Genomic DNA, 72,089 nt, shown 5'->3' with positions numbered 1-72,089 from the left:
AGACAATGCCTGACAAGCAGGATATTTGAGAATAGGTGCAGGCAAGAACTCAGGAAGTTTTACCTTGGAGGAACACGGTGCTTTCAGTGAGTCCAGCAGTCCGGGGTTCCTAGACTTTTGAAAGGCAAATATCAAATATGCATAGTATGTACACCATGTCCATTGAGGTGTTTAAAATTTTAATTTTTTTTTTTTTTTGGTGGTACTGGGGTTCCTGGGAAGCCCTTCTACCTCCGGGCTACACTCTCAGACCTATTTTATTTTTGGAAACAGGGTCTCTTAAACCAGCGGCTGGCACCCGGGGATTACAAGCGTGCGCCACCACACCCGGCTTTAAAATTTTAATTTTGAATAAGCAATAAGACTCTCTTTGTAAATACAAAGGCAAGAGGCACTAAAACAAAGAGGAACAACTTTTTATTTTTTAAACTGGCCTTATAGGCAGCCCTGATCTACTGCCCTGGCACTGTGACAACTGGCATTTAGAATTTTTTTTCTAAAATATGAAGAAAGAAGCTAGTAGTAATTTTACCTTATTCTTTTAGTGTGGGACCTATGTCAGAAAATGAAATAAAAAGGGAACACTATCACTAAGATATTTAGACTTATTTCAGAAGGAAATTTAATTTCATTGACACTCAAGTCTCTCTTTTTATACTTAAAAATTTGATATATATATATATATATATATCCTGTCAGATGTGAATTTCTGTGTGTGTGTGTGTGTGTGTGTGTGTGTGTGTGTGTGTGTGCAAGCGTGGGCATGAAAGATGCATGGGTTTTCTGGTTAAATCTAACACATTTTACTTCTGCTAGAATAAACTTTTGATATATTTATTCTGAAGAATATCACTGGCTATTATCATTTTTTTCAACAGTGGGGGCCACAATATGAACACAGAACATTAGACTGTATCCTAGTGGAAAAGAAATGAGAGATGTTTCTGAAGCACAGGAGTGAGGGTTGCCTCATTCTCTATAATTAATGCCTTTCTTGGTCTATGGATAAAGAGGAATTTATTATCCTCTGCTCTGATCTGGCATCCTCTCTGATGAATTCTCTTTGAACTATAAAACAAAGAGATTTTTCAAAGTATAGACTTTAGAGAGATGATGGCTTCTAAGAGGGTGACCGGTTATGATGAGAGAAATATTTCCATTCATCATGTAGGTTTGTATTTTACTCTGTGGGATTAGGAAAATATACTCTTTTTGCACAAGATTAAGTGAAATCTCAGGAACAAATACAAAGTTGAATTTTATCATTTCAAATTAATTAGTATTATATTAAAAAGTAGCCCAAAGTCAACATGGATCAAATATTTAATGTAATTTAAGACCATGAGTAACATCAATACTATCATATGAATAATTTGAAAAAACTCAAGACTAACCACTTATACAATTTGATTTTCCATATTGCCATAACTATATAAGCAGCCATGTAAGCAGCCGTAGTTAGCCAGTGGACAAGTGGCAGCCTCGATGTAAGAGTTAACCATTCTTAGAGAAGACATACCCACATATGCCTCATAATTGAATCCCTCAATCTAATGATGTTAGTCAGTTTCAGTGTCTCTGCTTGAAAATACATAGAGAGATCCCTTTAAATGTGGACATTTTAGGGGGGCATTGAGTCCCTTATAAGACATCAAGTACATAAGTTTCACAAGACATTAATTACTGAGTCATCAGTGTGGTCAAGGCTTAGCTTGAAACTTTTTCTCCTTGCTCTTTTTGTACCAGGAGGCAAAGAAAGTCTGAAATCACAAACAGAAGGAAGGCAGGGAGGCCAGATAACAAACTGAAGGCAGTGTTTGAGACCAAGGCTATGTGTGTGTGGAAGGGAGTCAAGACTGAATGACAGGATTGCCACATTTGGCTGAGAGCTAAGAGAGGGCAGTGTTCAAGATTTTGCCAAAACAGAAACCTGGGAAGCAGGTGAGATAGAAAGAGGTAGAGATGCTGAATTATCTAAGTTAATTATATAGATAGCATCTCTTCCTGGCCAGGGGGTATTTATAATTGACTAGCTGGATGTGTGGCATTGAAAGTGCTGACTGGTGCCTGAATAATCACACACTGCTGAGACCATACGTGGTTGCATCTGGTACTGCTTCTGAGGCAATGCTTCCTATATTTATTTTCAGATGTACCTTGTTCTTTGCTACTGCTTCGATTTCTAAAGTCTATATTTGATATTCATGAGTTGCTCCTGGTTGCTTCCTGGTATACGATCAACTGATAATTTTTTATTTGTGAATTTAAAATTGTTTGTATATTATGGAAGTTTTGAAGGGAGTGGAAGTGGAGCCCAACAATAAGGAACCAGAACATGAAGTACTATTGTCATTGTCTTATGATAAATGACAGAATTCTGCTAGAGTGAAGACATCAAGGTGGGCAGATGCTAAAGACTGGGTAGAGTGGACACCAAAAGAACAAATTCTCTGCTCCTTATCTTCTTTGGATATCACAGCTCAATCATCCACAAAATTGAATTATATCAGGGTCAAAGAGTGGTTTCGGAATGATTCTATTGCTTGAATTTGCAGTATTAAATCTTGGATAGGGAAATAGTAATTTTATTCACTAATGCATATATTAAGAACAAGAGAAAAATAGGAAAATCAGTAGGAGAGAATGGAAGCAATTAGAAAAATAGCACTCATGTTGGCTATGTCTTTAAAAATATACTTCCCTAAACCTGCTGACTCTGCATTTCCTTTTGGTGTACCTTGACTGCTTCCATTTACATAATGGTGCCCATGTGCCATGCTGGCCAGGTAGCTTGCCATGAAGACAGCTCTTCCTTTCATGGGCATCATGCGTAGTGATACAGTTAAGAGTATTAGTTTTGAAGCTAAATTAGAATTTTAGCTCTGCCAGATACTAATCAATTTTACCTCAGCCAAGTTATGTAAGTTTTCTGTGCTACTGTTCCCTTGCATGTAAAACAGGGATAATGTAAGTACTTAATAAGCTGTGCATATATAGGGAACTTTAGAACAGTGCCTGGTATCTATAAACATGATCGAAATATTAGCTGACGAGATTGCTAATTGCCTTAAGCATCTAGCTGTCTGAAATTGCTCAAGGTTCAGTTTTGGAATTGCAAAGTCTTTCTGCCTCGACTTTATCAATTGCGACTCACTCAGAGTTGTACTCTTTATTCAACATTTTTTTAAATAGGGGGAATGTGTCAGAGACCATAGCAACGTCTAAGGCACGATTCCTGTTGTTAAGGACTAGAGAGAGGGGTAGGGGAGAGAGATTGAAAAATGACTGCACTGTGTGAATAATCATGATGGAAATTCAGTATCCAGGCCAGGGTATAGGTATCCGATAAGGCACCCTGTAACAGATGACACTTGAGCTGAGGTCTGACATTGGAGTGGGAATTATCCAGGAGGAAAAGGTATGAATGGAGACTTGTGAGGAGGGCTTTCCAGGCAGATTGGAATCCTGGATATGAGAGAGTAGGGTACATTAAAAGAACTGCAAGCAGTTTCAATTGAGTATAAATGGAGAGGAGCTGGTGGTGAGAGATGAAGTTGGAGAGGTGAGAAGGGTTAAATTATGAAGGGCCCTTTTTTTTTTTTTCTTTGCTGTTCTAGAGAACTCTGATTTTATCCTCATGACTCTGGGGCACTCAAAATATTTGAAATCAAAGGATATCATAATCACATTTAAGGCATTGGGGGCAATCTATTGGCACTGTAAAGGGATTTTTAGAGTTGGATGAGATTGGAAAGGGGAAAGCCAGTTAAGAGGCAGTTGTGTCTAGGAGAGACTTGGAAGTGGTCTAAACTGGTAGTGGAACAGGAATTTAGTCTAAGTGGAAGGATTGAAAAGAGATTAGGGAAGTGATAGAATCAGCTTTTGAACTGCTCTTTCTAGTTTTGTTTGTTTGCTACTGCTGAGATATCCACAATGCTAAAAAATAAAAAAAATAGAGATGAGGCTTTCTCGTCAGTATATTTGTGCTAATGCCTCCTTCAAAATGGCTTTTGTGGTTATATGAGTAGATTTCATATACTTGCATGAGTTTGGGTAGAAAAGAATCCATCTCAAACTCAGTCTTTAATAGAAGTATTCCATTATTCGGAATATTTCTTTTTGTGTTTTCTTACTACCTCATACCATCAACTGGACCTGTGATTAGTACAGGTGAGTTTTAAGCTTTTTGTTGCAGTATTATTCAGGTATTTCTATTCAATATTCACCCAGGTTGAAAAGAATTTTCCTCTAGTCTGAGCTAGTGTCTTTGATGACATGAAAAGTTTATTGATTGGCAAATATTTGGGTTTTAAGAATCAGACCCAGGGGCTTCGTAGCATAACCCTGTGGAGGCAACTTAGGGAAACCCTTAGCAACTTAGCGAAATCCTACTAGAGGTAGAATACCCGTGAGTTCCATCCCCAGTACCAGTAAAGAAGAAAATAATCTTTCAGAGAGCTGGTTAAATAAGATTTCTAGACTTCACTGTCAGATATTGTGATTCAGTAGATACAGGATGGGGCTCAGAATTTCCATTTTTAGTAAGTGCTCCAGATGATTCTGAGAAAAAAAAATCTGCCTTACCCCCAAAAACTAACCTGTCTTACTCCAAATATTATATTTTTCTCAATTTAATTATTCAAAAATTACCTGATAGTTGAAGTAAAACTTGAGATAAATTTGTTGCATAAAATAATAAAAATTATTATTAAATCTTTTCTCTATTTTTATAAGCTATAATCAATGTAAAATAATGAAGGTATGGAGATTATCAGGTAAGGTATTCCAAGATGATAGAAGTAATTTTGCATGATGTTGAAAAATTATAATATCTTGATTATAGAGCAAGAAGTAAGGCTTACAGAACAGCCATGTGTTATAAGTGGAAATGTATTCTGAGGCAATGAGACTTTATTCTGTATTCAGGAAATATCAGCATTACGAGAAGCTAGCTTGTTCGAATTGCAAATTCTTGGCCCCAACTTGACCTACTGAATCAGATCTTTGCAGGTGGGGCCCAGCATTGTGTGTTTAACAGGCACTCCAGGTGATCTTGACAAATGTGAAAGTTTGAGATGAATAACCTTAGTGTACCTATGGCTCCACATGGAGAGTATGTTTTAGTTTTTTGCATCTAGAAATATATCTACCTTAAACTGTAGAGATGTTGCCTGACTTCTTTAGAATAAATTGATATCCCAGAGCATGTATAAATTAGGATTTTGTTCAGCCAAAAGTGAAAACAAAACAAAATGGGTTTAAAGGTAGGAATTGATTTCTCTATGAAGGTACAAGTTCAGAGTGAGATATTAAGGACTTTTTGACCCACCAAGCTGTTAGAGACCCAGGTTCCTTGCATTTTATTGTTGAGTCTTGTAAGCACTGCATTCTCAAGTTATTCATTATCTCAGAGGCTGCTCTGTCTGGAACAAATACATCTGTACTCCAGTCAGCAGGAAAGAAGAATGGGAGGAGGATGGATGCGTCACAGAAGATGTATCCATCACCTTTTCACTTTTATTCCATTGGCTAGAACAAAGCTATTTTAATTTTATCTTCAAAGAAGATGGGAAAGAATAGTTTTGCTTTTGAGATGTTTTATTATTAAGAAATAAGATGAAAAAAGAGATTGGGAATTGTAAGTGGGGGGTAGATTGGTTGTTTCTATTGAAGTAGGAGTACATTTTTACCTAGAAAGTGTGTATGTATGTGTATGTGTGTGTTTATGTATGTACATATATTATACACATTCACTATATATATAGTATCTTTTATTATCCTCTTCTGCTTTAGCCTTTACTTCTATTACATAAAGCCATTTTTCATGCTTTCCATCTTTTTATTCCCTTAGCTTTCACTTTATTTTTATACTTCTATTGGTGTGTCATAATGCAGTTCATAGTGAGAGTGAGGAACATGCACACAGCACCTGGTGGGTTTCCCCCAGCTCCCCCCTCCCCCACCCCATACAAGATATTGAGATTGACACTGGCATTCTCACATATATATATATAGCATAAATCAAAGTGATTCCCTCATTAACTCTTCCTCTCTACCTCCATGGCTTTCCCTAAAACACCATTTTCTCTCTTTCCATTGGGGTTTCTCCTTCATTATCTAAAATGCCTCTTGTATGCAGGTTAATCCCTAGCTTTCTCATATGTAAGAAAATATACTTTCTGTGACTGGCTAATATCACTTAGCATAAAGATTTCCAAGTGCATCCATTTTCCTGCAAATTACATATTTTTGTTCTTTATTGTTGAATAGAATTCCATTGTGTGCTAATATGCTCTCCCTAATATGTGGAAACTAGAAAGAAAATGGGTCATAGCAGATAATGTAGATGAGCAAATAAGGCAACCTAACTGAGGAGAATAGAAGGGTGGAAGAGGGAAATTTTCTAATGAACATGATGTACATTAACAAACATATCAAAGTCAATCACTAAGCCAAACATGAGAAGGAGGGAGGGGTGAGGAAGGGGCGGGAATTAGGTAAGGGCTGATTGGGTGTTGTGTGAATTTATGCTTCTACCATCTTGTACTCCATTAAGATGTATGACTACAATGCACCAATAAAAATATTTTAAAAGAGAATTCCATTATGTGTATATCCCATAATTTTGTAATCCATTAATCTGTTGAGGGACACCTAGGTTGGTTTCATAATTTTGCTATTATGAATTGTACTACTATAAACATGGATGTGCATGTATCATTATAATATTCTGAAATCATTATATATTATATTATAATATATATTATAATATATATTATAATATTCATAATATAATATTCTGATATTATATATAATATTCTGATTTCAGTCCCTTACAAAAGATACCCAGGAGTGAGTGGGATAGCTAGATCATATGATAGACCAAGTCCCAGTTTTCTGAGGAATCTCTCTCTACGTTGATCTTCATAGAGGCTGCACTAATTTACAAGACCACCAACCATGTAGAAGAGTTCTTACTTTCCCACATCCTCACCAGAATTTATTGTTGTTTGAATTCTTGATTATTGCCATTCTAATTAGGGTTAGATGGAATCTCAGTGTAGTTTTGATTTACATTTCTCTTATTCCTAATAATGTTGAATAATTTTCATGTATTTATTGGCTGTTTGTATTTCTTTTTTTGTGTGAATGTCTATTTAGTTCAATTGCCCATTTCTTCATTGGGTTACTCTTTTAATGTTATCTTTGTAGTAATTTGTATATTATAGATATTAATCTTTTCTCACAGGACTACCTGGCAAGGATCTTGTCTCATCTTATAGGCCCTCTTTAGAGTCTTGATGTTTTCTTTGCTGAGCAGAATTGCTTTAGTTTAATGCCATTTCATTTAATAAATCTTGTTTTAGTTTTCTGAGCTTTGGAGGTCTTATTGAGGAAGTGTCTTACCTGTGCCTATATGTTAGGGTGTTGAATCTATGCCCTCCTCTAGTAATGTCAAAGGCTCTGGTCTAATTACCAGGTTTTTGATCCATTTTGAGTTGACTCTTTTGCAGGGTGAGAAGTGGGGATTTAATTCTGTTCTGCTATGAATTGATAACTAGTTTTCCCCACACTATTTATTGAAAAGGTTATCTTTTCTCCAACATATGTTTTGGAATGTTTGTTGAAAATTAATTGGGTATAAATGTGTTGATTTGTTTGTATCTTCTACTTTGTTCCATTTCCCCATTTCTGATTTTAATCTAGTTCTGTAGTTATTCTAAGTGATTTTGGGTAGGACATGGTGGTGAAAAAATGCTTAATCCCACAGAAGGTATAACAAAAAATGATTGTTATCTATCATCTATCTCTATCTGAAAATTTTATGACAAACTTTTGTTTCTTTTACCTATCATTATTTGCTTGTTATATGTTTGTGGAAGCATAAGTAAATTTCAATTTTTATTAAACAATGCTTCTAAGATCCACTTTTTCAGCACTTTTTCATCCACTGTGAGTTACCCATAACATAGAATGATTCTAGAACCATTAGGGCAATATCAATTTTACATTATAATATCAATGACTTGTTTCAGACAGCTTTAAATAATTTGCTCCTCATTTTGTCCACCTTAGTATTTCTTGACATTTGAACCCGACAATGGCTGAATACAAATGCTTTATGTGCTCTTTAGTGGAGATTCCAACTGCAGAATGATTATTAAAAAGGCTATGAATTATTCCTTTCTCTAAAATATTCAGTTCTTTAAGCTGATTGCCATTAGCTGTTCATATCATTTTAATTAGAGGAAAACACGATAGCTAAAAATCAGTTGAAGGTTTTGTAAATAAAAGTATCCATCGTGAAGTCAAATTTAAATTAACCTTTTAGCATGCCAACCTTTTTAGTAGATTTTTTTTCAGGTCTAATTTTATATTTTATTTGGAAACAGGGTCTCAGTAAGTTGCTGAGAGCCTCACAAAGTAGCTGAGGTTGCCTTGAACCCATGCGATTCCCTTGTCTCAGCCTCCCAAGCGCTGGGATTACAAGCGTACCCTACCACACCTGGCAAATAGTTTATTTAAATGAAGAGACAACAAAATGCAATACGGTGTGGTATGGTAGTGCGGGAAGGACACAAGACAGAATAAAATAGCTCTTTGCCATTTTTCTCATATTTTTCCACTTGAGCCACTATTTGTATCATGACCTGCCCTAAGCATGTACAGTTTCTTAGTGGTGGATTTGTAGTGATTAAAGCAACACTGTGTTATAATTACTTGGAATCAGATGGTCCACTTTTTACCTCTACTCATTACCCACATGAACGGTTTATTCAGAAGCTATTTGTTGGAAAAATCCATACTTGACATAAATAAACATTTTCTGGTGATTTATTTTGTAGGTTGCTCTGACTGTGCCTTTGGAAGCAATCCCAGATCAAAGAAGAGAAAATGGCTAGACCTGAATTCACATCAGTCCCTGGTTGCCAGAAAAATAGGTTTTCAGGAATGTATTTGCAATTGTTATGCAGTCAATGAAAGTCTTAAACACAACCATGGCAACCACTGTCAGAACCTGACCTTAATTAGCAAGGAGGCCTGATATTAACTCAGTTTCTATGGTTATATTCAAAATAAGTGTGATATTTTTCTATTTGAAGTTTACAACTCTCACAACTCTCTGTGTTTATTAAAGTAATCAAACCTCAGCTACATTAAATTTACCAAATTTATTTAAAAACCAAATGACAAAATGCTTCAGTTTGCAAATAACACCTTGTTCTACAGTGACTGATTTAGTGAGTCTAGTTTTAAGTGCAAAACATAAGCTTTTAATAGTTGGCATAGAATGCTTGAAACTACTCATCGCCGTAATTCTGAACTATTTGGATGCTTCTACTTCTTGAACCACAACTATTCCAGTTTCTTGGTAATATCTCTTCCTGAAACCTAGCGCTTTACAGGAAAAGCTGTATTTTGTAAACATATATATGTACATATATAACATGTATGTTATATGTAAACATACATATGTGTTAAATAAATGTTAGTTATTGCTATTGGCAGGACAGAAAACTAAGCAATCAGGCAAATGGATAAAACCAGGTGGGCGTGGTGGCACACGCTTGTAATCCCAGTACTTGGGAGACTGAGACGGGAGGATTGCGGGTTTGTGGTCAGCCTTAGCTACTTAGTGATGCCCTCTGCAACTTAGTAAGACCCTGTTTCAAAAATAAAGGGTTAAAAAATAAAGGTAGGGGTAGCTTAGAAGTAGAATGCCCCTGGGTTCAATCCCTGGTACTGCAAAAAAAAAAAAAAAAATTAAATCAAAGTTTCAATGAGCCTAGAATCTAACGGGAGAGATAAAATTAGAGTCCAGTGTATTGAATCAAAGGAGACAGAAAAGGACCAATGTGGATCTGGAGTGGACAAGCCACAGATACAGCGTGATGGGGAGCTTCTGACATGGCTCCAAGCTTCTGTTCTCTTCTAATTTTTACAAACACTTCTGTTCCTTCTCAGTCTAAGCATGCTCCATAGTCAGTCTCTGAAAGAGCCCCAAATAATCTTCATCTCTTGTTATCCACATCCTTGTGTCACCCCCTTTCTGTGGGTATAGACCAGATCTAGTGATTTGTATCTTAACAGAATAAATAAAAATTAATTGACTATTACTTTTTTGATTTGATTATGAAAGTCAGTGATTCTTCTTTTTAGCACTCTCCCACTTGCTGGCCAACTTTGGCTCTGTGCCTTGCTCATTTTCATGAAGCAAGCTGCCATGTTGTGCTCTAAGATGCTCCACGGAGAAGTCCACATAGTAAAATCCAAGGAGGTCTATGGTAAACAGCTCATGCAGAACCAAGGACTCAGTCCAGTGGCTATAAAGAAATGAATTTTGATCATAATCACTTGAATGAGCATCAAAAAACATGTCTCAGTTAAGTCTGGGAGCTAAGCAATGCCTAGAGCCTTGACCCATAGAAATTGTGAGATAGTTACTGCTGTCCTCTTAAGCCAATTTGAAAATTAGTTTTTACAAAGTGATGGATACATAATATAGCCAAACTGGTAAAGCATGTAATACATAAATAATATAGCCAAACGGGTAAAGGAGAAAAGGGTTGGAGGGTGGAAAGGAAGGGTGATCTTGGCGCACAAGTAGTAATCAATATTCATCTGCATTACAGCTCAGACAAAGAAAACCTGGCACTCAGGGTGGAATATATTTCAAGATCCTTGCTTTGCACAGATTACTACAGACCAGAGGAATTACAGTTGGAGTATAATCCATTATGTTCTTGATAGACATCCGCACATGATTCTTGGTTTAAAACCTTGCAATATTTGTACTATTGCATGGGAAACAGAACTCAGACTTATGGACCACAAATTGTGTACTCCATATTTTGTGTCATATCGTGTATTATATTTCATATTTGACTGCAAAGCTGTCTCTTTCCTTGAGTTATGCAGATGTTGCAGTATGATGTGAGTGGTGTGTATGAGTAATATCATCCAAGGAAAGCACACTGCAATGTGCTATCTGAAGACACTGCAGCTGTTTCCACTGAGATGCTTTTCTCACTCACCAGGCTTGGTATGTGTATGGTAATCACTCAGGGAAAAGCATCTTTCTGCAGACATCTGCAGCTTAGCTCAGAGGAGCTAAGAGTTTTCTGCAATCATCAACCAGCTTGTGGTCCAGAGACTTCACAGAATTCCTTTAGGGACTGTTGAGGGAACTATTTCAGGAAGAAAGTGAGTAATAATCTTAGACAAAAATTCCTAGCCCGGCATGTTGGCACACGCTTGTAATCCCAGCATTGGGGAGCTGGACACTGGAGGATTGAGGTTCACAGACAGCCGCAGCTACTTGGCGAGGCCCTTTGCAACTCGGTGAGACCTTGTTTCAAAATAAAAAGAGACTAAAAAAATAGGGCTAGGGATGTAGCTCAGGGGTGCAATGCCCCTGGGTTCCATTCCTGGTAACACACACACACACACACACACACACACACACACACACACACACACACACATTTTACCCGGTTTTTCCAAGTGTGAGTTTTCTCCAGGAAGCCTTTTCTAGCAGTTTATGCTGAATTCACTGAATTAACAGCCTTAATGGACAGGCAGGCCCTAAGCATACCCACTTTATGTGCATTTTAGGTTTTCAAAGAGATTTGCCTGCAGTGTCAGTGGAAATGACACTTATAATCAGGGTCAGGGGCTCTACTCCAGCTCCTGTGCCTGTGCTCCTGAAGAGAAACAGCTGTCCGTGACATGCCTGCCGGTACTCTGCTGGACTTACCCCTGGGGTGGAGCTGCACCAGGCTTAGCCCCACATGGTCCATGTGCTAGCAGGTTCTGGGATTTACTCCACTTGCTCTCCTGTGTTGGATCTCTGCAGTAAACAGGTCAAGTTTATACTGTTCTTTCAGAGCTGCATTCACCAGTGTTGGCCAGGGGTGATCCCCAGTGACCTACTTCAAGAGCAACCTTCTGCCTCTGAAACCATACCTTTCTCCCAGTAGTCAAGTCCTGGGGATGACATGGCTTCCCTCTGAAAACTACTTGTGATTAAAAAGAACCTACTTTAATCTGCCCATCTCCTCTTAGAACCTGGCTTTGATGAAGTCAGGAATTGAAAAGATGGTTCCCTAAGTATGTCATTACAGACCCAGATCATAAAGATAGGGATACAAAGATATGCATATTATTATAAACATCTATAAATATATTTACTATAAATATAAGAATAAATGTTACAAACCCATTTTAAAAATTTGAACATTATATACATTTTTGACAGATAAAAATTATCTTTATTATTTTTTTAAAAAATTCTATATTTTTTTGAAATTGTATATAATATATTTGAGCCTGGCATGATGGCACATACATGTAATCCCAGTACTTGGGAGGCTGAGAAAGGAGGTTGCAGGTTTGTGGCCAGCCTCAGCTACTTAGGCCCTTCACAAATTAGTGAATCTATTTCAAAATAAAAAATAAAACATAGGCTGGGGGTGAAGCTCAGAGGTAGAATGCTCCTGGGTTCAGTCCCTAGTATGGCTAAATAAATAAATAAATAAATAATATTTGAAATTCATCTTGATCTATCACTCTCTGTAGATTTTTCTTCCCTTATTCTGTGTGAGCTGTTATTTAAGTTAGAAAAAAACTTTAAAAAAAAAAAAACTCTTACACTAATACCTACATAAAACTTTCTTTTTCTATTCTGTGTACTCTTCCAGCAGATACCCAAGAAAGGAAGAAACATTTCCTAAATCTTGGCATGTCTGAAAATATCTTTATTATACTCTTACCATAAATTTTAAAATTCCAGGTTGAAAACCATTTTCTCTCTGACTCAACAGGAGAAAAGCCTAATGCCATTCTGATTCTCCTTTTTTGTATATTAAATATTTTTTAAATGTTTAGGTTTGTTTCTTTTAATATAGCATTCTGCAATGTCATGAAAATATGTTTTTTCTGGGTAATTTTACAAAATAAATTGTGCTTGTACTTTTGGGGCTCTTTCAGATTTGGAAATGTGTACCCTTTAGTTCTGAAAAAGTCTCTCTTTAAAAAAAAAATTATCCCCTTGATTTTTCTTCTATCTCTCCATAGAACTCATATCAATTGGTTATTAAAGCTCTTGGATTCATGTTCACAGTTATTAGTTCTTATCTCAAAACTTTCTATCTTTTCAGCATTTGTTTACTTCTAAGCTTGTGCAAATATTTTTGTTTCAACTATGTGTTTTAACTTCTAAGAGTTCTTACCTCTAAATACTATCTGTTTTTATAGATGTGAAAACTTCTATTTTTCTTATGTATTAATTTGCATTTTGGTTAAATTTTAAAGTGTTCTTCATTTCCTGTATTTCTTTTCTTCTGAATTTCTTTAATTGGTTTGCTTAAGGACTTCTCTTTTTTTTTTTTATTCTGGAGTCTTTCTTCTGAAATCTTTAATTGGTTTGGTTAAGGACTTTTCTTTTATTCTGGAGGCTTTCCTGTAGATGTTTTATGATCCATGGTGACTGACCATTTTTATTTAACAAGACCTTCAATTTTTGATTGGCAGTTCTGTGATTGTTGGTGTTTGCAAAGAGCGATCCTTGCTCTTGTGAATTAGTTCCAACAAAGGTGGATCACACCCTGCCCAAATATCAGTGCAGGGAGGTCTTTCTCTGTATTTATCTTTGTTATCTTTGAATTTTCCCAGAAAAAATGTCTAAACTTCTACTGTTGGCTTCCAGTAATCTGTGGAGAGTGAGACAGAGGTCTTAAGATCAGTCTGTTGTGTGTAAAATAGCTCAATGGTTATCCTAATCTTTAATTACGTGTCTCATTTGTACCCTACTATATGCTGCATATCCCAATGTTCTTACCTTTATCTAGTCAGTATTTTCAGAAATCAAACTCCAGTTTCTGGCCTCTAAGACTGGGGCTCCTGGTTACTTGTATTGAGTGTGGGGAAGTGGAGAAGAAAACTTGAAAATGCTGGACTCAAACTCCCTCCTCTACCTTTTCCACCCCAAATGCACTCACATATGTTTTCTTCTCTCTAATTTTTTTAATCTTCTATGAATGTAAAACTTACAAGTTTTGGGTTTTGTTGAGTTATTTAGGGTCTGGTGGTAGAAACTAGCTCATATTTTTTCCAGCATTCCCTTCTTTATGCCACTAGCTTGGAATTTTTTCTACCAATAGGCCTTTGCTGCTCTATCTGCTCAAAGTAAAGTATCCATATATATACAATATATATGGATAAATCTCTTGGTGTATTTCCTTCCACCCTCCACTTTGCTACCTACTCCATTGCTGTACATGTTAGTGAAATCTGTAGTAATATTCATATATTGCCTTATTATTTTAACTGTTTCCTTTCTCGGTGCACCTTTTTTCTTTCTCATTTCGCTCCCCCCATCCTTTTGCACTATTCTACAAGACTCTCTCCTTATCATTTAAATTTTCTTATGTTTTCTATTTTCTTTCTAGCTTCTACATATGTGAGAAAACATGCAACCCTTGACACTCTGAGACTTGATGATCTCATCTCACTTAGAATATTCTCTAGTTTCATCAATTTTCCTGCAACTGATATAATTTTGTTCTTCTTTATGACAGAGTAGAATTCTGTTGTCTGTATATACCATATTTTCTTTATTCACTAATATGTTGATGAACACTTGGGTTGGTTTCTTAAGTTGGTCATTGTGAATTGTGCTTCTATAAATAGGAGTGTGTATTATTACTATAGTATTCTAAGAATCTAAGGAGTGGTATATCTGGGTCTTATGGTGGTTGTATTCCTAGTTTTTTGAGGAAACTTCATACTGATCTCCAAAGTGTTTGTACTAATTTGCAATCTCACCAACACTGTATAAAATTTTTTATTTTCCTGATCCCTGCCAGCATTTATTATTCTTTGCATTCTTATTGATTGCTGTTCTAACTAGAGTTAGATTAAATCTCTATAGTTTTGATTCACATTTCTCTAATTGCTAACGATGTTGAACACTCTTGGTTTTTGTTTTGTTTTGTTTTTTGGTTTTTTGGTGGTACTGGGGATAGAACCCAGGGGCCTTCTACCTCTGGGATATACTCCCAGACCTAGTTATATTTTATTTGGAAACAGGGTCTCTTAAGCCAGCTGAGGCTAGCTTTGAACTTATGTGATCCTCCTGTCTCAGCCTCCCAATACAAGCGTGTGCCACATGCCCAGCTGAACAATTTTTTAATGTATTTTATTGGCTTTTTTTCGACTGAGTTATTTTTTCAGTGTTAAAGTTTTTGAGTCCTTTATATGTTCTAAATGTTAGTCTTCTATCAGGGAATAGCTGACAAATATTTTCTTCCATTTTATAGGCTTTCTCTTCATACTCTTGGTTGCTTCAATTGCTGAGCAGAAGCTTTTTAATTTGATGAAACTTTTTAATCAATTCTTTTTATTGATTGTTACTTTTATTTCTTGAGCTCTGGGGTCTTACTGAGAAAGTTTCTGCCATTGCCTACATGTTGGAAAGTTGGTACTATGTTTATTTTTAGTAATTACGAAGTTTCCAGTCTAAATTCTAGACCTTTGATCCATCTTGGGTTGACTTTTGTGCAGGGTGAGAAAAAGGGTTTTAATTTGTTTTCTACATGTCTCTAGTTTCCCAGCACAATTTGATGAAAAGTTTGTCCTTTTTTCCAGCCTATGTTTTTAGCTCCTTTGTTAAAAGTCATCTGGCTCTAAGTGTGAGGATTTGATTCTGTATCTTCTCTTCCATTGGTCTATGTGCTTTTTTTATGCTGATACCATCTGTTTAGTTATTGTAGTTCTGTAGTATAATTTGAAATCAGACATTGTGATTCATTAAACATACTTCTTTTACAATGTGTGTGTATGCATTTGTGTGTATGTGTGTTGCTGGGGATTGAAGTGTGTGCCATCACACCTGGCTTCATCTGGATTTTAGGACTGCTTTTTATAACTCTGTGAAGAAGAAGAAGAATGTCATTGGCGTTTTGTTAGGGATTACATCAAATCTGTAGATTGTTTTAGGTAGCATGGACATTTTGACGATTTATTATGCCTATCCAAGAATATGGAAGGTATTTCCATCTTCTAAGATCATCTTTAATGTCTTTCTTCAGTAGCTTTTTAATATATCTATAGCAAATTTTCTGAGGTAAATGCAATGCCATTAGCAGTAGCTATAAAACTAAAAGACCTAGAAAAATTTAATTAAAGGAGTGAAAACATTATATAACTATAAAACATTAAAGAAAGAACACAGAAAATGAAAAAAGTTCATAATATTGCCAAAATGTCTCTTCTATTCAAATATCTATAGCATCAATATAATCCAACATTCATACCTCAAAGAACTAGAAAAAACAATTTTAAAGTACATAAAGGGAAGCAACAATAAAATTCTAAATAAACAAAAACACTCCCTACTCCAAAGATCAAAGCAGGTGCCATTATACTACAAAGCTATAGCAATCCAAGTATCATGGTATTATCATAGAAAAGGCACAGATAAGCCAACAGAACAGAATAGAGAGCATAGAAGTAAACCTACACATCTCCACCAACTGTTTGGTTTTTTTTTTACGATGGTGCTAAGAACACATTGGAGGATAAAAAGTCTTCCTATGAAGTATACTGGAAAAATTGAATGTCTGCATGTAGAATAATGAAGCTATATTCTTATCTCTCACAAAAGTCAACTCAAAATAAATACTTAAATATCAATACTAAAACTATGAAACTACTAGAAGAAAATATAGGGGAAATGTTTTGAGACAGTGGAATAGACAAATAATTTTTAAAAAGGCCCCAGAAGCAGAGGAAGCAAAAGCAAAAATAAAATGGTAATACATGAAATTTAAAACTTCTAAACTGCAAAAGAAATAATCAAGAGAGTAAAGAGACAACCTGTATGAGAAAACAATTACAAACTATTATAAGTCTGATAAGGCGTTCACAAAGACAATATATAAGAAATAAAGAATCCTCAATAGCATAAAAATGACCCAACTAAAATCAGGTACTTGACAGCTTTCAAAAGAAGACACACAAATAGCCAACAGATATGTGAAAAAATGCTCAAGATAACTGAAAATACAAGCCAAAACCACAATAAAATACCATTCACTCTAGTAAGAAAGCCTGTTACCAGAATGAGAATGATAACAAGTGCTAACAGGGAGGTAGAGAAAGGGAACCCTTAGACATTTTGGTGAGGATGTTAATTAGTTCAGTTATGATAGAAAACAGTATAGAAGTAGTTAAAAAAAAATTTAAATGGACTCCTGTCTAAGTACCCAAACAAAGTATGCAAGAAGATGTCTACACTTCCATGTTGGATGTAAGATTAAGTGGAAGCGAATGTAGCATATAAGTGGAAACAATCTGGGTGCCTATCATTTGAGGCATGGATGGGGGAAAAGTGGTATAGATGCACAGTGGAATGATATTCAGCCATAAAAATGAATAAAATGCTGACATTTGTGACAACATGGATGGAACTAAAGGTCATTTTGTTAAATGGAATAAACCAGCCACACACACACACACACACACACACACACACACACACGCACGCACACACACACACACACAATATGATGGCACTCAAGTGGATCACAAACAAATGATGTCAAAGAAGTTGACATGTATGTGAGTGGTGATTAGCAGAGTCTGGGGAAAAGGGGAGGAAAGGATGGGTAGCTGGGTCAATGGGCGCTAAGTTACAAATAGGAGTAAGAAGTTCTATTGTCCTATCGCAGAATAGGGTGACTATAGAGAGTGGAAAGATTTTAACACTCTACAAGAAAAGAGTGTAAATGTTTTCACCATAAAGAAATGACAAGTGTTTGAGAGATATTTATACCAATTTAAATTTTAGACATAGTATCTCTGTACTGAAACAATCTCCTGGTGTTTTTATGTATTCACTAAAATTAATTTTAATTTAAAAATTTTACAACAAAAGATAAAAACAAAGAAATGAAGATATGTAAGCTATTAAAGAGCACAGAACAGGAAGAATGACTTAACAATTTTTATCTAGTACCTTAGATAATAAATATACGTTTTCTCTCTTCTAGGTATAAAAAATGTCCATTAGCTAGGTGTGGTGGCCCACACCTGTAATTGTTTGGGAGCTTCATACAGGAGGATTTTTGTGGATTCAATGTCAGCATAGGGCGAGGTGTACAGCTTAGAAGTAGCACATCTGGGTTCAATCCACAGTACCACACACAAAAATGTTCACTAAAAACAAATTTTAATTTAATGAGAATAAATCAAATTGCTTTAAAACTGTTTCATTAACAATAAGAAGATAGACTGAGAGTGTCTTTCATCCCGCCAGGTACTAATTTGAGCTAACAGCATGACAATGTTCATGTCTTCTTAATAAGAAGTTTATATATTGGATATTTTATAGTTCATTGAATGACAGTGTCACTTCCAATCAATTGCAAATTTTGAGAAGAATAAATAATGTATCATGGATTTTTTCAAAGTTTCTGAGAGTATACTTGAAAGATATGTATCCTTTGTCATGTGACTTTCTCATAAATACTACCTTCAAAGGTTGAATTATAATCAGGGTTCATTAGTGCGTAAAAATATGCTTTAATTTAACATATAAAGTCAATGGACTGAAGATATAGATAGAAGAAAAATATTATGGTAAAAGAAAGGATGTAAATGTCGTGGGATCCCACTCTCACACTCAGTCCTTTTTACTCACAAACAAAAAGTATCTTGATCTTTCTAAACAGAATGTTTAAACCCCACACAGTTTATGATAGACAGTGCTTAGGCTCCTGCATGCATTTTGAGTCTTCAGAATAGCTCTAGGCTTACAAATATCTAGCTATTTTAGAAAAAGTTTTCTTTATCATTCATAAAAAATGCATCAAAAAGCTTTCACTAACAATAAAAAAAAATTCTCCCTAAGGCACAAGAATAATCAGCCTGATTCTTGCTTTCCTAGCTCTATACTTGCATTCAAACAAGATTGAACCAGACTGTCATGTGTTATGAATTGAAGGTTTGTAATACCTTCAGAGCCAGAGGAGCTTTCTTTCATTCTATGTTTAGGGATTCTCCAAAGACCATAAAGCCAGGGACACTGGAATTCAAATTTTTTAAAATTTTTTATGTGGATCATATTGAAAATGGCATACATTCACACAGTGCTTGGTGTCCTCTCCCACCACACCACTTCCACTTCGCCCCTCCCAACAATGAGTGTCCAGATTAACCAAGCACATATTCATACTTTTACATATATTTGAATGTAGTTCCTCTATTTATCAACCTCAGCCTTCTTCATCACCTGCCCTTCAATTTCAGCTTTGCTGAGGTTTCCCCTCCATTATCTGGAGTCCCTCTGGTATCCCCATAATCCCTAGTTTGGGTATATTAAAGAAAACATATGTCCCTTCTCTTTCTATGCTAGGCTGATCTCACATAACATAATGTTCTCCAGGTCTTTACATTTTTGCCAATGTCATGATTTTGTTCTTCTTTATTGCTGAGTAGAATTCCATTGTGTCTATTTCCCATAATTTTGCAATCCATTCATCTGTTAATGGAGATCTAGGTTGGTTCCATCTAATGGCTATTATGAATTGTGCTGCTATGAACATAGGTATGCATGTATTACTGTAGTTCTCTGATTTCAACCCCTTTGGAAAGATACCCAGGAGTGGTATAGCCAGATCATATGATAGATCCATTCCCAATTTTCTAAGGAATCTCCACACTTATCTCCATGCAGCTGAACTAGTTTGCATTTCCACCAACAGTGTAAAAGACTTTTTCTTTCCCCACATCCTTACCATCATTTGTTGTTATTTGATTTCTTTATGCTTGCCACTCTGATTGGGGTTAGGTAGGAATCTCAGTGTAGTTTTGATTTGCATCTCCCTAATGGCTAATGATGTTGAACATCTTTTCATGTATCTACTGGCCATTTGTATGTCTTCTTTTGTAAAGTGTCTATTTAATTCAGTTTCCCATTTCTTGATTGGGTTATTTGTTTTGCTAGGGTCTTTTAAGCTCTTTGTATATTCTGGATATTAGCCCTCTATCAGAGTGGTGGCTGGTAAAGAAGATTCCCACTCCATAGGCTTTCTCTTTAGGTTCTTGATGGTTTTCTTTGATGAGAAGAAACTTTTTAGTTTGATGCCATCCCATTTGCTAATTCTTGCTTTAATTTTCTGCGCTTTGGAGGTCTTGTTGAGAAAGTTACTGCCTGTGCCTATATGTTGGAGTGTTCAGCCTATGTCCTCCTATAATAACTTCACAGTCTCTGGTCTAATTTCTAAGTCTTTGATTCATCTCAAGTTGATTCCTGTGCATGGTGAGAGGTAAGCATTTATTTCCATCTTTCTAAAATGGATAGCTAGTTCTCCCAGCACCATTTGTTGAAAAGGCTGTCTTTTTTCCATCATATGAGTTTGGCCCTTAGTCAAAGATTAATTGACTATAGGTGTGTGGGTTTGTTCCTATAACTTCTATTCTGGTCTGTATGCCTGTTGTTGTGCCAATACCATGCTGCTTTTACTGCTATTACTCTATAGTATAATATGAAGTCCAGGATTGTGATGCCTCCTCTGGTTCTTATTGCTAAGGATTGCTTTGACATTTCTGGGTCCTTTCTTTCTCCATATAAAATTCATGACTGACTTTTCTAGGTCTATAAAGAATGTCATTTTTTTTCATAGGAATTGCATTGAATCTGTAGATTACTTTTAGCAGAATGGCCATTTTGATGATATTTATTCTGCCTATCCATGAGCACAGGAGATCTTTCCATCTTCCAAGGTCTTCTTCAATTTCTTTCTTTAATGTTTTGTAGTTTTTATTGTAAAGATCTTTTGTGTCTTTGTTTAGGATTATTGCTAGGTATTTTAATGATTTTGAGGTTATAGTGAATTGAATTGTTTTCTTTATTTCATTGTGGATTTATGTTGGCATATAGAAAAGCAACTGATTTCTTTAGATTGATTTTGTATCATGCGACTTTGCTGAATTGGTTAATCAGCTCCAGTAGTTTTTTGGTTGCATTCTTTGGGTCTTCTAGATAAAGGATCATGCCATCTGCAAATAAGGATAGTTTTAATTTCTCTTTTCCTATTTGAATTCCTTTTATTTCCTTCTCTTTTCTTATTGCTGTAGCAAGAGTCTCAAGAACTATATTGAAAAGGAGTGGTGATAGTGGGCATCCTTGTCTTGTTCATGATTTTAGAGGAAATTCACTCGGTTTCTCCCCATTCAATATGATGTTGACTTTGGGCTTATTGAATATTATCTTAATGATGTCAAAATACTTTCCATCTATTCCAATTTTCTGCAGTGTTTTTTTTTTAACACAAATGAGTGTTGGATTTTGTTAAATGCTTTTTCAGCATCTATTGCTATGATGATGTGGTTTTTGTTCTTGGTTCTATTTATGTGGTAAATAACTTGTATTGATTTGCGTATGTTAAACCAGCCTTGTTTTTCTGGAATAAAACCAATTTGGTCATGGTATATTATTCTCTGGATATGGTTTTGAATGCACATAGCTAGTATTTTGTTTAGAATTTTTGCATCTATGTTCATTGAGGATATTGGTCTGTAGTTTTCCTTTCTTGAGGTATCTGTATTTGCTTTGGGGATTAATGTGATACTGGCCTCATAGAAGGAATTTGGGAGAGTTTCATCTCTTTCAATTTCCTGGAACAAGTTGTGAAGTATTGGTATTAGTTCTTCACTGAAGGTTTTGTAGAACTCAGCTGGAAACCCATCTGGGCCTGGGTTTTTCTTTGATGGAAGAATTTTTATTGCCAGTTCTATTTCTTTGTTTGGTATTGGTTGGTTTAGGCTTGCTATGTCCTCTTGGTTCAGTTTAGGTAGGTTATATGTGCTTAGAAATCTACTAATTTCTTCCATGTTTTCTAGTCTATTGGAGTATAAATTTTTTAAATAGTTTCTGATAATCCTTTGAATTTCTCCACTATTTATGGTAATATCTCTTTTTTCATTTCTGATTTTAATAATTTGAGTTGATTTTCTTTCTTTTGGTTAGGTTGGCCAGGGTTTTATCAATTCTATTAATCTTTTCAAAGAACCAGCTTTTTGTTTTGTTCATTCTTTGAATTGTTTTTTTGTTCTCCACTTATTTCTGCTCTGATTTTAATAATTTCCTGCCTTCTGCAGTCTTTCTAGGTCCTTGAGTTGTGTCATTAGGTTCTTTACTTGGTGATTCTCTGTCCTTCTTATGTGGATATTATTATTATTATTATTATTATTATTATTATTATTACCTTCCTCTTAATACTGCCTTCATAGTGTCCCATAGACTTTGGTAAATTGTGCCTCTGTTTTCATTTATTTCCATAAATTTCTTTATTTCTCCCCTAATTTCCACTCTTACCCATTCATCATTCAATAGTGTATCATTCAATTTCCATGTATTTGAATAGTTCCTTTTGAGTTTCCTGTTGCTGATTTCTACTTCCATTTCATTATGGTCTGAAAAGATGCAAGGTATTATATTACATATTTTAAATTGGCTGGTGTTTTTTTGTGTGTGTGTCCCAGGCTGTGATCTATTTTGGAGAAGGTTCCTTGGGCTGCTGAGAAGAATGTGTATTCTGTAGTTCCTGGTTGAAATATTCTGTATATGTCTGTTAGGTACATTTGGTTTATAGTTTTCTGCAGTTCTAAAGAGTCTTTTCAAGCTGGGCATGGTGGTGCATGCTTGTAATCCCAGCATTCAGGAGGCTGAGACCTGAGGGTCGCAGTTCGAGGACAGCCTCAGCTACTTAGTGAGGCCCTCTGTAACTCAGTGAGACCTTGTTTCAAAATAAAGAATTATAAAATAGGACAGGGGATGTAGCTCAGAGGTCAAATACCCCTGGGTTCCATCCCCAGACCCTAAAAAGAAAAAAAAAAAAAACCAGAAACACACAGTTTATCATCATTATCTATAATCACTACTTATCTATGTGAGCATAGAGTCATGGATTCTTATTTTATTCACCAAGTTATAATCCAGAATCAATAATTATTTTGGTGGTCAAATCGTCCCAGATTTGGCCAGTGGAAATTTCTTCAAGCTGACTCATGTATTTGTTTGACATTTCCCTGTGATTTTCATATTTAAAGTTGATGCTACAGAATTATTTTCAATAGAATATATCCCTCCCATCTCCATGGATGGATGAATAGTTATGACCCTATTCACATGTGTGATCCTCGAGAAGTCTGGTAGAAATGGGCTTTTTGTTTTTTGCTGACCACTTTTGTATTTTAAGAAATACTCCATTTCTAGAATCTTGGTGGGATCCAGAGTCCCAGAACCCAGTACAGAAGCCAATGGAGAAAAACTCCTTCCAAATTCTGGCATTAGGGCCAGGTGGTATCAACTCAGCAGACTCTGCTTCTTCCAGGGATCTTGACTTGGGTTATTAACATAAAGGGATAGTTTCAGGTTTAGCACTGATTGCAGTGTACAATGAGCACCGCAGTGGCAGCCAGTACAGAGGTGTCCATCAGTGGTGATGCCAGTGGGTTAATGCTGCTCTGACCAAACCTTCTGCAGAGTGACCTTCCTCAGTGCTTCTGCCTGACTTTGCTTGATTCCTGACTATTTGGGCAGCCTGATCCCCAGTTTTCCTGACAATTCCAAATAGTTTTAAATTCTTCCTGTAAAATCCATTTCTGTTTAAATTAGCTAGAATTTACTTCTCCTTATTAAAACCACAAACCTGTATAGTTATGACTCAGACCAAGGTCACAGGAACAGTTTATAGCTAATAAATAGAACTTCCAATAAATGAAAGCTAGCATATCTCTCAGTCTCACAACTAGATAGCAATAGCACCAACTCCTTGATCAACTTGCAGCAGTAAACAAAGTGACTCTGACCTAAAATAGCCTAAGGTTTATTCTTAGGTTTAGAATGGTGAAGTTAACATGTTACTATATATAGTGTGTTGCAATAAATGACAGAAGGTATGTACTAATCTTTGAATACAAGTCACCAATATTTATCAGTCTCACTACAGGCAAAAAAACTTAAAAATATGGATCACGAGGGGGGACATGAAGATGGCGACAGCCATGGTTGCAATGGTGATCGTGGCCGTCGAGCAGGACATGCATTCCTTGGAGAAGTCTTGGACACCAGATTTTAGTTTAATATCTGATTGAGACAACTTAAGGAGGCATTTCCAGCTGTGACTTCCTATCGAGAATACAGGATAGAGAGTGGATATTAGAAGCAAGATGACAATGAGTGCCTGCCACGCAAGAAAAGTGATTTTTGGAAGAACATACCAGAAAAGAGTACAGAAAAGGCCACTTCAGCCACGCATGGGGGGGAACTCTTAACAACATACCTTGTAAGAAAAGTGATCAGGGCATGGTGGAGGGAGCCCAGCAGTGCCAGACGGGAAGCCCAGCCATGCATCCCAGGAAACTCAGCGCACCTGGCCACCGCACTCCTCTATGCTGCGGAGGGATCCATGGTGCACTCAGAACAGCAGATCTGCTCTACGGGGTCAGGCTGAGGGCCTCCACTCTTGGAGGGGAGATAAAATCCATTGCTACTGAGTACTTGATCTCACAACCTCTTCAAAACACACATACTATCTTCTTTTATTAAAAATATTGGAGAGGGGCCAAGATGGTGGTGGCAGCAGCCAGTATTCAGGAAATGCAGACAAATCCTATCCAATCCACCTTGAACTTTTGGAAAAAAAAATCTCTGTGAAGAGGGACTGCTCCTGCTGCACATGCTTAGGAATTCTGGATATCATACTATGTAAGAAAGGTACTCAGGAGAACCAGGAGGACAGTGACAGTGGCAGGGGTGGCAGCGGTCAGTATTTGGGAGAGGCAGAGATCCGATCCAATGCACCTTGAACTTTTGAAGAAATCACCCCAAAGGTAGACTGCTACCACTGCACATGTTCGGGAATTCTGGACAATATGCTGTGTGGGAAAGTTATTTGGGAGAAAAATCAAGATAGTGGCAGTGTCCAGTAGTTGGGAGAGGCAGAGATCTGATCCAATCCACCTCGATATTTTGAAGAAATCTCCACAAAGGTAAGCTGCTACTGCCATGCATGCCCAGGAATTCTGGACAACATGCTGTGTGGGAAAGTGTTTGAGAGAGAACCGAGATGGTGATAGTGGTGGCAGTCGCCACCAGTAATTGGAAGAGGCAGAGATCTGATCCAATCCACCTCAATCTTTTCAAGAAATCTCCCCAAAGGTAGACTGCTACTGACACGCATGCTCAGGAATTTTGGACAACATGCAGTGTGAGTAAAGTGTGTGGGAGAGAACTGAGATGGGGGTAGCAGCGGCAGTGATGGTAGCAGTGGTGGTGGCAGCCAGTAATTGGGAGAGGCAGAGATCTGATCCAATCCACCTTGATCTTTTGAAGAAATCTCCTCAAAGTTAGACTACTACCACTGCGCATTCTCAGGAATTCTGGACAACATGCTGTGTGGGAAAAGTGTTTGGAAGAGAACTGAGATGATTGTGGCAGTGGCAGCCAGTATTTGGGAGATGCAGAGATCTGATCCAATCCACCTGGATCTTTTGAAGAAATCTCCCTAAAGGTAGACTGCTACAACTGCACATGCTTGCTAATTTGGGACAACATGTTGTGTGAAAAAGGTGCTGAGAAGAGAACCGAGATGGCAGTGGCAGTGGCAGCGGTAGCCAGTATTTAGGAGAGGCAGAGATCCAATCCAATCCACCTTAAACTTTTGAAGAAATCTCCCCAAAGATAGAATGCTACTCGGGAATTATGGAAAACATGCTGTGTGGGGAAGGTGTTCAGGAGAGAACTGAAATAGCAGTGGCAGTGGCAGTGGTGGCGGTAGTAACCAGTGTTTGGAAAGACAGATGGATCCAGTCAAATCCACCATGAACGTTTGAGGAAATCTCCCCAAAAGTAGACTGCTCCTGTCCCACATTCTCAGGAATTCTAGACAACATGCTAAGTGGTAAAAGTGTTTGGGGCGTATCAGAAGGAGCCCCGCATAGCCAGGTTGGGCCACCATGCTGCATGTTCTGGGAGACATCAGCCCTCATGGCTACTGCACTCCTCTGCAGAGTGTGGGAGGCCATGGTGCACGAGGAGCAGCAGAGCATACTCTCTGTAGTGTAGCTGTGGACCTCTGCCTTCGGAAGGGAGACAAAATTCATTGCTGCCAGGTATTCAGGCTCCCATCTTTTGCAAAAGACATGTACTGCTTTCTCATATTAAAAAAAAATGGAAGAAAAAAGGGAACATCTGTAGACAACCTGCTCACAGTGACAGAGACCAGAGCATGCAGCACAGTGAAGCTGGTGCTGGGGTCTCTGAGGCTAGGATAGTAGCCTGCCAGGAGGCAAGGCAGGTGCCAGGGCCAGCGAGGCTGGGATAGGAGACTGCCATGAGGTAAGGCTGGTGCTGAGGCCAGTGAGGCTGGGATTAGAGCCTGCCTTTAGGCAAGGCCAGTGTTGGGGCCTCCATGGCTAGGATCAGCGCCTGCCACATGGCGAGGCTGGTGCTGGGGCCAGTGATGCTGGGATTGGAGCCTGCCATGCATAGAGGCCAGTGCTGGAGCCGGTGAGGCCAGGATCGGAGCCTGCCATGAGGCAACACCAGTGAGGGGGCCTCTGAGGCGGGGATCAGAGCCTGCCATGTGGTGAGGCCGGTGCTGGGGCCATGCTGTAAGGCGAGGCCAGTGCTGGGGCAAGTGAGGCTGGGATCAGAGCTTGCCATGAGGCAAGGCTGGTATTGGGGCCTCTGAGGCTGGGATCAGAGCCTGCCATGTGGTGAGGCCAGTGCCAGGGCCAGCGAAGCCAGGATAGGAGCCAGCCATAAGGCAAAGCTGGTGCTGGGACCTCCGAGGCCAGGATCGGAGCCTGCCATGCATAGAGGCTGGTGCTGGGACCAGAGAGGCTGAGATCAAAGCCTGCCATGTGGCAAGGCCGGTGCTGGGGCCAGTGACGCCAGGATCAGAGCCTGCCCTGCAGTGAGGCTGGTGCTGGGGCCAGTGAGGCCAGGATTGGAGCCTGCCATGCAGTGAGGCCAGTGCAGGGACCAGTGAGGCTGGGATCGGAGCCTGCCATGTGGTGAGGCTGGTGTTGGGGCCTCTGAGGACAGGATTGAAGCCCACTGTGCGGTGAGGCTGGTGCCAGGGCCAGCAAGGCCAGGATAGGAGCCTCCAAGGCTGGGATTGGAGTCTGCCGTGCAGTGAGGCTGATGTCGGGGCCAGCAAGGCCAGGATCGGAGCCTGCCATGAGGCAAGGCCAGTGCTGGGTGCTGGGGCCTCTGAGGCCAGGATCGGAGCCTGTCGTGTGGTGAGGTTGATGCCGGGGCCAGCAAGGCCAGATCAGAGCTTGCCATGAGGCAAGGCCAGTGTTGGGGCCTCCGAGGCTGGGTTTCAAAGACTGCCAGGTGGCAAGGACTGTGCTGGGGCCAGCGAGACCAGGATTGGAGCCTGCCATGAGGTGAGGCCAGTACCACGGCCTTCAAGAGTGGGATCAGAGCCTGAAATGTGGTATCCATGGGGAAATATCACAGAAAATTTAAAAAAATCAGATACTTCCCCCAATATGCAAAAACTAGGAAGAAATGGGTAATAGGAAGAAATCTAGTTGAAGAAAGGGCCCTACAGAGGAGCAATTAAGGTCACCTATCAGAGGGGACAGGAGGGGGAAAGATGGAATCTCTTTAAAGCACATGATGTACTTAAACAAATATATCAAAGTCAATCACTAAATCAAGCATGGGATTGAGGGAGGGGGAAGGAATGGGATAGGGATTGGATAAAGGCTAATTGGGTGATGTGTGCTTGTATATCCTCACAAATGTTGTATTCCATTTAGATGTTTGACTACATTGCACCAATAAAAATATATTTCAAAAAACTACCTTCAAAAAATGTGGATCATTTTACTGCTTTCATAGGATAGTATATTATACATACTCTAAAAAAAATTTCATTGGAATAGAATCCTGTGCACTAAACAATTATTTACATAGTTTTGTGGCAAAAAATACTCTAGCATACACACATATATGCACACACAAATACATATTTATATGGAGTAAGCTATGTGTACTTGGAGTTATACATTTCCAGTATAACTGATATGGGTAAGATATTACATTTCTCCAACTACCAAAATGCAATTTGACTGAGTGCTAGCAGTAAGAACTAACATTTGCTTTGCTGGTTACACTTTCATATAATTGAGAATATTTTTGTTAACATTATCAACTCCTTAACTTTTTTTTTTTTTTTGGTGTTATTGGGGATGGAACCTGGGGGGCATTCTACCTCCGAGCTACACCCCAGCCATGTTTTTTATTCTTTATTTTGAAACAGGGGCTCAATGAGTTGCAAAGGGCCTCACTAAGCTGAGGCTGTCTGCAAACTGCGATCCTCCGTCTCAGACTCCCAAATGCTGGGATTACAAGTATTCACCACCACACCGGGCTTACCTCTTTGACTTTTTAAAATAACATTAATTATTGAGATACAGCAGTAGAATTGGAGGCTACATAGGCATATGTCTAGAGAGACACAGGTGTTGGGAAAAGCAATTAGGCATAAATAACATAAAACATTCCTTATTTCTTCTTGGAACACTGTCACTAGTCTCCGATAGTGTATTGTCCAGAAAATAAGATGATTTTAAACCTCAATTAATTTAGTTCACAGGCACATCCTGATGCTGTTTCACAGAGAACTGATTTAGATATAGAATCAAGATCCCTTCATTCTACATGGGTTCCACTTATGAAAGAAAACAGGCAACACTTGTCTTTCTGAATCTGTTTTATTTTGCTTATCATGGTGATCTCCAGTTCCATCAATTTTTCTGCAAATAGCATATAGGAAAAAATAAGATGACATAAAAATAGGAGGGACAGGAGGATGATCCTAGAGGGGATGGGAGCCACTGGGGGATGGGGGTGGAGATAAGAGAGTGGAGTAAGGCGGGTGCACATTATTTTCATGTAAGAAAATGTCAAAATGAAGAGTATTAAATTATAAAATCAGTGCCGGGCGTGGTGGCACACGCTTGTAATCCCCGCGCTTTAGAGGCAGAGATAGGATGATTGCGCTGGTTCGAAGCCAGCCCCGCTGACTTAAGAGACTCTGTTTCCAAAAATAAAAATAAAAATAAAAATAAAGTATAAAATAGGTCTGGGAGTGTAGCCCAGAGGTAGAAGGGCTTCCGGGAACCCCAGTGCCACCAAAAAAATTATGAAATTAATAAGCACTAATAATTGCAAATAAAATGGGGTCAGAGGGACAGGAATCAATGTTTCTGAAGAGCTCTTTAGGTGAGTCTATTGATAGAGTTAAGAACCTGTGTGCTGACAGTGGTGCCTTGCTTAATGCTTGGACACAGTCAGGAGAGGCTACAGGGAGCCCTGGGGATGAGTGTTCTGACTGCAGACTCCAGTCAGCCCCACCTGCTCTGTTGTAACCCCAAGGGTATGTCCTCATTGCAAGCCTAGCTATGTCATAAAATAACAGGATATGTCCTAACATAGTCTGACATGTCCTTAAATGCCCCATCAAAATCTGAGAGATAACCATAAAGCCCTCATTCATTCCTGATGTCATCCTCACATACCTCCTCCTACCCACTCCTCATGAAAGTCTCCTATAAAAGAACCATTAACCCCCAAATGCATCTTTCACCCTAGAGATGGCCCACATTTTTCCTTGAATGTATATTTCTTGCTTTCCTAAATATACCTGTCAGTAGCTCTACATTTTGTATTGGGAATTCTTTTCCAACCCATGTGCCCATCACAACACTAACTCAGGCTGCAGGGTCTCACCCTCTATCCCAAGTTGCTCTTCCTCAAAGGAGTTAATCTACTAGGTCTTTAAAAAAAAAATCTCAAGCTGGTCGTGGTGGTGCACGCTTGTAATCCCAGCATTCAGGAGGCTGAGACTGGAGGATCACGGTTCGCCGACAGCCTCAGCTATTTAGTGAGGCCCTCTGCAACTCAGTGAGACCCGGTTTCAAAATAAAGGATAAAAAGTAGGGCAGGGGGTGTAGCTTGGAGGTCAAATGCCCTTGGGTTTCATGCCAAGACTGGCAAAAATATAAAATAAAATAAAAAATTTAAAAAACTCATCTTTCATTTTAACTTTGCAATTGAAGATTTACCATAAATAGCTACTTAATGGATTGTTACAAAAATAGGGTCAATGAAGAGAAAATAATTTTCTTAAAATTTTAACTAGTCAAGACTCACTGGTGGGTCTAGTAGACTACATTTTGTCATACCCTGCTTTCAGGGGATTTTTACTTTTAAGACAAGGTTAAATGAGTTATATTGGTGACTGTCCCATTAGCCATTCCTGAGAAGGTGAGAGCCATACACTTTGAGTCAGATGTATCTTGGACTTGTAGCAGATTACACCTCTCCTCTGGACATTCACTGAAGTCTTCAGTAATTGATTTGACCTCTGGAAGAGATAAGAGGCGTGCTTATCAGCTACTCTACTTCCTTCTAGTTGCCTGGCACTTCTTCATCTTCATTGACCAAAGTCTTAGGATGATTCTATAGCTACAGTCCCTAAAGACTGCCTTGGAGAAGTCATGTGGAGAAAAAATATACACTTCCTCTCAGCTTTGAAGATGAAGTGGGAACATGAATGAAGTGTGTGTGTGTGTGTGTGTGTGTGTGTGTGTGTGTTATATATGTATCCCATAATTCATCATGTTCAAATATAGTTTAGCAAAATACAAAGAATAGAGGAAGGAAAGTGAACAAAGTTCTATCAAAGGTAATAAAAAGAAGTTACACTTACCAGTGGTAAATAAAACAAAAATAAAATTATACCATTTGAGTAACCTATGGAATCTGAACAGTATATATACTTTCAATTTTTTATATTCAAAATTTTATCTGAAAGAAAAAAATTAGATGAAAACTAAATACATTATGTTTATAAGATCCAAGTTAGAGTACAGAATTCCATCACTGTGTGGAGTGATAGGAGAAGGACCACATAACTTGGCTTTGAATGCTATTTTAGTGTTTGTTTCTGACTGCTGTGCATCTATCTGCCCAATTTTCAGTCCCATTTTACTCTCTCATTTTGAGAGAGAGACTTATGAGGATTTGTTCAGTGCATTTCCATTAAAAAAAAATCTACATTTTCTAGTAGTCTGTCATTCCTACAGACAAAGATATTAGAATATTTTGCATTTTAGGAATGGGCCATATGAATTTTTTTTGGAAAGCACTCACAATTCCTTTCACTAAATCACCTCTAGGCACTTTTCACATTTCCAGCAAAGTAGAGTTCCCAAGGTAAATTCAATCACCAGACATGGTGCAAAAATAGAATATTTTTATAGTCATCTTTCCTACTTCTCTCTTCACCATAAATATACTTTATTAGACCTTTGATTATCAGAAAGCAAATCTAATGAGGAAATGGGGAGATGTAACCTTCTTTGCTGGGTTTCATGATTTGTTAGTTCAAAGGTTTTAAAAGAGTTTCCATTCCCTTCTATGCAAGGGCAGAACACCAAGCTCACAGCTCACCATAATCAGGATGGTACCCAGCGGAGGGGGAGGGGAGAGTAAACCATTCCTAATTACTGAAGCACTAGAACCTCCCCTCCTCCCTTCCAGTGCCTCCCCAAACAAAGTGAGGCTTGAGGGTTTCTCAAGCCCAGTTCTCACGGGGAGCTATGGCCCTGGCAAGGTAACTCTTTCACTCAGATTTCCCTTGAACGAAGCAGGTGAAAGGCCATTTGGCACCAGCCGGTTCCCTTTTACTCCAGCTGCCTGTGAAGAGCACGGTTGCCAGGCAACCAAGTCTCAGGCTAGCTTTGTGCCTACATCAGGCTGGGAGATTTGGAGGTTTTGAGGCTGTCTGCTGCAGACAACTTACACTGAAATGCCTTCAGGCTTTTAGAACAATTTTTTAATTCCTTACAGTAAAACTACACTATCTTTCTCAATTTTCCTCCCTTTTTGGAGGTTGAGAGAGGGAAGAAGAGATTGTTTAGAGTGGATATGACTATATATTTCCACAGGAAAATATCCAGATCTTGACTTCCAAATCATAAGTAATTTGCATTTTAAAAGAAGAGCAAATGAGCATCCCAGCTGCAGTTCGTATGTTCCTTCCTGTCGGCTCAATTTCTTTTATTTTCTTTCTGTTCGTTCACTTTTTGTATTTTGTTCTTGCTTCCCTTTCTTTTGTTTTTTATTCCACCCCATTTCCATGTATGTTTCTTCTTTTTTGTTCGTCCTCTCTCCAGTGATCTGAATTGTGTTATTTATGCATTCATCTTCAATCCACTGCTCTCACCTTAGAACAATGAAGGTTATGGGGAAAATAACTTTCAACATATTCTCAGTTTTTATTTGGACTTCTCTTGTCCCCTGGTGTAAAACCTACCCTGTCCTCTGGACATACCCAGGCATTTTTTTTGCATGTTCAGTGAACCCTGTAGTACATTCCATCAGCTTTGAAACTTCAGTTTTACACCTATGTTTCTCTAAGTTATTTTGGTCCTACAGCAGCGTAGTACTTCCCTTCAGATATTTAATGTTATGAAGAAAATTTCACTAATATTTCATTTGAAAAGACATGAAAAGGATATGTTTTCTTTTATTCTTTATTTCAGAGTCTGACAATGACTCATGAACTATGTGAGAACAAATTAGCCTTTTATTTTTATAATAAAATATTATATTATGTGAAATACTTGTTAATGATCAAAGAAGAGTATGAAGTTCTCCTACAAAGATGTACATTCAAGTGAGCAAAGCACAGACACCTCTTACCCCTCAGATTCAAATACCTAATATTTATTTATTCTTTCAACATATCAAAGAGTACAGAGATTTAATTTACTCACCAAAGATTTTTAAAAATATGGAAAATATACAATATCATTATCTGAAAATTTACTGTTGCAGATAAATTCATGCATCAAAATTATTAATCATGATAGTGAGTACAATGGAGAATTTGAGTAACTATGTAGCAAATATTTACACACATGTATTTTTGAAATTTATGATTAAGAATGTTTCCTTATAAACAAAGGTTTGAGTCAGTGTTCTGATCTATGTTATGTTATGAAAAACATAATTGAAATGTCACATTTTTCCCCATAGGATAAAATCAGTCTATTGTACGATACTGGGTAAGAAAACAGGATGTTTGGATTTTCATCTGAGTACAATCTCTAGGTAGCTTTTTTACCTTGGAAAAATCCTTTAATCTGGGTCTTAATCCCATCTTCTATAAAATTGTGAGGTTGGAGTAGATATGGTCTGAGATACATTCTACAGCTAAAATTCTATTATTGAATTAAAAATCACTAAGCCTTTCAGTGAATGTGATTTAAGAAAGGGGCAATGTAGCCTTTTTTTAAGCTAGTGACATTTTTAAGTTAAAAAAGTACTTAAACCTCCTTGTATTTGTTAATTGAACTATTTTTTTTAACTTAGATATGTAAGCTCAAAATGCATAGCTGTTTTTGATTCTTTAGCCAGTGGTTAAAATACAGTTTTGAAAGGCTTCCCATACTTGAACCTAGTAACATCATCATTTACTAGTTGTGAAACTTGGGGATTTAGTTTTTCATCTTTGTTTCCACTGTACTCTTCTGTCCAAGAGGAAACAACAGTGTCCTTCTATTAAGGATATTGTGAGGAGTGAGATGATTCACTTGTCTTAAGCAAATGACTAGACCATTAATGTTTCCATGGTGTATGTGGGCTTTTACTATCACTCTCATGTCACCAACTATCTTAGGGCATCATCACTCTATACTTTATTAGTGTAAAAATAACCACCTAGTTTAAAAGTATCTTCCTTTAAAACCTATTGTATACATTTCTCTCAGCTTAGGTGGCTCCACACGTAATTCTCTTCATTTCCTTCTTCTGATAAAACTATAAAAGTAACCTTCGATGCATCCCATACGCAACAGAACTGAGTGTAAATGATCCTTGGCATATAAGGCTCTTATTAATACTGGTTCAATTTATCTTTCAAGTTTCATTCTGTTACTTCCTCATATATACATGTTTCAGTTGAATGGGGCTACCCAGATATCCCTGAGAACATATACTCTGTGTACCTGGGTTAAGCCTTAATGGGCAGAGAACATGATAAGTCATTATAACCTAGTATCAATCCAGGACCTGGCAGACAAGTAAGGATGCCGTATTTGTTGAAATGAACTACCTTTGTTCATACTGTTTTCCTCACAGAAGTCTTTTCTTCCCATCTTTTCTTGTATAATACCTATCCTTTAAAGTCTCATCCAAATATTATGACTTACCACTATTCCCAGGGTACCTACTTCCTCTTAGTGTTATTATACGTTCTGGCATTTTTATTCCACTGTGATTATAATTATTTTTATAACCATCTTGTACCCTAATATTTAAATGCCATTGAGAGCAGTGTACTGCCTTAATTTTATTTCTTACAATGCCTTACATTTTGCCTGCCGGTGGTTAGTTGTTGATTGAATGAAAATAACTAATAGAATATTATATATTATCTATTGTCACCATTTTCTTAAAATAATCTTTTTTCCATATAACTAAATTTACATTCCTTGCCAAGTCTCTGAGTCTTTTCATGTCTAGCCATATCCTCCCTTTCTAGCAAGACTGTTGGTGTTTGCAATAGCCCTTTATGCCCCTCATTATTCACTGGCATGTCAAGTTTATTCTTCCTTCACTGACGTTTTCTTTGTGTAAAGGTGGTTTTGTCTTCATTTCAACTATCTAAGACGTACTTCAGGTACCATTTCAGTTTCCATATTCTCCATGGAGCAAGCCAGGATGACTTCTTGTATTTCTTTCTTTCAAAAGATAAATTTATATTCTTAATTTAGCACTTAGTCATAAATACATTCCATAACATTGAAACTGTGAGCAAATGTAAAGGTGTTTTATTACAAACATTCTAATATCAAAACCTGAGAATAGCTAGTTCCATATTAACCCACTCTCTGTAATTCCTTTCCTCCTCTACTCTGTGTTATTTCCTCTTATACTAGCTACACAGATATTAGTCCTGACTGTTTGTTTTCCAGACTATTTAAGCAAGTATACGTTTTTCTCTCAATCACCTCTAGCATATAATAAATCTTACATGTGGTGTTTACTGTATTTAAATTCAATAGAAACATGTGGATTAAATTTATATTGCATTTTAATGTGGTCTAGTCTTTATAACTCAATTAAATATTATGTCTTTGGAAGCAGAGGTCATATCTGGAATTTCTTTGGGACTTCTCATACTAGGAGTGATAGTGATCACACCAAATTATCAACACATGACCAATATTCATCATTAGATGGAACCTATCTGTCAAAGTGGCCTAGGTCACTTTGAATTCATTCCATAATATGTGCTCCCCTAACTTCATTCCATTTCTTTCTGGTCTATTGGTTCTAAGTTACTGTCATATTACAGTTTTTTCCTGGTCTATTGGCTTTTAATTTACTGTCATACTTACTGGATGTCTCAGTAACTAAGGCAACTAAAGCAATATATTTGGAAAAGATGTAGGCAGATACATCTTGGAGTCAGGTACACTGGCCTAATAGGATTTGCTCTCTAGACTGTATTAATACTACTTTTGCCTTATTACTGAGGATGAAAATGGAGGTTTTGTAAACAATTGTTCAGGGGTCTACGTAAAGTACATTGTGCTAGATACTTTATAAATACCATCTAGTTTTATTCCCTCCATAAACCTCAGTAGTTAGTGGTATTAAGCTATTTTTAGTAGACACAAAACCTAAAGGTAATAAAAATGTCACACACTCTAGACCTTATCACTAAGCTTTATCTAAAGTCTGTCTGATTCCAAGGCTCCTGCTAACAGAAGGGAGCTACATAGTAAGTCTCCAATTTCAATGGGCAGAAGAATCATCCAAAGAACTTCCTAAAATACATATTGCTAGATCTACTCAGAGGATTTCATTTTATTGTGTTAGGGATAAGTCCTTGGACTCTGTTTTAACAAAAATAACAAAAAGGGGTTTATTGAGAAAAATTTTGTGATGAAAATAGTTAAAAATAATTAAAATATCAACTATATAACATATGTCCATCACTTACTGAACCAATGTACTCTTTTCAGACACTTTGTTTTTAAATCTTTTCTAACATACATTTAATTGTCAAATCCATCATACAAAGTATACGTGACCATCATCTTCTTTTTACATGAGGAGCAGGTAGGGTCCGAGGGGTATCATGCTTAGTAGATAGTGGAGATAGTCTGACTTAAAACCCAAGCCTACAACTCTATGTAAGAGTCAGCCAAATGAAAGGGCAGCCAGGGAGACTGCTGTCAAAGCGAGGGAAGAAAAAGAACTCAGGAGCAGACAATGTCAGAGCCACACAGAGGTGAAATGGCTCCAGGATGAGAGGTGCTCACTGCCTCTGTGGATGAGCTACTCATTACTGCCTTTAGCGAGATCTACCTGAATAAGAGGATAGGGCAAGAAGGCAAAATTTAGAGGGGAAAAGAATGAATGAAATATGTAAAAATGGCTTAAATCATTATTTTATGAGTTTCCAACAAAAAGTAAGGGACAAAGAAAAGTTGTTTTAGGGGATAATGAAAATTTGGTGAGGAATTTTATTAAACTTTATTTTTAATATGGTTATGAAAATATTGAAAGTAAAGAACAGAGAAGAAAGAGCAGCTAATAAGTTTGGAGAAAAGGTAAAGCTAATCAGATAAAGTCTTGGCAAAGATGGGATAAATATATTAGCTTTGGATATAAACACTTTTTTTTCTGAGATAGGAGGAAATGAGAAAGTAAGCACACATCTGTGAATACAGATATAAATATTTAGCTAGAACTGTGGACAAGAGCATTTATGTGTAGGGGGATGGAAAGATAAAATAGCTCAAGAGTGGTGGATTCTATTTACGTGCTGAGAAAATTAATAGGAACTTCAAGCAAACTGATTAAAAAATTGGAATATCTACTGTGGAAAAAAAGGAGATTCAGTTTATCAGAAATATGTGAAAAAAGTTTCAATGGAGTTAAAAGCCCATCTGAGGGGAAATGGTCATATTTTGGAGTGGTATCAATATAAATGTGAGGGTTTTGTTCAGTGTATTTGATGGAGTCAGAGAAATAGACACCAAGGTAGGGTTCATCTGAGGAGTTGAGTAAGCTGGGTGTGGTAGTGCACGCTTGTAATCCCAGCATTTGGGAGATTGATACAGGAGGATCGTGGTTCGAGGACAGCCTCCGGTACTTAATGAGGCTCTTTGCAACTCAGTGAGACCCTGTTTCAAAAAAAGAATAAAAATAGGGATGAGGATGTACCTCAGAGGTAGAATGCCCCTGGGTTCCATCCCCAGTACCACATAAAAATGAAAAATAAAAAGTAAAAAATCAAAAATCAAAAGTCAAATTAAAATATAATGAAGGATTCCAGGGTAGGTAGCTGAGAGAAGACCATGAAGCTACTAGAATCTTATAGATATGGAGAGAAGCATGACCAATGAACTGGGTTTACAAAGGATGGTAAACTAACGAAAATAGTGGATGAACTAGGTGTGGTGGTGCATGCTTCCAATCCCTGTACTAGGGAGGCTGAGATAGGACAGCCTTAGCAACTTAGTGAGATTCCGTTTCAAGACGAAAAATAAAATAGGGCTGGGGCTGTGGCTTGGAGTTAGAATGCGCCTGAGTTCAACATTCAGCAACACACACACACACACACACACACACACACACACACACACACACAAAGTGAATGAGCTGAAAAGGAGGTCAATTGTAGGCTAGAAGCTAGTGGAAGCTAATGTCTTTTTTATTTTTATTTTTGGGGGTGCTAGGGATTGAATCCAGAGTTGCTTTACATTTTGTCTCTTATCTGTACCCCTAACCCTATTTTGATTTTTATTCTGAAACAAGGTCTCACTAATTTGCTGATGCTGGCCTCAAACCTGTGATCCTCCTGTCTCAGCCTCCAAAGTACTGGAATTACAAGTATATGCCACCATGCCCAAGGGAGACCTAAAGTACTTTAAAGTATATGGTGTGACCTAAAATGAGTGTGATATTTTTAGCTCCCTGTGTAGGCCCAGAGGAAGCACATACCAGAGGCATCGACATGACCTCGTCCAGTCAATGCAACCGAAGAGGTGTGCTCATCCTGAGCAGTCGAAATTTTGCAAGGTACAACTAGGCAGAACACAATGTGCATGCACACATCATGCGGACATGGACTTGTGCCATATACACAGGCACATGTACGTGCCAAGGATGTACCATGCATGTGCATGTCTACACTGATATGAGCATGCCATTTTGCCTGGAACCCTAAAGAACAGATGAGTCTGAGAATAAAGTTGATGTTTTCTCTCCTCCAGATGACAACTCCACATGTATTTTTCTTACTGGGGATCTCATCACTGAAACCTTCCTGAAACTACTGATAGTCCCTGACAGGTCTCCTGACAACTGGCATAGTCCTCGGGATGGGGTGTGCCCCCAGCACTCTTACAAAGGAGCAGCCCCAGGAAGAACAATCCAGGGTGGAGGAAATGTGACTCCTGGCCTTCCTATGTTTCCTGGTACTGGAATATATGGCAGCATAGACTCTGCCAGAGGACTGAGGTGAGATATATCCCCAGGAAGACGAAGTTTGAAAGGCTTTAAAAGTGCTGAAAACACACATTTCTGGGCATATTGGCAGATCTGAGGGCCAAACAGAACGTCTTGGCTGCAGTGGCAGTGGCCCGAGGTGAGTCAGGACGCCAGTGGAAGGCACACACTGCAGACCAACACAGTGGCAGTGGCTTGCGGGCTGCTAGACTAGGGACTTGTCCGAGGTACCCAGTTAGTTAGGGAACTCGCTAACCTGAGCCTGCAACTGGAATAGAGTATTTGCTGGTTCCCCTCTCAGTGTGGAACAGGTCCTGGCCTTAGTTGATAGGGGAGCAGATAGCACCCTCCTCCTTTTTGGCAGTCTAGACAAGTTTGCTGGACTTAAGGCTGCCATAGCGGGCTATGGATGCCATCTCATTATAGTTCTCTGTGCCTTGGTGACTTTGAGAGTCCATGGTTTGCCTCCTAAGTAACAAGCTGTGCATATATAGACTCCATAGCTGAGTATATTCTGGGAGTGAATTTGTTACAGGGATGGACTGTGCAGACAACTATTAGAGATTCAAACAAGGGTGTGTGTGGTAAAGACTATTACCAGAGGACATCTCATCATGTTCCCCAACAACTCGCCAAGCCACAAGGATTGTGAATGTAAGGCAGTACTCGTTATCAGGGGCACGAGGAAATTGGACAAACAATTCTAAAGCTAGAACAGGTAAGTGTAGCAGGAACTGGATGTTATTTGCCCAAATCATTGCCCATCCAACTCTCCCAAGTGGCCAGTGTGGAAACCTGACAGTTCCTGGTAATAACAGTAGATTACTGGGTGCTAAATAAAGTGACACCACCCTTGCATGTAGTGTACCAGCATTTCAGAATTGATGGATTTTATGTTGCATGAACAGGGACAGTTCCATTATGTTGTAGACTTGGTGAATGCCTTTTTTACTCCATTGACATTGCTCCAGAAAACCAAGAACAGTTTGATTTTACCTGGTAATGATTTAGTGAAAATCTGTCCCCAAGCAGACAGAATGATTGACTGTTTTAATGGGCTCCTGAAACAGAAGTTGAGGGTCTTGATCCCCCATTGAAATAGATGGTGGGTACACGTAGTCATGGTAGTGCATCTTTTAAATGAGCAACCTTAATGCACCAGGATGACCCTTTTAGATAAGGTAATATCAAGAATCTCCCAAACTTCAAAGGTAATAGGAAGTTTAGAAGACTTCCAGGTACAACTAGAGGTGAGAGATGCAGTCCTCCTGCTCCGTGCACCTAAACCTTTGGCTCCAGGGCCGAAAACTGTTTGGGAGTGGCCCTGTCACATGCAGATTTCTCAAAAGCCATGGGTTGCACTCAGAACCATGAGGCCTGGGACAGAAGGCTCAGTTACAGCTAGATGCATGGAGAGCTGCTTGGCCCTGTCTGATACAGGTCATACTTTCCCCATAGGCAGAAGGCATGATTTTTAAAGACACAAGAGTCATAAGCCTACAGCCTATTCCATTATATACTGTGGAGGATGTTTCTATTCTCTTACCTTTTACACAAGGTGCATTGGTGTGCTACCATAGCCCTGGAGCAGCTACTATTCTAGCCACTGTTCTCTTGCAAAACAAGCATGTTGCTTGTATTCTCCCAGAAGGGAAGAACGTATTTATGATAGTTTATCTATCATCCCTTTCCTACCAGCCTACTAAACAGCAGGAAACAGACTGCTTTCCTGGGCACACACCTTTGTAAGATTATACACCTCCTGTTGCTGAGTTTATACTGAGCTACCAGTGAAGACAGCCAAAGGTCTCTTGTGAATCCCACTACAGTAGACAACTGTACTACCTTATGAACCTGCAACCATAGAAGCCCAGAATGGGAGGAACAATGCAGGATGATAGAGGATTTGTGCTGAGTCTGCAATAATCCACCCCACCTTATTGGGATATGTTATAGAAAATGAGTGGGGCTGGTTAATAGGGAGACACATAGAACTTGTAATGATAGCACCTTTTTTATAGAACAGATAAAACAATCTATGATTAATTGAATTGCTGGATGGTTGTTCCAAGAACTATGTTAGCTTCGTTTATTCCAAGGGGTGGCACTATAGATGTAGATCTACAGATGAAAGCCTTAGCCCAACATGTTGCCAAAGCTTTAAATATGCCCTGTTGGGATCTTTCTCTTTTAGTGGACAAAAATGTCCAGATTCAGAAGGTGGTTTCACAGAATAGAATAGCATAGCATTAGATATACTCACTGCTGCCCAGGGTAGAATGAATTCTACATTTCAGACCACCGGCAGCAGGTACAACAAGCCTTAGTGGAGGCTTTTATTGCTACTGTGGTATTTGGGACCAGTGTAATGTTCTCTAGGTCAAGTTATGCACCACCACCCTGTAGGGGTGGTCTGTAGGGGCTCAGAGGAAGTATAGACCAATGGTGAAGACATGACCCCATGCAACCACAGATGTGCATGCATCTCCTCTAGCCACAGAGGTGCATACAGTTATATTAGTAAGAATAAGCAAAGTGCTGTTTGTTCTTCTCTGGATGGCAGCTCCATGTGTGTTCTTCTCACTGGGGATTTCATGACTTTCCTTGCAAGCAGAGATGCCTGAAACAGGGCCCTTGGCACTCCCATAATTAAAATCTATTTTTCTTTTTCTTGTTGTTACATTTCAAAAACTTTGAAGCTTAAAAGGACTTGGTCTTATTTTCTTTTGGGGTTTTATGATTACCTGGACATTTTATTCCCTCTCTCCATCACTTTCAATTTTAGTATAATTTATTTTGTTAGTCAAACTAAGACACAGAAGTAATTATGCCTCTATAAAACAATTTTAGCAAAGCAGAGTTTATTAGATGTTTCTCCTTTACTAATTCAAACTTGCTAGAAATGAAGCAATAATACTAATGCTGATGTGCTTTGGATTTGTGGTGGAAAGACATGAAAGCAGAAGTTTGATCTTGAAATCAGCTCATTTCCTAAATTTCTTTCTTACATATAAACCCCCCTTACATGCATAGCATGTCTCCATCCATTGTAAACCTTAACACTGCACACCTTTTTAGAAATAGAATGCAAGGAGAAGTCAAAGTGAATAAGATTACAGGATTTAAAAACTTGGCAGAAAAACTCCAAACAACAGAGTTGATTATAAGCAAAAGGTGTTTTGGAAAATGGGTAGGCTTTGAGAATGTAGAAGCAATTGTGAGTTTCAGTTGAGAAAGGGATAGATATATGTTGGTCGTGACTACATATGTGCTGTTCTACTTTTAATTGAATTAGACATCTGGCAAATGTCTACATACTTGAAAAATTCTGCCATATCTTCATTTTGCTTTTTGGGTAGTTTTGTGATAAGCTAAAAACCAATGGTTTCTCTTGCCATTGAACTCTCCTGCTGTTAGATCTTCTACATGGAAAAAATTTCAGTTTACAAACAGAAACCTTATTTCTGGTATCTTGGTACCTAGAGGCAAGTAGAGAATATATTATTTTCTTTGGTATTTTCTGACAATATTCAAGGAACAAAGGGAGAGTGCTGCATCTAAAATCTCCCCTCGGTGGCATAGAAGTCAGGCTTCTGTATATCGGAGTTATGAATCATACAACAAATGGACACATACACTTATGAGTGAGGAAAAAAAATCACAAGAAATTTGTCTTCACTTGATAATATTCTATTTGGTGATATGCTGGTCTATAAGCAATGAAAATATTTTAAGAAGTATCCTTTTGAGAATGAAATTGTTTTTGATATATTTCCTTTAATATCTACAAATTGTGTTTTTATTACATCTTTACCAAGGATTTCAGTTTAACCTAATAAAAGGGCGCTATCTCTCCCCCACCCTCTCTCATGGTCACACCTTTCCTCAATCCATATTCTTTTTTTTAAATTTTGTGAAAACGAAGTAACTTCGTTTTATTTTCTCTGCTATTTTGTGTAGCTAAGTTACCATAAGGTGCAGGTTTTAAAACGTGGTTCTTGTCAAACGGGATCAAGCTAACTGCAACATTCCATTTGGCCTCAGTAATCACCATACTGGATCACAACCTGTGTTCCTGACCTAGCCCCCTGTTAAAGGCATAGTGGCTTCTGTATTTGGCTTGCTTGCGTGCTTACGTGGCGATTGGGTTAAATGTGTAAGAATCTGATTGGTCCCTTATTATTATAAAAGGTTACTGTTGCCTGGCCTCAGTGTGCCCCTACAGCCTGATTTCTATGCTGAGGGTAACACCGCTGGCCAGCTAATAAAGCCTTCAATTGGCACATTCCCTTGGATTCTCAAGTCTCTTATTTCTTGCTAAAACCTGCATACAACAATTTCTTTGTGAGTTTATAAAGACATATTGGTATATTTTATTTTTCATGTTAGTGAACTTACTGAAGAAATCATTGCTAGAATAAGAATGAAAAAACTTAACACTCAGAATTATATAACCTGAATAAATTTTAGAATATGGACCTTGCATTTCTTTGGTGAATAATAACTGACTTAATGATAAAGATCACAAATGTTATATTCACTTGATAGAAGATCATAAATTAAGTTTCTACATGGACTGTGTAAGTTTCATCTCCCTGAACCAAATCACCCTCCCCTAGTTCTGGTGTTTCTCATATTTGTGCTCAGATCCACAGACTGTCTATGTTCAGGAAGAGTGTGTGACATTAAGCAAATGTGATCAAACGATTGCTTTTACCAACACCATTTTGACTTATATATATACTCCCTAAAGTGAAATAAATTTTTTAAGTGGGACCAGAAGAGTCAACATTGATTCATTTCATTCACCTGATAAATTCTGTCCAATATTAGCTGTCTTTTATTTCAGGGGGTAATGGGGCTAAATACTGGGGCATTATTCATTTAAACTAAATCCTCAATCCAATTTTATTATTTTTAGCTTGAAGCAAGATTTTACTAAGTCCTTGAGGGTATTATTAAGTTGCTGAGGCTGGCATTTAACTAGTGATCCTTCTGTCTCAGCCTCTAAAGTACTGGAATTACAGGTATGCACCACCACATCTGGCTTATTAGTATTTAAAAACAATGAATTTATGTCCTCTCTCTTCTGAGTTACCAATCTAGATGCCCAATTTAACTGGATTTCACCTAATAATCCCTATAACCTATAAGAGTTGTATCTCTTAGATTTGTTTATACTTTAGGAATCACATTCATTTCTGTGGTAATTCTCCACTGACCTTGATTTTGTTCCCATTTTTGGATTCCAGCCCTTATTCCAACCCCATATTGTTTCAATCCTCTGGCCCAAGTCTTTTCCGACATGAATTCTAGGGCCATAAACTCAATGCTGGTCATACTGCTCTATTTTGATCATAGTACATTTGATTTTGCAATCACTGTGTTCTTCTTTATAAACACTACAATCATACACTCTAATTTAAGTGCACTTATCTCATGTCTTGATGATAGAAAAAATTTTCCTAAATTGCCTTCATGATATTTCTCCTCAAATCAATTATCTATATTATTGTCAAGTTCATTGACCTAAAAAATACACATTCGAGCTGGACATGGTGGCACACACTTGTAATCCCAGTACTTGGGAAATTGAGACAGAAGAGAAGCAGGTTCACAGCCAGCCTCAGCTACTCAGTGAGGCCCTCCGCAACTTTGTGACACCCTCTTTCAAAATAAAAAATAAAATTTAGGCCTGGGGGTGTAGCTTGATGGTAGAATGACCTTGGGTTCAACCCCCAGTACTGCAAAATAAATAAATAAATAAATAAATAAACAAATAAATAAATACACATTCACTATGCTACCTTCCCTAGGCAAAACATTGATGACTCTACAATGCTTATAAAATCAAATTTAAATTACTTAGTTCGTTATTTTACATTATTTTGTGTTCTCATCCACAATATTTTTCCCTACCCACTTTTCAAGTCTATCTTTCAGTGCTACATCACAGGACATGTAAAATGTCTTAAGGAGAGTCATAATGGTCACATATACTTATTTGCCAAAACTTTTTGGCATTTCAGGTCTAGAAGGATAAGAGAAAAGGGAAGTCCAACATATAGCTCAATAACTGCCTTTAGAGTCCTGATATGTGGAAATTGCCAGCACTCCAAATGATCTTCACTCTGTTTTATTTGCTGTTTGAACTATTGCATTCTTCAAGAGATTCCCATGGTCTATTTTAAGAATGGCATGAGGCTCTTTATAATTCAAAGTGTGGGCAATACAAAGCAAAACTTGTAACAACCAGACTATTTTATTATTAAGTAAAACTCCTCTATGCATACTTATGGTTGTAAAATTACCATGAATTAATTGCTGAAATTTCTGAGGAGGCCATTAACAAATATCATACATTTACTCAAAATAATTGTTAAGTGACTTGAGGAATAAGATAAAGGAGAATGTGTTTGTTAAAATATCAACTTTATCATTGCCACTCACTATTATCAACAAATAAATTTGGGTAATTATGTGAAAAACTAAACCTGAAGTGAAAATGTATAATCCCAGTTTCTACCTTTTTCTCTGAAAAGATCCGGGAAATAATGCTGAAAGTACATTAATCAATCTCCCAAACATAAAATTTAGAGTGGAGAGATGATTGTCCCAGTTATACATGATGAAAAATATTTTAGTGATAATGCACTAGAATTCTTATCCTCCAAAAAAGAGCAATAAAATTTGATTTCACATCCTCTCCTTTCAAGAGTAGAATGATCTCAGTTGAAAGTGAAAGCTAAGTACACTTTTTGACAAGTTATTTATTTTGATAGGGACAAGAGGACTAGGAATCTTTTTATAAAAGAATGTAGAGCAATTGAAAATCAATTGAAGGTTTAGAAAAGACAACTTAATGTACCTTTAAAAGGTGAGTCACTGGGGATTTATCCAATTATATTATGTGCATGTACATATATGTCATTATGAAATGTACTACTTTGAATAACTATTGTAGCAATAATACGAGGGGAGTATACTTAAAATATGTTAACCTAATGAATACAGGGACTCCTTTATTATAACAAAATACAGGTTTATTGTAAAAAACATCAGAAAGCAGAAAACAGGTAGATGGAATGTATCTCTTTTCAAAGCAATTTCTCTTTATATAGTCATGTGTTTCTCTACATTTTTCCATATATATTTAAACATTGAGGTCATACAGACTATGCAGTTTTAAAACAAGAAATTTTCATGCATCTCAATCTATATATGTCATTCACTGATAACGTGTAAATGAAGAGACTTAATGAGGGGACTCTTCAGAGAGGTGTGTTTAGGATTGATCAATAACCAAGTAGATGTTGGGGCATCAAGGATCAGCAACTTTAGGAAGCAAAGGGGCCTAAGAGACAAAAGATATAGTACTTTTATAGAGATTAGTAGGAAATAGAGTCATAAAAGTTCAGTTTTGGGGGAGCTATGGCTTTAAAGGTTTATATCTGATAGACCCATCAGAGGTTAAAAATATCCATCAGATGTTAAAAATGCACTAATACCCCTAACCTTCAGAATATCATAGTTTAGCGTAGCCTACTCTCAATGTGCTTGTAAAACCTATATTTGGGCATGTAAGTGAAGACCATTTTATTATAAAATATTGAATTCTCAAAACTTCTATCCGATCTTTGCTGGTAGCACAGTCCATGCGAAAGAATGGATTGTTCTGTAGAGAATTCCAATATAAAAGATCATGTGTTCAATTATCACTTTTTGATCAACCATACAAATTGCATCCAATGGTTTTTTTTTTTTTGCTATTATAAGCAATGCTGCAATCCTTATCTTTATTTATATAAATTTATTAAAGTAATTTCTTATTGCATAGGTGTTAAATTATGACATTAAGAATATAAATATTCTTAGGCTTCTGTTTTTTTTTTTTTTTTTTTTTTGTCCTGGGGTGTTAAATTCATTTCTTTATTTTGGAAACAGTGTAGCCCAGGTTGACTTCAAACCTGTGATCTTCCTGTCTCCTAAGTACCGGGATTACAGTTGTATACCACAGTGCCTGTTTAGGGTCTTAATATTTCCTTAAGACAGCATTTTAAAATCATATATATTCTTTCTCTGCCAGCAATATAAGATCCTGCTTATTTTACTGCACATTTTTGAGCATTGTGTCTTCTATTAAATTATTTTGATGAGAAATATGCCCCAAAATTCATTTGCATATTTTAAGTAGAAATCCTTAATACTGCATCTCTTTGACTATGGCACATTTGTTCCCACGTGCTTTTCTAGTTTTTTACGTAGTTTCAGCATTGTGAAGAGACAGTATGTTGTTGCTGCTACTATGCCAGCATCATTGATTTAATGATCCTTTTCCTCCAAACACTGATTTGAATCGTTTCCTTTATCATTTAGTACATTACCGCACACGATGATGTATGTGGTCTAAGCTCTCTGATTTATATTTCGGTCAACTTTTGTGTATCACGACAAGAAAAAAAAAGAGCAGCTCTGTAATGCCCAGCCATTCTTGTTCCTTAGAGGTATTTGGAAACTCATCACCTCATTGTTTCGTTTTTAGTAATTGTTGACCAACTTTAATGATAACACAACAACAACACAAGTAAACACAGCAGCAGTAACAACAACAATAACATAAAGAAGCAACAGCAACAACAGCAACAACAGCAATATAATAAAAACAAAATAGCAACATTTAATGCCACCATGCCCAGCATCCTGAAGGAGCTGCTGCCTCAGCTCACAGCACAGACTCACATAAGTCAGAAGTTAACTTGGGGAGAGGCTTAGGTATTTCCTTTCACTGAATCTTACCGATAGTTTTTACTAAGTCCTTCAATTTTTACCACTTCCTTCGCTGGACACCACTGCCCTATTCAGGTGGTATCTCTTTTGCTTGATCAATGTAGCATTTCCAGTCTTCATGTGGCTTGATCTCTTAGTGGCATGCTCTTTAACTTATTAAATAATAAAAAAAAAGAAACAATGACTCTTTTCATTTCCAGCCTCTCCATTTGGTTACTTTTAACTCCATCTGAGTTTTCCCCTCATAAAATCCTTATTCTTGGTGCATTCTCTTGCTTCTTTGACCTCTCTGAATATTTTAACCATAGCAATTTAATAACATTATTTGAATCTCTGTATGGGCAGTATAAATTACCCCTTTATGACTTCCTGGGCTTGGTACAGTCTATTTTTTTAAATAGATTGGACTTTCCTTGGATTTTACAAGTCTTGGCGTTGCAATTTTCAATGTTAGACTCTATTGGGACACTGGTTTAGGACTACATTAATGCTAGTATCTTCTTCATGATTTCTGTACCTCATGGCTCTTGTGAATTTGGATATCACTCCTATGCATAATAAGGGGATTGCATTCTCTTTTATCATGGATGATTCATTCTTTCTACGAATCCAGGCAGGGTGTCTGTCTCCAAGACTGAGGCTGGAGTTCCTATGCAAATGGTTTTCAATTAATTTGGGAAAACACCCCAGGAGAGACATTTTGTGAATAGACTTTCACCTTTGTTAAGAAACTGCCAAACTGTCTTGCAAAGTAGCTATACCATTTGCATTCCCACCAGCAATGAATGAAAGTGCCTATTGCTAGACACCCTTGCCAGTAATTGGTATTTTCAGCTCTTTGAATTTCAAGCATTCTAATGGTATGTGGTGGCATCTCATTTTTGTTTTCATTTGGATTGCCTTGATGACATACAGGCTTGAGGATCTTTAGATATGCCTTTTTTTTTTTTTTTTTTTTTTACCATCTGTATGTCTTCTTTGGTAAGGTGACTATTCATATCTTTTGCTCTTTTAAAACGCCAGTTGTTTCTTTCCTTATTGTTGAGTTTTAAGAATCTTTTGCATGTTTTGAATATAATTCCTTTGTCAGATATGCATTTTGCAGAAATTTTCTCCAAGTCTGTGGCTTGACTTTTCATTTTTGTAACCGTGTCTTTCACCAAATAATTTTTAATTTCTAAATTTATTTTTAATTGTTTTAAAATACACATATTTGTCAACTTAACCATTCAAAGTGTACAGTTCAGTAGCATTAAGTGCATTCATATTGTTAAAACCCTATCTTTGTAATTTTTTCATCTTGCAAAACTGTAACTCTGTACCCTCACTTTTCCTTTCCTCCAACTCCTGGTAACTTATCAATGTATTATTGGTGCTTATAAATCCAATCACCTTAATTTTCTCATGTAAGTGGAATCTTATAGTATTTGTCTTTTGTAATTGGCTTATTTCACCTAACATGTTTTCAAGATTCATCCATATTGTATTTTGAGTCAGACATTTCTTTCTTTTTAAGGACAAATAGTATTCCATTATGGAAAATATCACATTTTGTTTGTCCAGGCATCAGGCCATGAACATTTGGGTTGTGCCCATCCCTCGGCTATTGTGAATAGTGCTGAAACAAACGTGGGAAGACAAATATCTCTTTGAATTTTTACTTTTAACTATTATGAGTATATACCTAGAAGTATAGTTTCTGGGTCACATAATAATTCCATTTCTAATTTATTGAGGAACTACTGCCATATTGTTTTACACATCAGTTTCAGTTTGCATTTTTACCACCAGTGCAAAAGTGTTTCAATTTCTTCACATCCTCAGTAGCACTTACCTCCTGATCTCTCCTTGTGGTTTTGACTTGCATTTCCCTAATTGAAATTAGTGATTAGTGATTTGGGGCATCTTTTCATATGCTTATAGGTCATATGGATGTCTTCCCTGGAGAAATGTCTTTTCAGGTCCTTTGTCTATTTTTTAAAATAGTTTTCTACTGAAGATTGAACTCAGGGGCATTCTACCTCTGAGCTTCACCCCCAACCTTTTTTATTGTTTTATTTTGAAACCGAGTCTTCCTATATTGCTGAGGCTCTCATTAAGTCGCTGTAGGTTGCCTCAAATCTGCTATCTTCCTATCTTAGCCTCCCAGTTACTGAGATTACAGGCACATGTCACTGCATCTGGCTCTTTGGTATACTTTTAAATCTGGTTTTGTGGTTGTTTTTATTGATCTGTAGGAATTTTTTATATATTCTGCATGGTAATATTTTAATAAGTATGTAACTTAAAATACATTCTTCCATTTATTGATTTATCTTTTGCTATGGTATGAATATTTTAAAATCCCCAAAGTCATATACTGAAATTCTGATTTCCCCAAATGACCGTTATTAAAAAGGGGGGCGAGCTTTGGCGATGTAGAGTTTGAAGGTGGATGTGATTACTGATTTTTTCCTTTCATTGATCAAGCTTTTGTTGCTGCATCTAAATGCTCATCACCAAACCTATTTTCTTTAGGGAGTTTTATAGTTTTGCATTTTATATTTACATTTGTAATCTATTTTGAGAAAATTTTTGTGAAAGATAAGATTTGTGTCAAAGATCATTATTTTGCCTAAGGATGTCCAAATATTCCAGTCATTTGTTGAAAAAGATTGTTCTTTCTCCCCACTGAATTGCCTTTGTAAAAATTAACTATGTTTGAGTGAATTTACTTCTGGTGTTTTTGTTCCATGGATCTAGATATGTATTCTTTAGCTAATAGCATATCTTTGTAATATAACCTTATAGGAAATCTCAAAAAAGGAAATTATACTTACTATCTATAACTAACTTGTGTTTTTTGAGTATTATTCTAGCTATTCTAGGGTTTATTTTTTTTTCCTCCTTTTGTGTTAGGTTTTGATTGCTGTGAACAAAATAACTGAAAATCACAACTTAGAGGAGAAAAGGTTTATTTTGACTCAGTTTCAGAGAGAGGTTTAGTCTACAGATAGCAGAAAAGAAACATCATGGCAGAAGGACACTAAGGAAGAAAGTTGCTCAGCTCATAACAGCACACACACACACACACACACACACACACACACACACACAATAGAGGGGGAGAGAGAGAGATTAAGAATGATGATAGAGAAGATAAACCCTTCTGGAACATGCCCCAGGGACCCACTTCCTCCAACTAGGTCCCACCTCCGGTTAGTCCTTTGGGCTATCAGTGCACTAATTAACCAAATGAATTAATTCAATGATGAAGTCAGGGCCCCTTGGTTCAATCATTCTCTATAAAGCCCCACTTCTGGATCTTATTGTACTGGGGACCAAGCTTTTGGGGGAGACCGTCCAGATGCAAACTATAACACCTTTTAAAAATAGATCAATTTGTTAATAGCTACAAAATAGCTTGTTGGGATTTTAATTAAAATTACATTAATCTACAGATTAAGTTGAAAAAATTTACATATCAACAATATGAAGTTTTCTAATTCATGAACATGAACTATCTCTTCATTTAATACCTATAAATGTATGGAAGGATACTTGTCTAGTGCTAAGCTTCCCCATCCCCCAAAACCCAGTTTCAGGTTCTTTACTAGGACTAGGTGCAGGACCTCAAATCTAATCCACACGGTGAAAATAAAATCCACATCTTTAAGTTATCGCATACTGTCCATTTCCTAAACTCCAGCTTCTTCCATCAGACTAGATTTATTTTATTTGATTTAAGTTACTTTATAGATTCTACCTGTGAGCTTTGAAAATGAACCCTTCTCCTTGGGCTCTCTAACCTCTTCTGAATATTTATCTTTAAGTCTGAGTTTAGACATCGTCGTTTCAGTGAGGCCTCATTTGGCTTCCTGACTAGGTGGAGACACCCAGTTGTGCACTCCCTGGTGCCTTGTATTTTCTAGTGCTTTTAAACCTGGCACTGGAACCAGAAGTAATTTCAATTGAATACGAATCCTTGACTTCATTTACTAAACATCTTGAAAGACACACAAAGTCACCAACTTTCCTTCCTAAAAACTTTTCTTATTTCTTTTCTCATCCTCTGCCAACACGATCCCCAGCTTTTTTTTTACAACCTCATTTCGCAAAGCCATGAAAAAGACTCCGTTTGGGTACCAGAAACTATTAGTCCTCTAACCAATATCTTTTGCGGCTAATTCTACAATATGTAAATGAATTTACCTACCATTCACTAAGCCCTTCCCGGTTTTTCTTTTGCCAATTTTCTAGATCCTCATCAAAGGATTAAAAAATTTTGTAAAATAAGTAAATATCCTTGTAGGGCGGGGGAGGAAAAGACCTCATGGGCATACCCATCGTCTGCCTTTCAAGGTATAGTTGGAAAGCTTTCTTCTTTGCCATACTTTGTTTTGGTGGTACTGGGGTTCCTGGAAACCCTTCTACCTCCGGGGTACACTCCCAGACCTATTTTTTAATACTTTTTAAAATTTGGAAACAGGGTCTCTTAAGCCAGCGCAGCTGACTTGGAATCTGCGCGATCCTCCTGTCTCAGCCTCCCAAGCATGGGGATTACAAGCGTGCGCCACCACGCCTGGCTTTGCCATACTTTTAATACCCAGAAAAAAATCATCTATGACAAAGCAAGAATTCAATATTTATTCAATGACTGAATACATGACTAAGTCTTTCTATATAAATAACATTCAAATGTTGACATTTTTCTAAGTATATATTTCTTGGTTAAGATTTTTTTTTCTAGGTATTTTAGTCTTTAAAATTTTTTACCATGATATTTTTGAATGACCTTTTATAGGCACTTTATATTTGTTCGAGGGTTTCCTAAGGACAAATTCTTAGAATTTAAAATGATTTAAATTATAATGCATTTCCACACTTTCTTCCAGAAGGTTTGTGTCAGTTTGTCCTGTCATCTTCAGTAATATGAGTTCCCTTTTTAATCTCACTTTTGCCAACAGGTATATCTTCCTAACTTTTGTCTTTTCAAATCTGATAGGTATATTTAAAAAGCTATATTATTTTCTAAAACATTTCTTGTACTTTTTGTATAGTAGATCATTTAATTTAAATATATTTATGCACTTATTAACTATTTTTAATTTATTTATTTCATTTGTTTTACTTTTTGGTATTGAGGATTAAACTCAGGGGAATTTTATCTCTGAACTACACCTCCAGCATTTTTTTTTGTATTTTATCTTGAAATAGGGTCTCATTAAGTTGCCAAGGGGTTCACTAAATTGCTGAGGCTGGTATTGGATCTCCAGTTCTCTTGTCTCAACCTCCCAAGTACTGAGACAATAGTACACACACACACACACACACACACACACACACACACACACACGCACACACACTCACACACGCACACTCACACATATATTGGCAATTATAGAAGTTTCGAGACCTCTGTTATTTTAGAACTATTTCTTCATATATTTTTCTTTTCCATTCTGCTGTCAATTAAATAAAGCTTTCTGCCAGGTGTGGTGGCTCATGCTTGTAATCCCAGTACTTGGGAGGCTGAGACAGAGGGTTCCAGGTTCGAAGCCAGCCTCAGCAGCTTAGTGAGGCTCTCAGCAAATTAGTGAGACCCTGTTTCCAAATAAAATATAAAAATATGTATGGAGGTTTAGCATGGAGGGAAAAGGTTCCATCCCCATTCTTACAATAAATAAATAAATAAATCAGGCTTTTATCGCGCTAATTCTAAATTCCCAGGCAAATAGTCTAACTCAGTCCAAGGCAAGTTATCCCCACCTAGATTTGTTCAGCTGTTCAAGAACCAGAATATGATCCTATGGTATATTCCATGAAGAAAACTTGAGTGAGATCACTTTCTTTGAAAGTGGAATGACTTGGGATTGTGTATGACAGAGTGGCATGCTCTTTAGAAGAATGATGGTAGATAAAACTAGAATGTTGGACACGAATAAAAATATTAACGTGTTATAAGTCACTATTTGCTATGAAACAAGCCACGCTACACTTAGTGATATGAGACAACTTCTCTTCTTATGCTCAGGTATTTTGAGGAATTCAAATAGGTGACCATAGGGAAAACCTCCTTCTACCTCATGACATCTGAAGTCTCTGCTGGAAAGAATCAGTGGCTGAAGATGAGTCAGTGACTGAGGCTGGAACTCTCTGGAGTCTGTTGACTTGTGTGATTTGTGGTTGGTGCTGGCTATGGGATGAAACCTCAGTTCAGACTTCCAGCCCTAGCACCAATATGTGACCTCTTACGTGACTACTTGAGTTTCCTCACTTACTATATTGGTAGATAAAATTTTAAAGAAAATTTTAAAAATGTAAGAAAATATTTTATCATCTGGCATATGGAAAACAAAGTTATTGTGCATACTTTTAAACTATTTAAAAATTAATAAGAAAGTGATGAAAAACCTAATAGAAATTAAAGTACATTACAAAAACAAAAATTAAGTGGTGGTGCACACATCCCAGGGACATTCTAATGCTGTGCTGTACCCCCAGATCATTTCATATTTTTTTTGTTTTTTGAAATAGGGGTTCTAAGTTGCTAAGGGCCTTGCTAAGTTTGTGAGGCTGGTATCAGGCCTGCAATCCTCCTGTCTCAGCCTACCAAGTACAGGGATTATAGGTGTGTGCCACCATGCCCTGATATAATTGCTACATTTTTTGTAATAGATATTCAAATTTTCCTGGAGTGTAACAGCATATGCATAATTGAAATGTATGTAGTCACTTACACTACTCTAAAAGACTTATTTTCCCTCTACTAACCATCCTTGCCTTTTCGACAGTCACAGGTTGGTTTCAGAGTCTGAAAACTATGTTCACATTGTTCTCCCTCTCTGGAAGGCAAACTCTAATGATTTTAGTTTTAGCTTGTTCTGAAAATGTTATTGAACTTCCAAGGCACACTTTATGGTGTCAGTTCTGGTGATTACTTTGTACTCTATTCATACTTTATAAACAATTTTCTGCTGGCTTTTAATAATTGGCATACATGTTTGTTTGACTACTAGCTGAGAACAGACAGAATGAGTAGTTTTGATAATCACACTTAGTGGCATACTATGAGCCATTTTTATTATCCTCTGACCTATTTGTATAATTTTACCAAAAAGATCAATCCTAGGAGATAGAATACATTTTAGTTTCAGAATAGAAACTAAATCAGTGTTCAGATAGAACACTGATCATGTTCTATCATATTCCAGGCACACTGAAAACTACCCCTGGCTACAAAGGTGCTGGTTGAGATATTAGCTTTTTCCAAGATTCCTTCTACACATAAATAACAAAAAAGCCCAGATGTAAGATATTCATGATTGTGTCATGTTTGGGCCATGCATAACCATTTAACCATTCTAAGGAAGAATAATAATTTACTTTTAAATGCAGGATGCAATTGATTACAAATTCAAGCTTAAATATTCACAAAATGACATTACTACTTAATTTTTTCAACAGCTATATATCAATACTATTTTAATTGGCTTTCTCTGTGCTCTGACCCAAATATCTGACACTCAAAACTCAGAGGAAGAAATGCTTATTTGTTCAAAGTTTTGGAGATTTCAGCCTATTTTAGACCAGCTTCTAAGCAGGAATCAGGGCTGCAAGTCCTCAGGACATATGACTGGGAACAGACGGGAGAGAGCTTGTTTTCAGCATATGGTGGCAGAAGAGTGAGAGAGAGAAAAAGGAAGAGGGGGAAGACTCAGACATATATAGTCCCCAAGACTACAGCACTGACAAACCACCTCCCCCAACCATTTCCCACCTTCAAACCTTGCTGCATTGAGGACAGGCTTTTAAAATATGAACTTCTGGCCGGACGTGGTGGCGCACGCTTGCAATCCCTGCGCTTGGGAGGCAGAGACAGGAGGATCGCGCAGGTTCGAAGCCAGCCGCTAGCACTGGCTTAGGAGACCCTGTTTCCAAATAAAAATGTAAAAATAGATCTGGGAGTGTAGCCCGGAGGTAGAAGGGCTTCCAGGAACCCCAGTACCACCTAATAATAATAATAGTAATAATAATAATAATAATAATAATAATAATAATAAATATGAACTTCTGGGGAGTATTTTAAATCCAAACTATAACAAATACCAATTAGATGATTGCTTAAACACCATTAGTTATAAAAATAAATGCTACAGCAATGATAATTATTAAATATCTTCCTAAAGGGGAAAAAACAGGCAATGATCATCTATCCTTCACAGAAATGAGATACTACAAACAAATGGACGGAGGTTAAATGAGTAAAATCTAATTAAATACCTTGGGAAAAATAAGGTTAAACACTTGGGAGACAAATGTACCAATTTTAAATAGCAAAGAAATTATATTTCAGGGAACATAAAAATAACTAAAGTTCATAATAAAGGGTAAATTTGAAGAGATGCACAATGTGAAGTAGAAATAGAAAATTTTAAGTTGGATTTGGTACTTTGAAGCATCAAACTAGGAGCTAGCTAGGTGACAAGTCCTTTCCATTCTGCACTGACTAGGACAGAGCAGGAAGTATGACTTCTCAGTTTCCTTAGAATTTTTGCCATTTGAAAATAGAATGTGTGAAGGAAGTTATTCTATTTAAAATGAAAATGAAAATTTAAATATGGTATCATGAAGTTAGATCTGAAATATTAATAACCTGATTTACATCTACCTCTCTGCAAAATATAAGCAACAGAATTTCCAGGAAGCTTTAGGGGCTTGAAATTAACTTGGAAAGCTACTAGGGCATAGCACATTACTACAAAATTTTTGAAGACCCTAAATACCAAGATGGGAAAGAGAATGCTGTCTGATCTAAAATGGAATAATGCAAAGAAATAGGAGAGAAATGAGCAAAGGAAACTTTATTCTGCTACCCATAAAATTGTTCAACTGTGACAGGGGAACAGAGCCCCAAGGCAGTGCTAAAAGTTGGTGACATGAATAATTTGAACCACTGTGCATCTCACTGAGTAATACCTTTAAATATCATACAAGATATCTTGCCTGGGCTTGGAGTGAAAGGCACCGTGTAGTTGGCATTATTTTTCTCTGATTTGTAGTATCCATAATAGGTCAGATTCCACTATATTGTGTTCTTATTACTTTTGCATCTAGAAAATACAAATGAACATAGAACATGGAAAAAGCAAAGAAGAATCAATCATTTAAAAATGGTAAAGCTGGGGCAGTTCAAAGAGACAGAACCAACTTGTTAGCTTTGTATATGAAACAATTACTCCCACCACACTAACAAATGAAGACTGATCCTAATGACTGAGAATAAATGACTCATTGAAGGTCACAGACAAAGCTGAGTTCAGGACTCATATTTCCTGACAAAAATCTAGTTAATTTTCATATGTATTCTCTCATCCAATTAAGGGTTTTCAAGGGCTTTCATCAATGCCTAGTGACTGGATGCCAAGCACATCTTCTGTGTTTGAATTTAATCTCCTTAATGTGGCAAGTTTCCATAGCCTGAGCTTCGTGGCATGTGTTAGAACAGAGCTGAAAACCTGCATGCTATTGGAACCAGACTTGTGATATAAATTAGCAAGGCAAATAGATGTTTTCATATTAAAAATGTAAGTAATCCTTATTTTCCACAAACAAATAATATACCTATTATTTTCATTTTTGACAAATAATGGGATGTATTTAAGATGTACAACATGATGATTGGATATATGCATAATACGAATATACTTAAAATGATTACCATAATTAAGTTAATTATCACATCTATCACCCTATATTATTCATGTGTGTGTAATGAAGATATTTAGGATCTATTCTAGCAAGTTTTAAATATACAATAAAATATTAACTATAATTGCCATGCTGTGCACTAGATTCTCAGAATAATTTCATCTTATAACTGAAAATTTCTACCCTTAAATATACATCTTCCCCACCTCTTCCAGCCACCATTATAATTCTGAGTTTACCACTTTTAGATGCTATACATAAGTGAGATCATGCATCATTTCTTTCTTCGTGGTTTATTTCATTTATCATAATGGCCTGCAGGTTTTCCCATGTTGTTTTAGAAGACAGGATTTCCTCCATTTTATTGCTGAGTAATAAATATTCTATCTTACACAAAGATCACATTTATTTTGTTTAGTCATTCATTAGCAGATGCTTAGGTTGTCTCCATATTTTGATTATTGAGGATAATGTTGTAATGAACATAGAATTGCACATATCTTTTTGAGATATGACTTTCCTTTCTTCTATATACTTAGCCAGAAGTGAGATTGGTGCATCATATGGTATTCTAATTTTAATATCTTTTTGAGAAACGTCAGTATTGTTTTTAATAATTCCCTACCAATTTCCAACAGTGTATAGGGTTCCCTTTTCTCCATGTCTTTGCCAGTATTGGCTATCTTTCTTTTTTTCTTTTTTTTAAATTAAAAAAAGATGTGTGTGTGTGTGTGTGTGTGTGTGTGTGTGTGTGTGTGTGTGTGTGGTACTGGGGTTCCTGGAAGCCCTTCTACCTCCGAGCTACACTCCCAGACCTATTTTTTATATTTTTATTTGGAAACAGGGTCTCTTAAGCCAGCACGGCTGGCTTCGAACCTGTGCGATCCTCCTGTCTCCACCTCCCAAGCGCAGGGATTACTAGCATGCGCCACCACGCCCGGCTCTCTTTTTCTTTTTGATAATAGTCATATTGACAGGTGTGAGATGATATTTTATTTGGTTTTGACTTATACTTCCCTGATGATTAGAAATGCTGAGTACCTTTTCATATAATTGTTGACCATTTGTATCCCTTCTTTGGAAAAATGTCTACTTAGGTTCTTTGCCCATTTTTATATGTTGTACTTTTATATTGAGTTGTGTAACCTCCTTATATAATATTAATACTTTATCAGATACTTAGTTTGCAAATATATTCTATTTCACAAATTGCTTTTTAATTTGATTGTTTGCTATGCAGAAATTTCTCAGTTTGTTGTAGTTGACTTGTTTATTTTTATTTTGTGGCTTATGTTTGTGGCATCATATTAAAACGGTCATGGTCAAGAGAAGCATCAAAAATATTTTTCTCTGTGGAGAATCTTGAGATTTTTCTCTTTCTAGGAGTCTTATAGTCTGAGGTCTTTCATTTAAGACCTTAAGCCACTTTGAATTTGTGTAAGGTGTTTGTCATTTTATTGCATGCGAACATGCTGTTTTTTCAAGACAATTTTTTTTTTTTTTTTGGTGGTACTGGGGTTCCTGGAAGCCCTTCTACCTCCGGGATACACTCCCATGGGCTACACTCCCACACCTACTTTTTTACCTTTTTATGTGGAAACAGGGTCTCTTAAACCAGCAAGTCTGGCTTCAAACCAGCGTGATCCTCCTGTCTCCGCCTCCCAAGCCCGGGGATTACAAGTGTGTGCCACCACGCCTGGCCTTCAAGACCATTTATTAAAGGGACAATCCTCTTTCATTTTTGGTGCCTGTATAAAATATTAATTAGCTGTACAGATTCTTCTTGGCTTATGATGGGGTTAAATCCTGATGAACCACCATAAACTGAAAACCTTATCAATTGAAAATACATGCACATGCCAAAAAGTTTTCTACTACTGGATACACCAGCCTTTCATCTAATTTTAAGTTAAGAGACTTAATATTTTAGCACAGAAAATGCTAAATATGTAATATATGTGTGTGTGTATGTGTGTGTGTATATGTATATATATGTGTGTGTGTGTGTGTGTGTGTGTGTGTGTGTGTGTGTGTGTGTAGGTATAAGGTTCCTGGGTTCCATCCCCAGTACCACACACACAGAGTAGTACCTGTGGTAGGTAGGTGAATAAAGGAGCTAACAGAATTTGAAAGATTGATGTATCTATGTACAAAACCTTCCTAATGAGGAGACTAGAGATTATGTATTCTGATGTCCTTCAAGAAATACAGATGTGGCAGCCGGGTGTGGTGGTGCATGCTTGCAATCCCAGTACTTGGGAGGCTGAGACCAGAGGATAATGGTTTGCGGACAGCCTCAGCTACTTAGTGAGGCCTTCTGCAACTTAGTGAGACCTTGTTTTAAAATAAAGAATTAAAAATAGGGCTGTGGGTGTAGTTCAGAGGTAAAATGTCCCTGGGTTCCAACCTCAGTACCCCCCCCCCAAAAAAAAAATACAGATGTGGCAAATCCAAGAGGTTCCCAGTCACAATATTATAAGAAATCTTAAATATCTTACAATGAAATATATTAATTAGCAGGTGAAATTATATCCACAGTGAATTCTTCCCATCATAAAAATGTCACAAGTATTTGCTCAGATTGTTAAATTCTTAAAGAGAGAGCACAAAAAATGTTTCTGAGTTCTATGAAATTTGTTGCTAAGCATCAACCAAATTTTTTATTTTTTATTTAAATCAAATTAATCTTAGCTATCATAAAAAGTACTAAAACACTTTAGTAATTTTTGTCTTAGCCAATAGAAAGTTGAAATATTGAATGTTTTTTCAATTCTAGATATTCTTTACATATGTCGAATCATTTTTAAAAACCCAAAGATAGATGTTCTATTACTCACACATTGTTATTTTTGAAAAACCTGGGACATAGAGACATAAAATAGCTTTCCAAAGTTTAATAAGTGGCAAGACTGAAATTTAAACTTCAGGATTCAGTCCAAGCCAGGCACTCTGGCTTCAGAGTCCTGATCTCATAAGGATAGTACATTGTGCAGACTCTTATATTGAGTACCAACATGCTAAAAATGTCTCTATATATTTATTTATCTATGAGCTAGGATATTATCAATAGTATGTGTTTTTATGTTTGTTTATATGACTTGAACCATAGTGATATATATTACAACATACCAATACTTGTATAAGTTTTTTCTTAACAAAAAGAAAATGGCAGAAGAAAACTTGAGGAAGTCATAAAAAATCTGTTGAATGCTCTGGGAACAGAATGCCTTCTTGGTAAATTCTGTTGAAATTTTCTGACAGATAATTTGCATGCCATATTCAATACTCCATTTTCTGCAGTGTAGATAGGGCATATTCCAATTTTGTTTTGCAAAGAAACATACCCCTAAAACTCAAACTGGGACAGATGGCACAAAATAATAAACTATACCCATCTCACTTTCGAATAGTAATATAAAATTTCAAAAAACATTTTTGAGTAATATACTTTAAATGCATAAATAACATACATAGACAAGTACAGTTTTCTCTAGATTGTAAACAGGGTTAAATATTGCCATTTTTGGCAAAGTATCAATATCATGTGATTTTCTTCATGGTTAAAATAAGAATAATCTAAGGAGACCTTTTACATTACATTCACTCATCCATTCATTATTTATTAACTCCCTACTCTAGCAGTTCCAGTTTTAGGTAATTGGCATGCATCAGTATTTAAAGGAAGGGTCCTTCATTTTTCGAGTTAATCTACTAGTAAGGAGACACACAGTGAAACAGTAAATACAAAAATTAAATTATGTTGTATGTAAAAGATAATAAATTTTATTGAAAGAGATAGAAATAAAACAGCAGAATAATGGAGTAAATGGGGGTAAGAAACGTGCTTATGATTGGCGATAAGGTGGTCACAGAGAATGTCATTGAGAATGTGAGTTTTTTTTTTTTTGAAGTACTGGGGATGGAACCCAGGGGCATTCTACCTCTGAGAGACACCCCCAGCCCCAATTTTTTCTTCTTTTATTTTTGAAACAGGGTCTCACTGAGTTGCAAGGGGCCTCAATAAGTAGTTGAGGCTGTCCAAGAACCGCTATGTCCGCCTCCTGAATGCTGGGATTACAAGTGTGTGCCACCACGCCTGGCCGAGAATGTGATATTTGAATAAAGACCAAGTTAAGAGTTTGCTCTGTAGTCATCCCGGTGGAGTCCATTTCAGGTGAAGGTAACAGCTAGTGTCACAGCCCACGTGGCACCATTGTAAAACATCAGGGAAGCCAGGTGTGGTGTTGCACACTTGTAATCCCACTACTCAGGAGGCTGAGACAGGAGGATCTCAGGTTTGGGCCAGCCTCAGCTGCTTAGAAAGACACTTCACAACTTAGTTCCTGTTTCAAAATAAAGAATAAAAATAGGGTTGGGAGTGTAGCTTGGGGTTAGAATGTGTATATGTTCCATCCCCAGAACCACAAAGAAAGAGAGGGAGGAAGGAAGGAAGGAAGGAAGGAAGGAAGGAAGGAAGGAAGGAAGGAAGGAAGGAAGGAATCAGAGAAACCTGTCCCTAGAACAGTGGAGCAGTGTGAGCTGAAGATGAGGCAGTAGGAGCGATGAGACCAGAGAGATAGAGAGTAGGGAATATGGAAAACTTGGAAGCTCTTGTAAGAACTATTATCTTGCATGAAATGGAGAGTTAATGATAGGTTTTGAGGAGAGCAGTCATATTATTTGAGGAGTATTTTATTTTATTATTTTATTTTTGCGGTACTGGAGGTGGAACCCAGGGGCATTCTACCTCAGAGCTACACCCTCAGCCCTATATATATATATATATATATATATATTTTTTGTCATGCTGGGGATGAAATTCAGGGGCCTTATACCTCTGGGCTACATTCCCAGACCTATTTTATATTTTATTTGGAAGCAGGGTCTCACTAAGTTGCTGAGGCTGGCTTCAAACCTGCGCAATCCTCCTGCATGATCCCAAGTACTCGGATTACAAGCGTGCACCACCACACCAGGCTTGAGGTGTGCTTTAAAATAATCTCACTCTATTATTCTTGAGAATTTACTTGAAGGGGAGCAGAAAGATCAGACAGGAGCCAGGCAAGTAATGAGACTTAGGTGGGACATGGGGTAGAGTTGAGGAAAGCAGGTCACCTTCTGGCTATATTTAAAGAACAGACTCAATAGCAGGTGATGATTTGCATATGGAGTGAGAGAAGAGGAATGGAGCCAAGAATTAGATATGGAGGGAGAGAAAAAGGATGGGGTTAAGAATACATGTAAGTGTTTTCCAAGATCAAATGGGAGAGGAAGATATCTGATTGTTCAGGGTCAAGGCAGGAAGGCTGGAGAGGTACAGAAGACTAGTTTCAAATATGTCAAATTTGTTTTTTTTTAGATTTAGAAATAGATTTATTTATTTCTAGAAATACATTTTTTAGATGACAGAATCTAGAAACCAATTTTCTTGTTGAAAAATAATGGTTCCCCTGGAAGAGAAATAAAACAATAAGATGATAAAGATCTGAGTTAAAGTTTAACAAAATTGGTTATATTCACACAATAATATTTCAAAAATCATTCAAAGATCTTAAATGCAATGGCTGAGAAGATTGCATGATTACAGTGGCCAAATTTTCAACACTAATGTTTAGATACAATTCACTTTTCACCCAGTTCACATTTTGGTTATTTTATATAATTAAATAATTTTTCCACAAAATTTATTGAGATGAATTATGAAAAGAATACTGTATATGTTATAACACAAAACTTGTGATATAAATTTGTAAACCCTAGCATGATTTACATATTCAAAATTTCACATTACAGAAGGTAAAAAGTAAAATCAGTAAGAGTCTCCTAGGCAATGAAATGGTCATGGCAAACAGGCAATTCTCGTTGTAATTGTGACTTCTGTGTTCTTTATATTAAGTTGGGACTCATCTTCACACAAATGGCATTTAATTCTCAAAGAATGAAGACACTCATCAAGAGAATGAGAATAGGGAAGAGGCCCACCACAGACCGAGTCCTGGGATGTTCCATCACTAAGAACTGAAAAAGTACAGGAGTTGCCAGTCAAGAAGACTAAGAAAGGAAGACCAGTGAGGAAACATTTGATAGGATTAAATAAACTCTGAACTCTGGTTTGATTATCTTCACCTGACCTCTGGCTTGATTAGTCTCACCGGTTGCTGTTCATTCCAATAGTAATAAACTCCCACTTCTGGCATTCTTCTTTTTCAGGATGACTCTTGAAAGTCATGCCAGAGCATGACTTCTATGTTAAGCCTCATGAAACTTGTATACAATGGTTTTTATTTATAAGAAAGCTATGAAATCTTTCTGGGTTTGTCTCTATAGTGGGTCTCCTAGATTCCCTTCCACATCTCCTCTCTCACCAAATATTATTAAGATTATGCAACATCTTGGGTTGTGGTGGTCATGGCTAGTAATTTCATACGATGATATATCCCTAACTGGCATCTCTGAGTACGCTGTTCTAAGAGATGCTATTAGGTATTGATAACTGTGCAATGAAAGATCAGTCTCATACTCTTTGACATCCAGTTCTCCTACTCATCCTTTGAAAGCCCGTTCAGAAACCACCTTCTCTGGGCACTGGTCTGTCTACTCCAACCAGGCAGAAAAGTTCTTTTTTCCCTCTGCACACCCAATTAACGAGTGCTTGTAACTATTATCACATGTTATAGCCATTATCTCATAGATTCTAGGTTTTTTTATTTTCATGTATAGATGCCAACCCCCACAAAAAAGAGAGCATTGGTTTGACTTCTGAATTTAAATAACAGTTATTTAAAAGCTAGAGATAAAAGAAAAATACTCATCTAATTTTACCTTGTTATATCCCTTTTCAGAACAAATTCAACCCTGAAAGAAGTTATAATTGCTAGTAAGATCGATGTGAATGCTTTTTAAAATTATTATTAGAGTCTAGTTCAGACATTGCAAATCTTTGGTAACACTTCTATTGATTGAGTCTAATTAACTTTAAAAGTCTGTTATGATATAGTAAATAGATAGTAAATATGTTTTCTAATACACAAATGAATTACAATAGATTTTCTTTCCTTAGAAATTATCCAGTAAAATATAAGAATGAAAGTTTATAGAAATATAAAGCAATAAGTATAAAAATATTATAAATGAAGTATCTGAGGTATAACCTACCATTAGTTTTCTATTACCCAGTGTATATGATAGTTCTATTTGTTTTAGAAAGATGTATGATAAGAAGAGATTAAAATATTAGACACAGAAGGGGATATACATTGATTTCTTTGAAAATGATTTAGATTTAGACTCTGGTGGGAAATCTTTTATTTTTTTCAATTTATATCTCACTTGAAAAAATTCACCTAATTTGGTACAGTAAAGTCTTTTCTGAAAATATCTGATGCTCTGTTGGAATTCTATAATTTGTAGTTTTTTAGAGCCCAGAGTTTTATTATATATATATTTTACACATATATTATATATATTTATATATAAACATATATATTTAATATACATATATATATATATATATATATATATTTTTTTTTGCGGGTCTGGGGATGGAACCCAGGGGCATTTGACCTCTGAGCTACACCCCCTGCCCAATTTTTTATTCTTTATTTTGAAACTGGGTCTCACTGAGTTGCAGAGGGCCTAAGTAGTAGCTGAGGCTGTCCGTGAACCACGATCCTCAGGTCTCAGCCTCCCAAATGCTGGGATTACAAGCTTGCGCTACCATGCCCAGATTAGAGCCCAGAGTTTTAAAAAATAACATGTCCTTTAAATTCTCCTGTAATTATTCTAAGGAAATAGATATATTATAGCTTAGTGACATACTTCCTAATAGTTACTGTAACATGGAGATGGATTTGGGTCACGTAGGTTTTGCTAATGGATCAAAAGCTGTTTTAAAGTAGTTCATTGAAAAAACAGAATTTACTCATATATATTATATGAAAATAATTTTATTCTAAAGAATCTAGATACTTCACTTTATTAAGAATAATCTAAACTACTTTGCTCATGTATAATATTTAATATTACATCCCTACAGCTGATAAATTACTGATATTTTGTGTGTAAATAATAGAAAAAAGATATTTGAAATTTATGAACTTTCTTGAATATTCTATGAAGCAAATATAATTTTATGCCTATAAAAGAATACAACAAATATATGTAGATCAATACAGTAAAATAAAATATTATGATTAAATATATAATTTAACTTGCATGTGATAAATTTAAGACATATTGACCATTCTACAATTCTGAACTTTTAAAAATATTAACATTAGAATTACTTCTACTTGATAGCAATCAGATTACTCAAGGAATAATTTTTGAAATATTTGTAGAAAAACATTACAAGAGTTTAGTTTTGCTAGCTTTTGGCAAAAATTGGGTGATATTGCAAAGATTTTTAATGTGTAATAGTTTCCCAATCATTTAAATGTGTAACTGTGAGCTGGGCGTGGTGGCGCATGCTTGTAATCCCTGTGCTTGGGAGGCAGAGACTGGAGGATCACGCAAGTTCAAAGCCAGCCTCACTTGTTTAAGAGACGCTGTTTCCAAATAAAAAGTATAAAATAGGTCTGGGAGTGTAGCCCGGAAGTAGAAGGGTTCCAGGAACACCAGTACCACCAAAAAAATAAATAAATAAATAAATAAATAAATAAATAAATAAATAAATAGGTCTGGGAGTGTAGCCCGGTGGTAGAAGGGTTCCATCCCCAGTACCACCAAAAATAAATAAATAAATAATAAATAATAAATAAATAAATAAATAAGCAAATATGTGTAACTGTGAAATGTGAAACCAGAAAAAAATTAGTTTTAATTATCCAATTAGGGTTCTTTTAAAAACAGAAGAAAAAAAAGACAACAACTCAGAAACAGAACTTTGAGGATTTGATTTGAATAATCCATTCTTATTTATAGTAATCTCAATATTATATTAGGCCATTCTAGGTTAATGCTTCCATAATGAAATTTAGCTTTTCAAACATAATGTTGCCCATCATCCTCAGGATCTTCAGCACTGCAAAATGCCAGTGTGTCTCCATTCCATTTAGAGAACAAATACACCACTCTTCATTAAGATCATGTTGATTTTAGTGACATCTTTGTTTGCTTTGCTATTCTCAGCTCTATTCAGCACTTGGTGAAAACTCGTGTGTGGAATGAGCCACATGAACAGTAGGATTCACCCATCACCTCTATTCAAGCAGCTCATAATGCTACCCATTCAAGCCCATGTATAAGGTTAGAGCTTTTAATGGACAGATTCTGAAAGGAGTCATAGTACTATGCAATGAAGATAAAGTTTCCACAGTGTTTACAGTCTATAATAGAAAATTCTATTAATACATGTACATTCAGAATAACAAACAAAACACTGTACTGTTGGTGACATGAGTTTTGAACTTAAAATGGAATTTTTCTCTCTCGAATTAAATTTTATTTCCTGCCATTTCCTACTTCTTCCCTCTCCCTTACTTTTGCCTAAATACATTTAAAGGATTCTGCATTCTTGAATGTCACATCGTCCCAACACCTCATACTGATCATTGCAATTAAAATTTAGAAGAAAAATGACAAAACAACCGGTTGCATTTTGCTATCTACAAAGTATAAATTATATATGAAATTAATGTTTCTCCTCCAGAAACTTCAACCATAACATGTTTGTTAAATTGTAACTACTATCTGATATGGTAGATTCACTGAAATAACAGAAAAAAAAGAGCAAGTCATTTATTAGTAGAAGTTACTCAGAATTTAAAAGAAAAAATGGATAGCTGGGTTTGGTGGATCATGCTTATGATCCCAGTACTTGGAAGCTGAAACAGCAGGATCTCAGGTTTGAGGCCAGCCTCAGCTACTTAGTGAGGCCCTCTGCAGCTGAGTGAGAACTTGTTTCAAAATAAAGAATGAAAAATAAGGCTGGGAGTGTAGTTCAGAGGTAGAATATCTCTGGGTTCCATCTCCAGTACTGCAAAAATACATACATACATACATACATACATACATACATACATACATATTTATTGTGGTGCTGGGGATGGAACCCAGAGGCTTTTGCCTCCAGGCTATATTCCCAGACCTATTTTATATTTTATTTGGAAACAGGGTCTCACTAAGTTGCCGAGAGCCTCGCTAATTAGCTGAGTGAGACTGGCTTAGAACCTGCACGATCCACCTGTCTCAGCCTCCCAGGTACTGGGATTACAAGTGTGTGCCACCACGCCCGGCTCATACATACATATTTAAAACAAGAAAGAAAAATGTATGCAGTTTGATAAAATTCATTATAAATACGGGAATTTTAAGATTTTGGTTTTATTTAATGTAAATAGAGAGGAATAATCATAAAGACAAAGAAATATACAGCCTTAAAAAAAGAAAAAAGATCTGTCATTGACAAAAGTACAGATGACCAAGGAGGACATTACACTAAGTGAAATAAATGAGGCAGAGAAGAAAAATACTGTATGATCACACTTTCATATGTAATCTTAAAATTTAAACTCAGAAAAAAAAAACAGAAAGGTGGCTAGAGGCTAGAAGACTGAAAGAAGGAGCTTAAGCAGAAGAAAGGGAAAATGCTGATCAAAGATAAAACGTTTTAGTTTGCGCCAGGCATGGTGGCGCATGCTTATAATCCCAGTATTTGGGAGGCTGAGACTGGAGGATTGTGGTTCGTGGACAGCCTCAGCTACTTAGTGAGGCCCTTTGCAACTCAGTGAGATCCTTTTTTTAAAATAAAGAATAAATCGAAGAAGATCTTAGAAGATGGAAAGATCTTCCATGTTCATGGATTGGCAGAATAAATATCATTAAAATGGCCATCCTCCCAAAAGTGATCTACAGATTTAATGCAATGCCCATTAAACTACCAAGATCATTCCTCATAGACATAGAAAAATCAGTCCTTAAATTTATCTGGAATAACAAAAAGCCCAGAATAGCCAAGGTAGTTCTCAGCAACAAAAACCACGCAGGAGGAATCACAATACCTGACTTTAAACTATACTACAAAGCCATTGTAATAAAAACAGTATGGTACTGGCAAAATAACAGATATGTAGACCAATGGAGCAGAATAGAAGACCCAGAAACAAGTCCACACACTTTCAGCCAATTGATTTTTGACAAAGGGGCCAAAAACATACACTGGAAAAAAGATAGCCTCTTCAACAAATGGTGTTGTCAAAACTGGTTAACCATATGCAGAAAATTGGATATTAATCCCAGTTTTTCACCCTGTACAAAAGTCAACTCACGATGGATCAAAGACTTGGAAATTAAACCAGAGACCTTGAAGCTCCTCGAAGAGGGCATAGGTCCAACCAACACTACAACACATAGGTACAGACAAACATTTCCTCAACAAGACCCCAAAGGCACAACAAATTAAAAGGAGAATCAATACACGGGATTGCATGAAACTGAAGAGCTTCTGTTCAGCAAAGGAAACTATCAAGAACCTCAACCGAGAGCCAACAGAATGGGAGAAGATTTTTGCCATCTACACCACCGATAGAGGACTAATATCTAGAATATACAGAGAACTCAAGAAAATCAACACTAAGAAAACAAAGCATCCAATAACAAAATGGGCAAATGAACTAAATAGACACTTCACAAAAGAAGAAATTCAAATGGCCAATAAATGCATGAAAAAATGCTCAACATCACTGGCAATCAGAGAGATGCAAATCAAAACTACCCTGAGATTCCACCTAACTCCAACTAGAATGGCAATCATTCAAAACACAAACAACAGATGCTGGCGAGGATGTGGAGAAGTGGGAAATCTAAGACATTGTTGGTGGGATTGCAAATTAGTGCAACCACTTTGGAAAACAGTATGGAGAATCCTCAGAAGAATGGGAACAAATCTACCATTTGATCCAGCAATACCACTGTTGGGTATCTACCCAAAAGAAAAGAAACCAAACTACCAAACTAATACATGTGTATCTATGTTCATAGTTGCACAATTCACCATAGCCAAACTATGGAACCAGCCAAGATGTCCATCAACAGATGAATGGATTACAAAACTGTGGGATATGTATACAATGGAATTTTACTCAGCCATCAAAAAAACCTCAATTGCATCATTTTCAGGGAAATGGATGGAACTGGAGGACATCCATAAGTGAGATTAGTCAGTCACAAAAAATAAGAAATCAGATGCTTTCTCTAATATGTGAGAGTTAGGGAGAAATGGGACATAGGAGGAACTCTTAAAAGAGGAAATCCTATAGAGGAGCAAACAAGACAATCTAAAGGAGGAGAAAGGAGAGGAAAATCTCTAAAACACACAATGTACTTAAACATATCGAAGTCAATCACTAAGCCAAGCAAGGGAGGGAGGGACGGGGAGGGAATGGGGTGGGAATTGGGTAGGGGTTAAATCAGCGATGAGTACATGTTTGTACACACAAGTTTTTTACCCCAATATGTTGTACGAATATAATGCACCAATAAAAAAATTAAAAAACAAAAAAACAAAAAACAAAATAAAGAATAAAAAATATGTAGCTCACAGGTCAAATGCCCCTTGGTTCCATGCCCAGACCTGCAAAAAAAAAAAATGTATATATATATATATATATATATACACACATACATACATACACACTTGTATATATACACTTGTAATATAATACAGACGCTACTTGTGCTACTTGTATATAAATATCAACTGAGCCAGGCATGGTGGCATGCACCTGTAATCTCACTACTAAGGAAGCTGAGACAGGAGGATTGTAGATTTGAAGCCAGCCTCAGCAACTTAGCAAGGCTCTCTGCAACTTAGTGAGGACCTATTTCAAAATAAATAAAATAAAATAAATAGGACTGGGAGTGTAGCTTAGAGGTAGAATGCCCCTGAGTTCAATTCCCAATAAACACACACACACACACACACACACACACACACACACACACATCCATATATACATATATGTGTATACATATATATTGTGTATCATATATATGTTTATTTAAATAAATAAACTGTATTCCATAAATACACATAATTATTCCCTGTCAATTAAAATTTTTTAAACTCAAAGAAAGGAGCCTGGGGAAACAGTTGCTGATTTCATTTATGTATATTGCTACAAAGAAAATTGCTCACAATCTTGAGTTTGATTCTATGGAGAATGACTGAAAGAGTAAATTAAAATACCGTGTGGACTGGTTAAGCTCTTAGCTTCACCACTAAAGCATTTACAGGTGTGGAAAGGAGGCGTTCGTTAAACATCTTATGATTTAAAACTTTGTTTTATCAGTCACGTGAATGGGTATTTCAGCATGGAAATTAATTTCTTAGTGCTTGAAGGACAGCTTTATGAATGTTATGGGTTAGAGGAAGAAAATGCAGCCTAGGATTGATTAATATTTTTGAACTAATGGGAAAAGAATGACTGATTTTAATCTATTTCACTGTAATAACCATGTCAGTGCAGTGACTTGTAGCAAAACAACAACAACAAAAAAATGGATGAATGTATTTTGAGCCTAGGTTCTATTTTCTGTTCCATGTTACTACCTTAAATGATAAAATAAATTTTATTTTTTAGTATTTATACTTATTTATGTTTAGTTGACATATTTAATAATTAATTTTTTTTCCTTTATTATGGTTTAGGATAGGTTTTATTTCTTAATTATAATTTTCTTAGAATTACAAGGTCAAAGGTATGTACTTATTTGTGATAAGATCTTGAGTATTGTTATTTTGTTTTCCAGAAAAATACTAATTATCATTCTTTCACACTATTTCAAAATATAATTGGGTTTAATCATATCCTGGTGGCTAAATGACATCATAGTCAGCATAAGATAGTATCACTAAAAACTTGCTTTTGCTGGTTTATCACATAATCAAGATGCCATGAATTAGCTTTAATTACTTTGATCAATATTGTGGTTATACATTTCATAGATGTTTACTTAATAATTCGATTTCCTCTTTTGAATAACCTTTTTATGTCTTTTTTTCATTAAACTATCTGAATCTGATGTTTGCAGTAGGATTCCTATAATCTATCAAATGTGGGTACTACTCCACACCTGTCATATTTGTCAGATTCCATTTAATTTTTTTCTAACAGCCAAAGCAATATGTTTTCCTTTTGTGGTCAACCTAATTTTGCACCAGGGATATATTTTTTAAAATTGTTCTGCATATCCTTGGCCTTGTCCTGTTCAGTTTTCTATATTTTATCTTTTACATTTAACTTTTTTTTTTTTTTTGCAGTACTGGGTATGAAATTCAGAGACATTGTAACTCCAAGCTACACTCCCAGTCCTAGTTTTTAGTCTTTTTATTTTTGAAAGAGGGTCTCCCTGAATTTCAAAGGGCCTTGTTAAGTAGCTGGGGCTCTCAGCCTCCCAAATGCTGGGATTACAAGTGTGCACCATCACATCAGGCCCTACATTTAACTCTTTATTTACCTAAAGTTTATTTTGCGAATGGCGTTTGGTGTCATCTAATTTTCCTAAATATTTAGCTTCTCTCTATATCATGAAATAAACACTAAACTAAACCAAACCAACTTCAGATTCACATAGAGTTCAGAGTCACCTTACTTTTGTCAGATGCCAAATATAATGTGATAATCAAATTCAGGGGCAAGAATTCACTGGTGTTAGAGGTAAGTGTTTATTTTTCAGTCAAGATTCATATTAGACTAACCCAAATGTCAACCAAAGTCATGACTATTTTTTGAAAATTAAATACAATCTGATCTAATGTTTTATCACAAAATTCACGAGGACAGTGTTTCTCTTAATGTGTTGAAAGAGGTGGACTTACAGTTTAGAACTCAGTAACTTCTCAACTTCCAGTTCCCAACTTCTGCTTCACCTGAATTCTCTGTTTCATCCAGTCTCTTCCTCTTCACTCTGCCCTTTTTTTCTTTACTTCAGGCATAAAATAAAAGCCACATAACCCCCTCTTTAAATGACATACATTTGCTCAGCACTT

This window comes from Muscardinus avellanarius, assembly GCF_963383645.1.
Source record: "Muscardinus avellanarius genome assembly, chromosome: 8".
In the NCBI taxonomy this organism is placed as follows: domain Eukaryota; kingdom Metazoa; phylum Chordata; class Mammalia; order Rodentia; family Gliridae; genus Muscardinus; species Muscardinus avellanarius.
Note: the sequence above shows the minus strand (reverse complement) of the source record.